We start from the raw sequence: 72,089 nt of genomic DNA, 5'->3' as shown, positions 1-72,089 counted from the left end.
TGTTTGTTTATTCCATGTGTAACTCCGTGTTGTTATTTGTGTCGCACTGCTTTGCTGTATCTTGGCCAGGTCGTGTAAATGAGAACTTGTTCTCAACTAGCCTACTTGGTTAAATAAAGGTGAAATAAAAAATAAATAAGGCATCTGCTGAACATAATCTACTCAAAAATCCATTAATTCACATAAACACAATTTTTTGAAGATGGACGATACATATAAACATCAATTTTCCTGGTAAAAGAAATGACAAAAGTAAAATATTAGCTACCAAGCTAAGCTACAGTGTTATGAATTACTATGGCTAACTGAAAATGATTTCCTTGGCAACCCGATTAGTATTTTTTTTTACTAAAACAAGGGTCATGCAAGCCTAGCTGGCTAATTTAGCGAGCTAGATGTATTGAATACATTCAATAAGATAGAAACAGTAGAAGTTAAATATCGTTGGGTGAAGACCAATATTCATATCTCCCCTTCAGGGAATGGCCTCTGGATTTTAGTGGCAGCAGGTGTTCTCACCTTCCAACTGAAACCCAAAATGAGCTGCAACTGCTACGCTATATGGAGTGAGAATTGATTATGCATTGATTTATACCTAACCAGCTAGCTAGAAATTCTAGTTATAAATTAGCAAGCTAGAATTATTGTGTTTGTCCCTGGAACTTGAACAGTAGGACACACCTGGTTAGTTTGCTAACGTTAGATAGCAACCCAGCTAGAACATACAGTTGAAGTTGGAAGTTTACATAACCTTAGGTTGGAGTCAATAAAACTCATCTTTCAACCACTCCACAAATTTCTTGTTAAACTATTGTTTTGGCAAGTCGGATAGGACATCTACTTTGTGCATGAGACAAGTAATTTTTCCAACAATTGTTTACAAACAGATAATTTCACTGTATCACAATTCCAGTGGGTCAGAAGTTAACATACACTAAGTTGACTGTGCCTTTAAACAGCTTGGAAAATTCCAGAAAATGATGTCATCGCTTTAAAAGCTACTGATAGGTGAAATTACATAATTTGAGTCAATTGTAGGTGTACCTGTGGATGTATTTCAAGGCCTACCTTCAAACTCAGTGCCTCTTTGCTTGACATGGGAAAATCAAAATAAATCAGCCAAGACCTCAGAAAAAAAATTGTAGACCTCCACAAGTCTGGTTCATCCTTGGGAGCAATTTACAAATGCCCGAAGGTACCACGTTCATCTGTACAAACACTAGTACGCAAGTATAAACACCATGGGACCATGCAGCCGTCATACTGCTCAGGAAGGAGACGCGTTATGTCTCCTAGAGATGAACGTACTGTGGTGCGAAAAGTGCAAATCAATCCCAGAACAGCAAAGGACCTTGTGAAGATACTGGAGGAAACAGGTATAAAATAATCTATATCCACAGTAAAACGAGTCCTATATTGACATAACCTGAAAGGCAGCTCAGCAAGGAAGAAGCCACTGCTCCAAAACCGCCATAAAAAAGCCAGACTACGGTTTGCAACTGCACATAGGGACAAAGATCGTAATTTTTGGAGATATGTCCTCTGGTCTGATGAAACAAAAATAGAACTGTTTGGCCATAATGACCATTGTTATGTTTGGTGGAAAAAGGGAGAGGCTTGCAAGCCGAAGAACACCATCCCAACCGTGAAGCACGGGGGTGGCAGCATCATGTTGTGGGGGTGCTTTGCTGCAGGAGGGACTGGTGCACTTCACAAAATACATGTCATCATGAGGAGGGAAAATGATGTGGATATATTGAGGCAACATCTCAAGATCAGTGAGGAAGTTAAAGCTTGGTTGCAAATGGGTCTTCCAAATGGACAATGAACCCAAGCATACTTCCAAAGTTGTGGCAAAATGGCTTAAGGACCACAAAGTCAAAGTATTGGAGTAACCTCAATCCTTTAAAAAATTTGTGGGCAGAACTGAAAAAGTGTGTGTGAGCAAGGAGGCATACAAACCTGACCCAGTTACACCAGCTCTGTCAGGAGGAATGAGTCATAATTCACCCAACTTATTGTGGGAAGCTTGTGGAAGGCTACCTGAAAAGTTTGACCCAAGTCAAACAATTTAAAGGCAATTCTACCAAATACTAATTGAGTGTATGTAAACTTCTGACCCACTGGGAATGCGATGAAAGAAATAAAACTGAAATAAATCATTCTCTCTACTATTATTCTGACATTTCACATTCTTAAAATAAAGTGGTGATCCTAACTGACCTAAGACAGGGAATTTTTACTAGGATTAAATGTAAGGAATTGTGAAAACTGAGTTTAATGTATTTGGCTAAGGTGTATGTAAACTTCCGACTTCAACTGTAGATAGCTAGCTAGCTAAGTTACGCTGTCCATGGTGCTGAATGTCTTATAGAACTGGCATCTTGAGCGTTGTCCATGTCATTGGAAGTTGACTGGCTGACTTTGATCTCTAGCTAACTAACATTAACAAGCTGGCAGCTGTATAGCAGAAGTAGCCATTAGGGCCACAGAGAGATACCCATCTGCAAGAATTATAATCCTGCCTATGGGAAGCCAGCAAATAAGAACACCACAGCCTCGTACTCAGATGGTCCAGCACTCTGCTCAGAGAGACCATCACCTCAACCAGAGAGCCCAGGCAGCACTCCACCCAGAAAAGCCAGCACTCCGCCCAGAGAGACCATCAATTCACCCAGAGAGACCATTACTACACCCAGAGAGACAGTCACTACACCCAGAGAGACCATTACTACACCCAGAGAGACCATCACTACACCCCGAGAGATCATCACTACACCCAGTGAGACCATCACCTCAACCAGAGCTCAGCTCTCCACCCAGAGAAGCCAGAAACCCTGAGACCAACAGTCCAGCAAGACAGCTATGCTGAAATGGCACAAAGAATATGGCACCCTGCTACAGCCAAGCTAAAACAGATAAGGCATCATCTGCTGAACATGATATGCTCAAAAATACATTAATTCATTCTTTGTTATTATCAAAATATAATTATTAGAAATACAGCCTATTATCATTATGAGTTCAGTTTCAGATAAGCTACCCAGGAAATAGTTCAAATTTGCACAGAAATATAAGTAGTCGCAGAAACAAAGTTCATGAGATTAGTAATTAGCTAATCTTAGATAATATTAACCAATGAATCAAATGTATTTATAAAGCCATTTTTAATTCAGCTGATGTCACAAAGTGCTATACAGAAACCCATCCTAAAACCCCAAACAGCAAGCAATGCAGATGTAGAAGCACGGTGGCTAGGAAAAACTCCCTTCTTCTACGAAGAAACCTAGAGGAACCAGGCTTTGTGGGGTGGCCAGTCCTCTTCTGGCTGTTGAGATTATAACAGTACATGGCCAAGATGTTCAAACGTTCATAGATGACCAGCAGGGTCAAATAATAATAATCACAGTGGTTCTAGATAGTGCAACAGGTCAGCACCTCAGGAGTAAATGTCAGTTGTCTTTTCATAGCCAAGCATTCAGAGTTAGAGACAGATGGTGCGGTAGAGAGTGTCGAAAACAGCAGGTCCGGGACAAGGTAGCACGTCCTGTGATCAGGTCAGGGTTCCATAGCCGCAGGCAGAACAGTTGAAACTGGAGCAGCAGCACGATATAACGTCTATAGAAAAGACAGGAATGTCCAAGGAAGGGGGAGGTGTTGCTGTATATATTCAGAGCCCTATTCCTGTAAAGCTCAGAGAGGATCTCATAACAAATTAAGTAGAAGTGATGTGGTTCAGGTTCACCTGCCTCATCAGAAGCCTCTTCATTCAGGTGCTGCTATAGGCCAAGTGCAAACTGTCAGTATCTGGAGAATGTGTCTGTGATGCTATTTTCTTGGTAACCTGAACAATGACTGGTTGTCATCTAGTTGTCCTCTCAAGAGGAAGCTTCTTAATGTGACTAATGCCTATAACATGACCCAGGTTAATCACTCAACACTAGTGTATACCAGGAGGGTTGGATTTATGACATCCACTTGTACTTACCATATATTTACCAATGCTGCAGGGCTTTGCTCTAGAGCAATATAATTTCCCTATGACTCTAGTGACCATAACATTGTGTCTATAACAAGGAAATCCAAAGTAACAAAGGCAGGGCCTAAAGTTATTTTTAAAAGAGCTGAAGATTAAGATGTAACATTTTTTTTATGTTGGAATCCAGATGCAGCACTTTGAGTATTTGTAAAATGATTCTTGCCAATTGTTGACAAGCATGCACCTGTTAAGAAAATACCTGTGAGAACTGTTAGAGACCCCCTGGATCGATGATGAATTGCAAAATGTTATGGTTAAGAAACTATGCAAAAAAGGTTGCAAATAAGTCAGGCTGCTCAGATGATTGGTTGGCATACTGAATATTTAGAAATTATGTGAATTTTTTTTTTTTTTTCATTAACAATAAATACAGTGGGATACAAAATTACTGGCAACTCTGACTGGCAATGCACAAACAATATAATTATAACATAACTCAAGATCCACAACAAAATCAATGTTCTGCCATGGCCATCTCAGTCTCCGGACCTCAATCCAATCGAAAACCTGTGGGCCGAGTTGAAGAGGGCAGTTGATAATCGCAAACCCAAGAATGTGAACGATCTTGAAAGGATCTGCAAAGGGGAATGTTCCAAAATCCCTCCAAGTGGGTTCATTAACCTTAACATTACAGGAAAAGACTCCATACTGTTATTCTTGCCAGAGGTGGTTGCACTAAGTACTAAATGAGGAGTGTCAGTAATTATGAAACATAGATTTTGGTTAAATTTATTTTGTATTAAATAATTGGATGATTTTGGTTGGTTCCATTTGAAACATTAATAAAGTACAGTATTTCTCATTTTGGTATTTTGAGTTTCTCTATCTAGACCCCTTGACTTTTTCTACATTTTATTATGTTACAGCCTTATTCTAAAATTGATTTTAAAAAAATCCCCATCAATCTACACACAATACCACATAACGACAAAGCAAAAACAGGTTTAGAAATGTTTGATTATTTATTACAAATAATAAACTGAAATATCACAATTACATAAGTATTCAAACCCTTTACTTAGTATTTTGTTGAAACACCTTTGTCAGTGATTAAAGCCAAGAGTCTTAGATATGACGCTACAAACTTGGCACACCTCTATTTGCGGAGTTTCTCCCATTCTTCTCTGCAGATCCTCTCAAGCTCTGTCAGGTTGGATGGGGAGTGTCGCTGCACAGCTATTTTTAGGTCTCTCTAGTGATGTTCAATTGGGTTCAAGTCCGGGCTCTGGCTGGGCTACTCAAGGACATTCAGAGACTTGGCCCAAAGCCACTCCTGCATTGTCTTTGCTGTGTGCTTAGGGTTGTTGTCCTGTTGGAAAGGGAACCTTTGCCCCAGTCCGAGGTCCCGAGTGCTCTGGAGCAGGTTTTCATTAAGTATCTTTCTGTACTTTGCTCCGTTCAGCTTTCCCTCAACCCTGACTAGTCTCCCAGTCCCTGCCGCTGAAAAACAGCCCCACAGCATGATGCTGCCACCACCATGCTTCACATTTACATTACATTTAAGTCATTTAGCAGACGCTCTTATCCAGAGCGACTTACAAATTGGTGCATTCACCTTATGACCTCCAGTGGAACAGTAGTGCATCTAAATCTTTTCAGGGGGAGGGGGGGGTGAGAGGGATTACTTTATCCTATCCTAGGTATTCCTTAAAGAGGTGGGGTTTCAGGTGTCTCCGGAAGGTGGTGATTGACTCCGCTGTCCTGGCGTCGTGAGGGAGTTTGTTCCACCATTGGGGGGCCAGAGCAGCGAACAGTTTTGACTGGGCTGAGCGGGAACTGTACTTCCTCAGTGGTAGGGAGGCGAGCAGGCCAGAGGTGGATGAACGCAGTGCCCTTGTTTGGGTGTAGGGCCTGATCAGAGCCTGGAGGTACTGAGGTGCCGTTCCCCTCACAGCTCCGTAGGCAAGCACCATGGTCTTGTAGCGGATGCGAGCTTCAACTGGAAGCCAGTGGAGGGAGCGGAGGAGCGGGGTGACGTGAGAGAACTTGGGAAGGTTGAACACCAGACGGGCTGCGGCGTTCTGGATGAGTTGTAGGGGTTTAATGGCACAGGCAGGGAGCCCAGCCAACAGCGAGTTGCAGTAATCCAGACGGGAGATGACAAGTGCCTGGATTAGGACCTGCGCCGCTTCCTGTGTGAGGCAGGGTCGTACTCTGCGGATGTTGTAAAGCATGAACCTACAGGAACGGGCCACCGCCTTGATGTTAGTTGAGAACGACAGGGTGTTGTCCAGGATCACGCCAAGGTTCTTAGCGCTCTGGGAGGAGGACACAATGGAGTTGTCAACCGTGATGGCGAGATCATGGAACGGGCAGTCCTTCCCCGGGAGGAAGAGCAGCTCCGTCTTGCCGAGGTTCAGCTTGAGGTGGTGATCCGTCATCCACACGGATATGTCTGCCAGACATGCAGAGATGCGATTCGCCACCTGGTCATCAGAAGGGGGAAAGGAGAAGATTAATTGTGTGTCGTCTGCATAGCAATGATAGGAGAGACCATGTGAGGTTATGACAGAGCCAAGTGACTTGGTGTATAGCGAGAATAGGAGAGGGCCTAGAACAGAGCCCTGGGGGACACCAGTGGTGAGAGCACGTGGTGTGGAGACGGATTCTCGCCACGCCACCTGGTAGGAGCGACCTGTCAGGTAGGACGCAATCCAAGCGTGGGCCGCGCCGGAGATGCCCAACTCGGAGAGGGTGGAGAGGAGGATCTGATGGTTCACAGTATCGAAGGCAGCCGATAGGTCTAGAAGGATGAGAGCAGAGGAGAGAGAGTTAGCTTTAGCAGTGCGGAGCGCCTCCGTGATACAGAGAAGAGCAGTCTCAGTTGAATGACTAGTCTTGAAACCTGACTGATTTGGATCAAGAAGGTCATTCTGAGAGAGATAGCGGGAGAGCTGGCCAAGGACGGCACGTTCAAGAGTTTTGGAGAGAAAAGAAAGAAGGGATACTGGTCTGTAGTTGTTGACATCGGAGGGATCGAGTGTAGGTTTTTTCAGAAGGGGTGCAACTCTCGCTCTCTTGAAGACGGAAGGGACGTAGCCAGCGGTCAGGGATGAGTTGATGAGCGAGGTGAGGTAAGGGAGGAGGTCTCCGGAAATAGTCTGGAGAAGAGAGGAGGGGATAGGGTCAAGCGGGCAGGTTGTAGGGCGGCCGGCCGTCACAAGACGCGAGATTTCATCTGGAGAGAGAGGGGAGAAAGAGGTCAGAGCACAGGGTAGGGCAGTGTGAGCAGAACCAGCGGTGTCGTTTGACTTAGCAAACGAGGATCGGATGTCGTCGACCTTCTTTTCAAAATGGTTGACGAAGTCATCTGCAGAGAGGGAGGAGGGGGGGGGAGGGGGAGGAGGATTCAGGAGGGAGGAGAAGGTTGCAAAGAGCTTCCTAGGGTTAGAGGCAGATGCTTGGAATTTAGTGTGGTAGAAAGTGGCTTTAGCAGCAGAGAGAGAAGAGGAAAATGTAGGGATGGTGCCAGGTTTCCTCCAGACATGACGCTTGGCATTCAGGCCAAAGAGTTCAATCTTGGTATGATCAGACCAGAGAATCTTGTGTATCATGGTCTGAGAGTCTTCCGGTGCCTTTTGGCAAGCTCCAAGCGGGCTGTCAGGTGCCTTTAACTGAAGAGTGGCTTCCGTCTTGCCACTCTACCATAAAAGCCTGACTGGTGGAGTGCTGCAGAGATGGTTGTCCTTCTGTAAGGTTCTCCCATCTCCACAGGGGAAGTCTGGCACTCTGTCAAAGTAACCTTCAGGTTCTTGGTCACCTCCCTGACCAAGGCACTTCTCCCCCGATTGCTCAGTTTGACCGGGCGGCCAGCTCTTGGAAGAGTCTTGGTGGTTCCAAATTTCTTCCATTTAAGAATGATGAGGCCGCCTCCCGAGTGGCGCAGTGGTCCAAGGTACTGCATCGCAGTGCTAGCTGTGCCACTAGAGATTCTGGTTCGAGTCCAAGCTCTGTCGCAGCCGGCCACGACTGGGAGACCCATGGGGCGGTGCACAATTGGCCCAGTGTTGTCCGGGTTAGGGGACGGTTTGGCCAGCAGGGATGTTCTTGACCTATCGTGCTCTAGCGACTCATGTGGTGGGCCGGGCACAATGCACGCTGTCACGGTCGCCAGGTATACGGTGTTTCCTCCGACACATTGGTGCGGCTGGCTTCCGGGTTAAGCAGGTATTGTGTCAAGAAGGCTCTCAACCTTCGCCTCTCCCAAGTCCGTACGGGAGTTGCAGCGATGAGACAACACTAACTACCAATTTGTAACGGTTTTGACTTGAGGTCATTATTTATAGGGGTGCCAGGTAGGTTGTGCCTACCAGAGAAAACATTGGTTTCTCCTTTTAGTTTGGGTGGGAATGAGTCCCATCTGGTCTGTCAAGTCTACACCAATACAAAGGACTTATGTAAAAGTCAGGATGGAAATAAACTTTTCATAAACCCTTAAAACATTGGAAAGAACTTCAAAAACAACTATACTCTTTTGCGTGGGTTGTATTAACATCAATGATTACACACACATATAATAATATAACACAATGAGTTCTGGTTCCTCCAGAAATGTCCTGTACCTCGGGCCTAAAAAGAGTCCTGCCCGGTAGAGTTCAGGGAACTCAAGTGACTTCTGTCACGCAATGTTTGTCCGTTCATTCCGTGTAGCGTAAACCCAGTATTAATCATACCATCAATAGAACAATAAGTTTACCACAGAACTTTAAAGCGTATCAACTCTTAATAAGTCCTCAACTACAACTAACTACATAAATCACAGTATACATCACATCAAAACAAATGAAATACCGTATACAAAAAGGTGGTAGTCAGTCGGTCAGTCAGACAATCGGCCAATAGATCTCCCGGCGGAGAAAGGCCACGAAGAACGGAGAGGTGTAGTCCAGGGACGCAAAGAGTGGATCCGATCCTGGGTAAACTCGATTAGGCAAAAAAACACACCTATAACGGCAACAAAACAACGGAATAGAGAAGCTTCGGGAACTGAGGGTTGAACACATCCTCAGTCACGTCTCTCTCACAACCCCACTTTTGCGCAGCTGATGCTGGCTATTTAATTGGGAATTAAAGGGAAAGCGCCCTGTTGGAAGGAGCTGCACAGACGGTTCAGAAAAATTCAGGGCCGTCACAAATTGGATACCAAAAATTGGGGAGAAAAGGGGGTAAAAGTAACACAAAAAAATAAAACATTTAAATGGCGGCCACTGTGTTCTTGGGGAACTTAAAATGCTGCAGAAATGTTTTGTTACCCTTCCCAAGATCTGTGCATCGACACAATCCTGTCTCTGAGCTCTACGGACAATTCCTTCGACCTCGTGGCTTGGGTTTTTGCTCTGACATGCACTGTCAACTGTGGGACCTTATATAGACAGGTGTGTATTTTTCCAAATCATGTCCAATCAATTGAATTTACCACAGGTGGACTCCAATCAAGTTATAGAAACATCTCAAGGATGATCAATGGAAACAGGATGCACCTGAGCTCAATTTTGAGTCTCATAGCAAAGGGTCTGAATACTTATGTAAATAAGATATCTGTTTTTGCTTTGTCATTATGGGGTATTGTGTGTAGATTGATGAAACATTTTTTTAAACAATTATTTAAAAAGGCTGTAAAGTAAGAAAATGTTGAAAAGGTCTAGGGATCTGAATACTTTCTGAATGCACTGTAAATATACACATGCATAGTCTTTAAATTACGTAAAAGTATTACAGATATGTGTTGGCAGTATTTTTACTTTAGCCGTTTTTGAAGTATCTGTACTTAACTTTTTAGACAACTTTTACTCCACTACATTCCTAAAGAAAATAATATACTTTCAACTCCATACAATTTCCCCTTCCACCCAAAAGTACAACATTTTGAATGCTTAGCAGGACAGGAAAATGGTCCAAATCACACACTTATCAAGAGAACATCTCTGGCCATCCCTACTGCCTCTGATCTGGAGGACTCACTAAACACAAATGCTTCATTTGGAGTGTAGCCCTGGCTATCAGTAAATCGTGCTGTCTGGTTTGCTTAATATATAGAATTTAAAATAATTTATACATGTACTTTTGATACTTTAGAATACTTAAAACCAAATACTTTGACTTTTACTCAAGTAGTATATCACTGGGTGACTTTCACTTGAGTCATTTTCTATTTAGGCATCTTTACTTTTACTCAAGTATAACCATTGGGTACTTTTGCCACCACTGTGTTGGCTATTCATGTCCAATCATAACTGGCATGGGGAGAATGACACATTACACAAATAAAACAGTATTTTTTGTTTTGATTTATTTATTTAACCTTGAACTAGGGAAGTCAGTTAAGAACAAATTCTTATTTACAATGACGGCCTTGTTCAGGGGCAGAATGCCATATTTTCACCTTGTCAGCTCGGGATGCGATCTAGCAACCTTTCGGTTACTGGCCCAACACTCTAACCACTAGGTTACTGCTGCCCCGTAGCCTACTACACAAATAGAACTCTGTCAGGCATTCCAGTTGGTCAACTGCACGGGCAAAGGCCCATATGGTATGTGGAGAAGTTAACATCCAGCTCAGTGTTTCCCAACCCTGGTCCTCGAGCAGCCCAAACAGTACACATTTTTATTGTAACCCTGTACAAGCACACCTGATTCAACTTATCAACTAATCATCAAGCCCTCAATGAGTTGAATGAAGTGAATTTGTCAAAGGCTACAACGAAACTGTGTACAGTTGGGGGTACACGAGGACCAGGGTTGGAAAACACTGATCCAGCTGACCAGCGCATCCCAAGAAGCTCCTCTGCCATGTACTCCCAGCATTACCCACCCTACCAGGGGATGGTCTTCCAGAACAGAGTCATAGTGGGCTCTACAGGCCCCAGAGCACATACCCCGGCAATGGTGTACCGGCCCCACTACAAAGTTGTCAGCCCCAGTGGACAGATGGTCTATCCCCACACGCCAGAACCAGATATGGTCATGGGGCCAATGTTTACCCCTGTTGCCTCAGTGCAAAGAGCCAGTGTTCCTCCAGACCATATCCTGACAGGCAATGCTCCCACAGATGATGTCCCCTGGCCATGCCATGGATCGGCCTGGGACAGTCTACCCAACCAGTGATTTACACTGAACAAAAATATAAACACAACATATAAAAATGTGTCACGTTTCATGAGCTGAAATACAAGATGCACAAATGTGTTTTACATCCCTGTTCGTGAGCATTTCTCCTGTGCCAAGATAATCCATCCACCTGACAGGTGTGGCATATCAAAAAGCTGATTAAACAGCATGAACATTCCACAGCCCACAATCATTAGCCTGATCAACTCTATGTGAAGCAGATGTGTCGCTGCATGAGGCAAATTGTGGTCACACCAGATACTGACTAGTTTTCTGATCCATGCCCCTAATTTTAAAAAAGGTATCTGTGACCAACAGATGCATATCTGTATTCCCAGTCATGTGAAATCCATAGATGAGTGCCTAATTAATTAATTTATAGGAAGAAGAGAGTTTACGTGACAATGTTCTTGAGGAAGAATTGAAAATTATTGATTTGGTAGGCACATGGCAGGGGCTCTTGAGATTTTAACCAGACATTACCATTGTTTTCAATTACAGACAGGCTTTATAGGATTCCGTCCACAGCCAATAAAGGGGATGCAGTCCTATCCAGACATGTAACGGAGAGCAATTTACAGGTCAACAGCCGCCAAGATAATTATGCACGACCCAAATCTGCCCTCGTGTTAAACCAATGGAGTATTACGCCCGTTCCAATTGACTGGAGACCTAAATCAAGCAGTGTAAAACAGCAGTCGGCGAACACACAAAGCAAAGAAGCCGAAGTCCAACAAGGTGGATCCCCAAACGAGCCCGCCAATATACGCTCAAGGAATACACGATCAAGTGGAGGTTCGGAAAAACTGGACCGTCGGAGACACCGGTCCAGGGGCGGCCAGTAATCCATATGCACTGACAGCAAACTAACTCTAATCTAAAGAGGTAGTCCACGATCTCAGCAAGGCACAGAACAACGTGAAACAACAGTGACCGAAACGCTTCCCCAATTCCACATTCACTGTCTCCGGTAGGTCAAAACACATTATATACTGACCACTAAACGAAGAAGAGTTCCGATCGAGGCATGTGCGCAAGTGCCAGAGCAATCCTCCACCAGGAGCGCAGGCCCGAGACCTTCATGAAATAAACTCACACAACGCTGCTGCACTTGCGCATTCGGATCAAGATATTTGGAGGTAGTAACTTACTTATTGCCATGAAGCATCAATTAAACATATTTAATAAGAAATAGAAATCTGAGCGGGACTTATAAAAAGGACATATTAAAACGGGTTAGGGATTTTTAATTTTAGCCTTACAGACAAAAACTATCAAGATACTCAGCGGCAAAGAGATTAAGAAGTGTCACCAGAAACAAACCACGACGAAGAAGCATGGAGAGGTCAACATATGGCAAGAATCATGGAAAAGTATTATATCGTGCGCCATTCTATACTATATCGTGCACCATTCTGTTGCGCTCAGTGAAGCAATCTGTCGTTCTGCCCCTGAACAGGCAGTTAACCCACTGTTCCTAGGCTGTCATTGAAAATAAGAATTTGTTCTTAACTGACTTGCCTAGTAAAATAAAGGTAAAATAAAAATAAAATAAAAAAATCATCAAGAGTGCACCTGCCAGTATCCTATGTCAAGACTACGGTTACCAAAATAATAAAGAGCACACTATATATAAACTCCCAAGTCATTTATTGGGTAAATCGCCAAAGTGTTGGCATCACTGTGCCTTCTTCAGGACTACGGTAACCACCATGGATTACCGACCCACCGTCAGTGCGCATACGACTCCTCGCCTGTTTGTCAACCTCAAATAAATCTGTGTCCCATTGCGCTGCAGAGCACCCTGCCTCGTGCCATACATGTGCATAATGGTGAGGACTCACACTACTGGTCGTTAGAAGCAGACGCACAAATTCTGTGGGGCCTTCGACAGCAACTAACTGCTGGAATGAAAGCAACAACTATCCACCGGGCAGGGATTCCTATGGTCTTAGCAGCTAAGGTCAGCGATGAGATACGTGCCTGTCTATGTACCAATGGATGAAGCCATGACACCTGTCCACTCCGCCGCCTATTCAGCTACATGATGGAACATGAGGATGGAAGGAGGGCTCATAGGCGCCATTGCAGTGCACCCCTCAAACGGGTCACTTTATGTAAACCTTGTAGTGGCTCGCACCAACGTGGATTTTTATCATCAATTAAAAACGATAAAGCTTTCAATGATAACAAAGCTTTCAACGTTTTCTATGGAACATAGATTGGCTTCAAAAACCACCAGAGCCATGCCAAAGTAAGGCATTTAATTAACACAATGAACAAACTTGTTTACATTTAGAAGTTAGTTATTTTATTATACTCATTATTTACCAAGTTAAAGGGTCATGTTAATAATTGGATTGTACTACCTCTGCATACATTTTATCAGATAACGGTATCTGGTACTTTGAGGTTTTCCCCCCTATAACCATGAGACAAAGTCTCATAACCATATTACACTAGCCCCATTGTTAAATTACATAACAGTCCATAACTTAGATTATTCTCTATTATGACCCATGTCCTATATGATCCCTTCACAGTTGAAGAGGAATGTAAAAGGACAGCGGTTAGAGAATAGACAGGGATAGTCCTCTGTTTAGATAATTGCATAGCTTACAGCTCTGAAAAAATGTAATGGAAAGGAATTGTGCATAAAACATGTAACTACCATAACCTTTAGAGATGTGTTCCCTCAAGTTAATTTTCTCCCGCAATGATTGTCATGAGCAGATCTTGTAGTGATGATCATAATTATCTAAGCAGTGTGGTAACATTCAATAGTAAGCATTGTACCCGTATTTTTTTCTTCCTACAATCAATGGAGCAATCGACCAAAATATTAACAATCCACTGTGTTATGCATCAGTCAATCAGTGACCTCACAAATGAATGTGAGCATTGATGGACTCAAAAGTAATTGGAATGAGGATCAGCAACAGTTGAGCTGTGGGATAATACTAAAATATAAGTAAAGAAAGTGTTATAAACTAACAAAAAAATCCCAACCACTGAGAATATGTACATTATGTGAGTGCAGTTCTTTTTTGTAACAAACATTTTATGAAGTTGTTAACACAAAACAGCTGTACATTAAATTAAGAGCAACAGATTTAGTATGTGGATACTGTATGTTCCTAAAGGGCCAAGGTCGTAGGCTTGTGCAAATAGAATACTGTATGATAGATCACACCATACACAATCAAAGCACTGCATCGTGAAGTTAAAACAAAACAGCGACTCAAATCATGAACCCCTGTCAACCAAGCTACAATGGAGAGAATACACATGCTAAAAAGTAAATGATCTAAAATGGCTGCATGAAATGTGACCAAATGCTACATTTTTAAGCGTGTTTAACAGCTGAACATTTTGTATTACAAAATCATCAATTATTGTTATATTCATACACAGTATTTGAATTGTAATAAATTAAGACTATTGTATTAATCTCCTATTTGCATATTGGATGTAATTAACTGGTCTAAAAAAACGAATTAGTGGAATGGAATCACATAATAGATAAGGAAGTTGACGTGGATAAGAATAAATCTCACTATTCAAGGAATGTCCATTAGTGTCCATTAATAAATATCAGGTAATAGAGAATAGTTGCGGTCCCAGTAGCCAGTGGAGAACAACCAGTCCTGGTAGCCATTGTGGGGATTCTGACCCTGATGAAACCACCTGGAGATACAGAAGGGATACAGTGAGCATGGGTGGGTAGGGGGGAGGGGTGGGTAGGGGGTCAGGATTTCATCATGTCATTTCCTGAATGAGAGTTAGTATCTACATTACATTTAGCATTGCATAAGTGAAAAAAACAGTATGTCTAAAAAGATAATCATGCATTGGTTGTGTAATAAATAGTCAGTGGGTGTGTATGCAATTATTTCCAATTTGAGATCAGAACTGATGCATGCACAGTATGTATTAGCACCAGTAGATGGCGCTACCACACAAATTTGACAGTGCAGAGCACATGTAAGGCACACCATAGAAGAGCAAGCAACTCAAACCTGGGGCCAAGGGCAGGGTTTCTTCACATCAAAGCAAAGGTGCAATACAGAGAACATGACAATGGAAGAGAAAAGTAGGACTTTGCATTAGTATAAAGCAGTAAACCAGATACCAAATGAGAAATTGATTAAATGAAGGGATACCATATTAAAATGATATATTTGTGTACATTGAGAATATAACAAATTCAATTGTCAAAACATGTATTTCTCTCAGTCTTACTTTGTTTTCCACTCGTCATCAGATTTGGAATGGGTTTTGCGTGCAGCTCTCTGTTTCTCTTCTAGCCTCTTCTTCTCCTCACTTGCAAGATCTACAAGGAGAACACAAGGGGTTTTCACAGATCTACCTTAGATTAACTGTGCACTCAGTGCTAAATCTACAGCACCAGGTGTCACAGGAAGGCCAAGAAGATCATCAAGAACCTCAGCCACCCGAGCCACAGCCTGTTCACCCATCTACCATCTAGAAGGCGGAGACAGAACATGTGCATTAAATCTGGGACAGCTTCCATCTCCAGACCATCAGACTGTTAAACAGTCATCACTAGCTGGCCTCTACCCGGTATCCTGCCCTGAACCTTAAGAGACTGCTGCCCTGTGTACATAGAGTCATTGAACACTGGTCACTTTAATAAATGTTTACATACTGTTTTACCCACTTTATATGTATATACTGTATTCTAGGCATGGCTCATGGTATATAACTACTGCACAACCTTTTCATACGATCTATACACAGTATATGTATTGTTGTATACTTTTTTGCGCTGTTGTCGATGTTTGTATCATGTCTGTGCTGCTGCCATGTTGTGTTGCTACCGTGTTGTTGTTGTGTTGCTGCCATACTATGTTGTGGTCTTAGTTCTCTTTATGTAGTGTTGTGGTGTCTCTTGTCATGATGTTTGTTTTGTCCTATATTTTTAATCTCAGCCCCCATCCCCGCAGGAGGCTTTTTGACCAGTTTAATTAGGCCCTCATTATAAATAACAATTTGTTCTTAATTTACTTGCCTAGTTAAATAAAAGGTTCAATCAAATAATACAAAATAAAGATGACCATTTTTATACATGTATATCCAGACTCTGCTATTGATCGTTCTGATGTCTTAATTTCTTGTATATTTTTAAAAATGTTTATTTTTGTATTGTTATTGTACTGTTAGATATAGAGCTGCACTGTTGGAGCTAGAGACATAAGCATTTTACGATAACATCTGCAAATCTGTCTACACGACCAATAAAATGTGATTTGAAACCAAGTGTTTGCAGATGATACACAAGCACGTATCCTGATTCTTACCAATATCTCCGTTCTCCATGGCTCGTATGTCTGGCCTCAGCCTGCAGTCTGTCTTTGGGATGAGCCCCTCCATATCCTTATCCAGCTCATTCAGTTGCATGGCAAACGACGTGAAGCTGTACATCTAGAAATACATACACACAAAAAAAAAACTGTTTCCAGGACTGAATATTTCAATACAAAGCCGTGAAGACTGTAAAATGATGCTTTATGATCTTGAGGTTTCTAAGCCTCTGCATCTTTGTATGCTTGAATACACCATCCATCTAAACAGGAGTGTTTTCTTATGTGTCTAACCTCTATAGAGTTTTCTGGTCTTGGGGCTATCCTCCACAGGAGCTGGCTGCCTGGGATCACCTCTACGGTGTCAGCCTCTGGTAGGGGGATCTCCTCCACCTCCTCACCAGAGCCCTGGACAACAGCACAAATGTATTTAGCTTTATTTAATCAGGGAGTCACCATTGGGACCAGGTTCTCTTTGACGAGGGAGACCTGCATATACAATTTCATAAAATACATCCAAAAACTAATGCAGGAAAACGAGAGGAGCACTCCACTGAAGCTCTTCTACCTAAAACTGTAAGAGTTGTCATAACACAGTACATGTTTTTTTAATTTTACACTTTCAACATGTTTAACTTGACACCCAGCACATTACATTCTTGGGAGTAACAAAAACCCTCAGGGATGGAGAACTCGAAAGTATTTGTTTGCCATGTAATGGGGATTACATGAGTTTATGGGGTTTACACACACACCTGTTTACAGCTTTTCTTTTCCTCTGCCCTCTTCCCACTTCTCTTATGTGCCTCCAATGCAGCAGAATCCACTATGTACATACACTCTGTCCACTTTCCATAGAGAGAACAGACCTTCTTTTTGCTTTGCCAAAAACACAAATACTGTCAGTTTAAAAACTGCAGACATCACTGACAATATGGCAACATGCTGGAGAAATATGAAAAACAAGAGGTACTTTGATAGGCTGGCTAAATCAAAGCCGCCACAACATTAAAATCATACCTTTTGTCCAGAATGTAGCCTTCAACTTTGTGCAATTCCTTGCCAAAAAGGCCACAGGGTTTGAAATTCAGACAGCATCTTTCTCCAGTTCTGTGAAGAAATGTAGAAATACCATTCAATAATTTCCCCTTTCATACTTCCTCATTCACACATTGCACTTCCTATCTTAGTCTAAACATGTGAGAGTGTTTTCCTTACTTGTGGTTGAGAACCTCCAAGTTGCCATACTGCTCAATCCACAGCTGCCCCACAATGATGTTGTGGACGCAACATGTAGGGTTTGTCCATGTGTAGGCCTCATTATACCTGGAAGTACAAATAACTCTAAAACAACATGTCTTTGAACAATACATTTTGGCTTCACACAGACAACATGAGAAAACATCACAACTATTGTTAGTGCATGAATGAGCATGCTTACCTGGGCAGCTCCAGTGTGATGATGCCTTTGGGTTCAGCCTCCACGCTCTTGCCCCAGAACTTGAGTTTGGGGTAGATGGAGCCGTGGAACACAAAGTCTTTCTTCAGGCCTTCGGCGTGGAACGCACTGACTGGTGGGTGGTGGCTCACCTGCTCTGAGATCAACCTGAACCCCAGGTCTTCTCTGCCAGAGAAAAGGGTGGGGATTGGGAGGGTAAGAGAAGTATCCAATGCTGTAAAATGGCTGGCTCAACACTTCTCATCCTCCAAATAAATCACCAGTCCTAGAGATGTACTCCTCCCTCACTCTTACCTGACCAGTTCGTAGGTCTCTCCCAGTAGCGGGTTGAAAGGTTTTCCAGTTCTCTCCCACTGGGAAGCCACAGCAGAAACAGCAAACGCTGCCACACACTGTCAATGCAAAACAGATTACTTGATGTAGAGACTTTTCATTACTCTTTTTTTTCCTACATGCAGTATGTGTGTTGTACCTTCCTATGCTTGTTGCTCTCAATTTGTGTACCAAAAAGTTGACAAAAATAAATCAATAATCAAATCCGTGTTCCAGATCATTTCTCTTGTGTGTACCTTCATCCTCTCTATGGAGTCAGAGGAGGAGTTGGCCTGGTGGATGAGGTATGTGTGCTCCATGTACTCTGTCAGACGCTGCAGGAAGCTCAGAGGCTCATTAAAAATCACTGGCATGGTAATCTTAGACAGCTCCTGAGAGAGAGAACAAGAGAAAGAAAGAGAGAAAACAGAAGCACAAGTAGTTGTACTACGTGAATGCCATTTTCAAACCATTAAATAAGAAAGTCTCTTGGAATGAGGAATAAGCAGTGATGCAATGCACCATGGAAAGGTCGCATAATTCAAACATCCCATAGGCTCATCATAACATAATAAGCTATAGCGAAACAATCGAATGTAATGGTGTAAATGTAAATACTAGTGTATACGGTTTTAAAATGCACACAAACCCTATTCAGAGCATCAATTAGTCCATACAGAACTAAAAAGCTGAAGCACTGATATTTAATCCGTTACAGTACTGGGCCATGGCTAAACATTGAACAGGATTAGTTTTCATACTAGGGTTCTGTATGTATGTATGTATGTATGTATGTATGTATGTATGTATGTATGTATGTATGTATGTATGTATGTATGTATGTATGTATGTATGTATGTATGTACGTACAGTGGGGCAAAAAAGTATTTAGTCAGCCACCAATTGTGCAAGTTCTCTCACTTAAAAAGATAAGAGAGGCCTGTAATTGTCATCATAGGTACACTTCAACTATGACAGACAAAATGTAGGATTTTTAATGAATTTATTTCCAAATTATGGTGGAAAATAAGTATTTGGTCAATAACAAAAGTTTCTCAATACTTTGTTATATACCCTTTGTTGGCAATGACAGAGGTCAAACGTTTTCTGTAAGTCTTCACAAGGTTTTCACACACTGTTGCTGGTATTTTGGCCCATTCCTCCATGCAGATCTCCTCTAGAGCAGTGGTGTTTTGGGGCTGTTGCTGGGCAACATGGACTTTCAACTCCCTCCAAATATTTTCTATGGGGTTGAGATCTGGAGACTGGCTAGGCCACTCCAGGACCTTGAAAATGCTTCTTACGAAGCCACTCCTTCGTTGCCCGGGCGGTGTGTTTGGGATCATTGTCATGCTGAAAGACCCAGCCACGTTTCATCTTCAATGCCCTTGCTGATGGAAGGAGGTTTTCACTCAAAATCTCACGATACATGGCCCCATTCATTCTTTCCTTTACACGGATCAGTCGTCCTGGTCCCAATGCAGAAAAACCCCAAAGCATGATGTTTCCACCCCCATGCTTCACAGTAGGTATGGTGTTCTTTGGATGCAACTCAGCATTCTTTGTCCTCCAAACACGACGAGTTGAGTTTTTACCAAAAAGTTCTATTTTGGTTTCATCTGACCATATGACATTCTCCCAATCTTCTTCTGGATCATCCAAATGCTCTCTAGCAAACTTCAGATGGGCCTGGACATGTACTGGCTTAAGCAGGGGGACACGTCTAGCACTGCAGGATTTGAGTCCCTGGCAGCGTAGTGTGTTACTGATGGTAGGCTTTGTTACTTTGGTCCCAGCTCTCTGCAGGTCATTCACTAGGTCCCCCTTGTGGTTCTGGGATTTTTGCTCACCGTTCTTGTGATCATTTTGACCCCACGGGTTGAGATCTTGCGTGAAGCCCCAGATCGAGGGAGATTATCAGTGGTCTTGTATGTCTTCCATTTCCTAATAATTGCTCCCAGTTCATTTCTTCAAACCAAGCTGCTTACCTATTGCAGATTCAGTCTTCCCAGTCTGGTGCAGGTCTACAATTTTGTTTCTGGTGTCCTTTGACAGCTCTTTGGTCTTGGCCATAGTAGAGTTTGGAGTGTGACTGTTTTAGGTTGTGGACAGGTGTCTTTTATACTGATAACAAGTTCAAACAGGTGCCATTAATACAGGTAACGAGTAGAGGACAGAGGAGCCTCTAGAAGAAGTTACAGGTCTGTGTGAGCCAGAAATATTGCTTGTTTGTAGGTGACCAAATACTTATTTTCCACCATAATTTGCAAATAAATTCATTAAAAATCCTACAGTGATTTTCTGGATTTTATTTAGTTGATTACCCTCCCCGGCTACTGAACCACATTCCACATCAGGATTATGACATGCTCTCAGCGGTAGCCCAAGAAAAGACACACAGTTGTATAGATGTACGTTACTTACTGAACAAAACATCAGTATAGGACTGACTGAGCTTAATACAGGGACTATTATGGCCACAATAAAGCAGAATGCCGGTTGGTAGCTCACCATGCCAATGCATTTCCTCAGGATACTCCAGATGCTTAAGTCATTTCTGGAGAACATGGGTGCTGGTAAACTTGTTCTGGAGTGAGGGACATCATACACACACACACACATAAAAGGTAAATGTACAAATGACACTGTGCGCTCTGTTGACTTTGAATCTACCCTTATGGTACAGTGATCTGCGTTTCATTGGATTAGACGTGTAACAGATGCTATATCACTAACGCAGGAGTCATATCTTATTCAGGACAATATAGTCTGCTGAGTGCAACAAAAGCCTTCAGTTTTGTTTCAGGCACATGCAGAGCAGACTATTGGACTAAGGCCCAGGTCTACAATCAACACCCCTATACAAGGTGTCCAGTAGCCAGCCATGGAAATATCTGCTCCTTGAGACCTTCACTGCTACTCTATTTATGGTTAGAGTAATTTGACCGACACATGTACATTCATATGAACACCTACATTCAACATGAATTCTTGCTCACACAAAGACAGCGGAAGAAGATAAAAACATGTGGATACTCTAGTTCACACATCCCATTTAGTGAATATGCTATTTAATTAACTTCCTAACTGCCAGTCTGGTTGAGTTTGGCTATTTCAACCACCACAGGTTTTTGTTTTTTCATGTTTCTTTCTTTGAGACACTGAATGACACAGAGTGGAAAAAGCAATCAAATTAATGGCCATCCTAAAAACCTGCCCTCCACTCCTATACCCTGATCAGCCTCCAGACTGAAGGGACCAGTGAACATAGGATTCTACCGAGTTCCGATTACTGCATTACATTGTGACCTCAATGTTTAACTGGTCCTACACATTGCTCGGCCTTCTCAATGGAGAGCCTTTCTCCTGCCTGGACGGCTCGCTAAATTATTCACGCTGACTGACTTGGCAGGAACAGGGAAAACCCTCAAAATAACCCATAGGTATGATCCTGGCAGTCTAGGAACACAAGTAAACAAGCAGTAAGGTAAAGAACAAGACTTAGCTTCAGGACCTGGAAGAAACTCCACCTCTGTATTTTTTACAGAAAGGCTTTCTCTCAAATGGATAGTCAGGGACAAAATGTTCATTAACAAACAAAAATATGACTTAAAAGTTAAGGTATTGTGCAGAGGCAAAGTGACTTTTCTTTCCATGTTCAATCCAAATCGGAAGCTTCTACCTTCCAGTAAAAACAGCTGTGTAATGTAAACAGGACGCCTGTCTGTGTGTGCTTGGATGTAGGGTGGATGGGATAGAAGCTGGGTGGGTAGGAGGGGTGTGTCAGGGGGGCTCAGCTCACCTGTGCCTCACGGTCCCATTGGGTTGGGACTCATCCTGATGGTGATCCTCTCGAGACATGTTGGTGGGGCTGCTGCGCTCGCTGCTGAACAGGACAGAGCCTTCCTCGTCGAATGAATGGCTGGCCACCGTCTCAAAGCCGCTCAGAGAGTGCTCCGATTCAGAGTCTGAGAGGGAAAGGTATAAGCAGGCATGTTGTAAAGACAGGGACTAGAAATATGAGGGACAGCGCTATGAAGGACTGCATGTCGCTATCGGCAACTGACACTTTTCCCTGAGCCTCCCTAAAGCCCTGAGGGGAGAAACCTAATCTCTGGATCGAGTTGCATTTAAAGTGCCCTGAACCAACAGATGAAGGCATCGGTCAATCGATCATTACAAAAATCATCCTAAACATCATCACAGGCCATCTTGTAAAGGACTGTTATAGGCATTTTCAAAGTTGAATACTATATTGTAGGAATGTAGGCATTGCTCAACTGCAACTAAATTGGTGCACACACTACATTCAAACAAGCAAGTCATCTTAGCACAACATGTAAACACAAAAGATCATAAAATACATGAACAGCTAAAGGCATCAAGAAAATAATCAGTGTCAAACAGGTGAGGCAAGTTCTCTCACTTTAAGTCAATCCGATTGTAAATAAAAACAAGCCATACTCACCAGACACAGCGTCGTGGAAGTCATCCTCACTGAGCGCGCCCTGTGGAGAAGAGCCTGTGACAACGGACTGCTCAAGTTCGTGGTGCTCTGTAGCCAGAGTCTGTAACGCTTCAGACAGGATCTTATTCTTCTCCACCTCCTGCTCCAATTTCAGACTGCGCACCTGAACCACAGACACAATAATTAATAATCATACAGTATATGTTTGATGGCACGTCATGGCCTACAAATATCAACACCGAAAAGCAAGTTACAGTATACAGGGAATACAGTATAGATATCAGCAGAGATCTCTGTACGGATGAGAGGACCTATATTGTGTAGGTCTGTAAAGACTACAAGATTAGCAACTAACTGATCACTCTTATTACTGTGCTCAGATCAGCAGACAGACATCACAGGGCTAGAGTGAAGCAGTGTTGAGAGGAACAAGACATGTTTGGTTGTAGTAGAGGACAGGTGCCTGAAGCCTGCCATCTCAAATGGCTGTCCAGAGAACATGACCCTCATGGAACAGAGATGATCAGATGATCACAATAGGCAAGGAAATGGCCAATTAGACATTTGTATTCTTTTGTGAAAATACAATACATAAAAATATACTTTTCTATAACTGTTGATTGTTGAACCCTGGCCCCCGACCACTTCCTGTTGAGTGGCACAAGTTTGTTTAGTTTTGATTGTAGTGAGAGCCGTCAACATGTAGCTAGCTCCCCTTCCTCTCCCCTTTTCTGTGTCCCAAATGTGTCATTTGCACTCCGACCTGTGAAAGTTTTTGCTAGCTAGCTTTCGCTACTAAAAGGTAGCGAACACTGAGGTATAAGGGTCAAGTGCGGGGTTTGTTAAAAACAGGACAACGTGCGTGGATCACTGCTATGAAGGTCTGGCTACATTTCACTTCAGGTAACGTAAACGTGTTATTTGATTAGCTAATATGCTAGCTATAAGTTTTCCACTAAGTGTCTGAAGGCCTAGCTAAAGCAGTCTATGCCACCCAAAAATAACTTTGTGCAACAGGAAAATAAATGTGATTGTGGGTTGCTGTAACATCTCTATCTAGTTAGCCAGTAGCTAGCTAACATTTGAATAGCTAATTATGTGAGACAATAATAGCTACATCCATGTATTGTTGCTAAGCTACCATAGCTGCGTTCTGTGCAAACAACTGATATAGCTGTAGCTTTTTACCCACAAAGCTGATGGGGTGGCTTGTCAAGTTAACCCAGTAATGGACCTTGCACTAACTAACTAAGTATTATAGAGGACTTGGCTACATTATTGTATAGTATTAGGCTTAACGTTAAGACACTGTAGCTAGCTAGATATATTGATATGCTAGCCCATAATAATAAGCCTAATGTCTCTACTACTACAGTTCAGTTCCATTCCCATGTTTGTGTTGCCCGGGCTAGGGCTTAAACCAGCAACTTTCCAGCTGCTGGTCTACCTCACCAACCTCGGTCTCTCAATCCTGGTCCCGGGGACCCAAAGGGGTGCACCTTATTATGTTTGGCTTAACACTACACAGCCAATTCAAATGATTAACATATCTAGTGTTGATGATTTGAAACAGATGTGTAGTGGTAAGGCAAAAACAAAAAGGACCAGGAAACACTGCTCTATGGCTAGACTACTACAGGGGCAATGAATAAGTGTGGTGCCATGACTACAATGGTTCAAGCCCAGGATGACAAAAAAATGGGTATGAAATTGAACTGGCAGCTGGAAGGATTCCTTGTACCATCTCCTGCCATTGTGTCCTTGAGAAAGGCACTTAAACACCCCCCTAGGGGTGCTGCACTGCAGGGTGTTGGGAAAAGCAGAAGACACATTTCCATTCTAACCAGTGGACAATAAAGTATATATTCTGTTCTTCTCACAAGAAGACTCAAGATCTCTACACTCACACTGCTGTGGTCTCTACTGCAGCACTGTACATGGATGGATTCCTTGTATTGTACTACACTGCCATTACACTATATTTGGATACTATTTAATTGTGCTATGTAAATTATTCTGCATCTTCAGAACAAAAACGTTTAGTTCATTACTATGCCTATTATTACTGAGTATTCATGTGAATTACTTGTTTATTGTGAAAGATTATTAGTCTCAAATGACCACAATCACATTTTAACATGTTTACTTTGTCAACAAATGAGAGCGCTGCAATGAGAGCTACAATTATACATTTGAAGATGGGTTAAATGGAATACTAACTGCAATCTCACCACTATCCAGGCCAAGTAGCCCACATCTTCTGAAGTGTCTGGCTAGCTCCGCCTCCTCCATACACTGACTAGGCTACATGTAACCCCGCTTTTCCATTTTTTCTAAGTAGACTGTTTACTTTTCTGCTTGTAACGTGCATTTGACATGTTGCGTTCTCTGGGGGAGATAGCTATCCCCGGATGTAGAGTGGGGACGGGCGTTTTAGTTTGTTATTATTAGTTTGTTATTGTTTACATTCCAAAAAAAAGGTCTATACCTAAAATATACCTCATGACCATACAACTTCTCCTTTCCAAAAACTGAATTTTTGGATCCATTGAAACACTGTGGCTTGGCTGGTACTTCTCTGCATAAAGCCAGATATGAGCCTAAAAATTGAAATACATTTCAAGAGACAGCAAGGATAGAGTTTCTGGTGAGGGCAACTCAAAGTCGAAGGTAGATACACACACACACACACACACACACACACACACACACACACACACACACACCACAGTGAATTAGAGTACAGCTCAACTGTAACCAAGGCTGGAAATTGATGGGAGAGGAAGCAGACAGATAACGTAAGGTAGCATATAGACAAACAGCAAGATGTCTCTGAGGACTTGGTAGAATTCTGTCTTGGCCTCCACTAAGATCCACTGAAACATCTCATTCAATGTCAAAAACTAACAGCCTGAATGGAATGGATTAATTAACAGCAACAGCACAGGCAGTAAGTAACTACTTTAGGACCAATCTGCTCAACAGTTTTATAACGAGAGATTATGCAATAATCAGAGTCACATCCTGTGCAACTTCAGTATACTTATAAATAGCATATTCAACATCATATGATAACCAGGAAGCTTATGATATTATTATACCTTGCTTTGGTGAGGGTTCACCAATAAAGATAAAAAAATCCAAACTGAAGTAATGAAACGACAGATTTCATTTACAAAATCATGCAAAATGTTTGTCCATCGTTAGTCCTTGTAACACTGCAATAACATTGCTGATTCCCAAACACATGTAAAGTTATATATATGGCAGTATCATCCTGGTTATCATACTTAAACAACATTTACAACCAAAAGATGCAGTAGCAGTGAGTCACAGTGAAACAGTCACACTTCAAACCAGGAACCAACTACAATAACACAATCACTGCAAAGCTCACTGAACTCGAGTCGCAAATAAACTCACAATAAATGTAGCCTCCTCCATATGCTTTGCTGGTAAAGCGTTTCTCCCATACGATAGGCCTTCAGTGGGATACTGGCATTCGTCTGTGTGCTCACAGAACAGAGCACTATTGAGGAGCCAGCAGCAACGATAACAGTAGCAGAATCACCCATCAGGAGATGCTGTGTTGTAATCACCAGATGATGGTACTGTAGTAGCATATAGCAGCAGTAGTAACAGTTGCCGTCCCAGTAGTTTGAGCTGGAGAGTGACTCTGAGCAATGGCAGATGTAGTTCTGTAGAGAATCACTTTCAGACAGTCATGATCCACCAGAGTGAGTTCAATCCTCCACAAAGCACTCTATTACATTGAAAGTGTAGTCATTTAGCAGACGCTCTATTCCTCTATGAAGTAGGCCTAGTCACACACACCCTCCCTCTCCACTCAAATGATTAGTGATCTCTGTACTGCATATCTTTCCGTCACCATCTGGCAGTGATGACACATGAACACATGTAGAAATGAGTGACACTCCTCTTCATTCTACCACATCATTAGTCTTAAATTCTTTCCATCTCTTTGTAATCTCTACATATCTGGGCTTTTGGGCAAAAATAAACACTACATTAGGCATTTCCACCTCACACAAACAGTTTGAGAGTCAAAACAGCAGATATAATGTACAGTATGATGTAAATGCATGTGGACACATCAAATTGTGCCTCATTAATAGTTCGCCCTCAGGTCCATGTACAGTACACCATTGTATGGGAGAGCAACACCTTCCAAGGTCATGACTGCTGGTCACTTCATTACTGTAGAGTGTCTCCACAGCCTCCTTCACCCAAGAGCCATCTAGCTAGCACCGCCAGGCTGTAGAGCCCATCTCAAGGGGAAGCTAGGTAGCACCGCTAGGCTGTAGAGCCCATCTCGAGGGGAAGCTAGGTAGCACCGCTAGGCTGTAGAGCCCATCTCAAGGGGAAGCTAGGTAGCACCGCTAGGCTATAGAGCCCATCTCAAGGGGAAGCTAGTTAGCACCGCTAGGCTGTAGAGCCCATCTCGAGGGGAAGCTAGGTAGCACCGCTAGGCTGTAGAGACCATCTCAAGGGGAAGCTAGGTAGCACCGCTAGGCTGTAGTGTCATCTCAAGGGGAAGCTAGGTAGCACCGCTAGGCTGTAGAGCCACATCTGGAAGCCACTGTTATGGAATGAGGCTGGAGCAATGGCTTCTTCTGCTTCACTGCTCATCAATACTGTTTGAACTGTTAGTTTTTATTCTGTTTATTTAGAACCTAACGGACAACTACAAAAGCTCAAACCAAGTTTATTCACCCAATGGGTCAAACAGCTGAAAAAGACAAATGCATGTTCCCACCAGCACAAGTATTAATATCCCCCCTTTAGGTGGAGTCTCCTCCTTTTCAATAAACATTACATCTTTGTTGCTAGGCAGGAAATGAAGTGACATGGGTAATAAACTGTTCCTTCGTGTGACCTGACCTCAGCCCCATTCCTCACTAATCCACAGCTATCCACCCTTAACAGTGACCGTAACCATGCGATTGTCTTTCCCCTTACTTAGTAGCCCATGGCTCATATCCACCCTTAACCTGTTCAACCTATGGGGGCGCTATGTCATTATTGGATAAAAAGACGTGCCCGTTTTAAGCGCAATATTTTGTCACGAAAAGATGCTCGACTATGCATGGAATTGACAGCCTTGGAAAGACAAAACTCTGACGTCTCCAAAACTGCAAAGATATTATGTGTGAGTGCCCCAGAACTAATGCAACAGGCAAAACCAAGATGAAGTTTCATACAGGAAATGGCCCAGATTCTGAAGGCGCTGTGTTCCAATGTCTCCTTATATGGCTGTGAATGCGCCAGGAATGAGCCTGCGGTTTCTGTCTATTCCCCGAGGTGTCTGCAGCATTGTGACGTGTTTGTAGGCATATCATTGGAAGATTGACCATAAGAGACTACATTTACCTGGTGTCCCGCCCGGTGTCCTGTGTGCGTAATCTGTAGGTCCATGCGCGTTCCATTTCTTCAGAAGAGAAAGTAAACTGCCACGATGGATTTTATCGTCGATAGATATGTGAAAAACACCTTGAGGATTGATTCTAAACATCGGTTTGCCATTTTCTGTCGATATTAAAAAGTTAGCGTTTTAATGACTTAATATATATTTTTTTTTCCCTCCCCAAATGTGATGAACAAAACGGAGCGATTAGTCGACACAAATAATATTTTTTGTAAAAACGGAACATTTGCTATCTAACAGAGTCTCCTCATTGAAAACATCTGAAGTTCTTCAAAGGTAAATGATTTTATTTGAATTCTTTTCTGGTTTTGGTGGAAAATGTTGCATGGTGAAAGAGAGGCATAATACGATGCTAGGCTATCAATACTGTTACACAAATGCTGTTTAGCTATGGTTCAAAAGCATATTTTGAAAATCTGAGATGACAGTGTTGTTAACAAAAGGCTAAGCTTGAGAGCAAATAGATTAATTTCATTTCATTTGCGATTTTCATGAATAGTTAACATTTACATTTAAGTCATTTAGCAGACGCTCTTATCCAGACGTTGCGTAATGGTAATGAGCTTGAGGCTGTATTCACGATCCCGGATCCGGGATGGCTCGACGCAAGAAGTTAATTGAATCCACCATATACATTCCTCCTACATTTAACCCTTAAATTACAGTGTAGCAAGTATTTCAAATTACAACTCAACAGAAAACATTCACCACATGACCCTGTGATAGAAGCCGGAGAGATTGCTCTCTTTGACAGCTCAAATATTACAAGTTCAACTCAAAATGTAGGAGGCCAGTGTCAAAATAATTATTATAGTTCTAATGCATTGCACAGTCACTTATAATTATGTGATCGTTGAGACGTATAATACAACACATCATTCTGAGCTGAAATAGACATTAGCGCCACAGTAACAATCTGGGAAGCCATGGGACACTCTGTAAGGTGGTAACAATGGTTGGCCCCTGACAGCTGTGACATCCTACACAGTATGGTTGATAATCTAGATGAATAATCCATCATAGCAGTAGCAATCCATTTGCCTGCCAGATCACACATTTATTAGGCCTACACCCGGATGCTCATTTCACCTTTTCCACACAATCATAGGTTAGGATGAGAATAGTAAAATAATGCAGATAAGCTCTTACTAAAATGCCAATTCAATTGCACATTGTACATAACCAGCCAAGACTTGTTTTTTTCCTGTATTACACCTATCTATTCTCTACTTTATCTCTCCTGCATGTTTAGCGAGTCAAAACATCAGATATAATGTACAGTATGATGTAAATGCATGTGGACACATATCAAATTGTGCCTCATTAATATCCCTAATGTTCTGCATCCCTATTCTGGAGCTCAACTCAGCTTGATTCTCTCTGTGCAAATCAAATGTTTGTAAACCACAGATTCTACTCTCATAGCACTGGGAAATGGGACACTTTGCGTTTTTGTAAGGCTGCGTGTATGCAAAATACTTCTGAATCTTTGTCCTCAGAGTGTATCCTCTGTAATCAAGTGACTTTGTGAGCTCTTATCTGTAGTAAAAACAAAGTCCATTGGCAGAGCAACGAAGTTAGTCGACACAGAAGTGAAGTGACGTACCCCATCCTGTCTGGAGAAGAGGCTGAGGCAGTGGTTGAGATTAGAGTAGGTCTCACTGGACAGCTCACACACCTCCTTCATCTTCTGCAGCATCACGGGCGGCAGCTCTGAGGGGACAAACAAGACCACAGGACATTTTAGTGGTGTTCTGAGAGAGCAGTCAAATAGTGTTTAACGGTAACTTAAAATGTACCACTAAAGTCTTGTCGGCTGAATTCAGACTACATTTTAAAGGGCTATTGTTGATTCCTAGTCTTACACTAAATATGGGTCAATTGGTTTAGGCACAAGCTTCTATTGGAAGTGAAATACAATGAAAAGTGCAATTACATTTGACATTTATGCAATGAATGAGGGTATTGTACTACATGTCTGTGGCAATGGAGTTCCTATGAAAGAAAAGGCTTTACTGTCAGCAAGTCCATCTTCTTTCACCAAGGAGAGGAATGCTCCAACCTCCTTCTCCAGCTTCTGGTGACAAGCTTCAGCTGACTGCCAGAGAGGAGGCGAAAGAAAGAAGAGGGGAAACGCATGACAACCATACTTAAAGGCATACTGAAACATTTGTATGTCTCTGCATGCAGTATGAAGGAAGTGTCGCCAGCCAATGCTAACTAAGGTTAGCGCAATGACCGGAAGTCTACAGGTACGCTAGCGTTAACTGTGAATATTAAGGATCTTAAGATTACCCATTACATGTAATTTTAAAAAATTGCAGAAGGAGAATTTACATTTTGACCATGAGAGGAGGATGGAGATGTGAGGAGAGACAGCAAGAGACAAAAGCAACCATCAGATAAACAGGTTGTAGACTGGTATTTTACCTGTAATGATTCCGTCAGCTCTCCCACACTCAAGACTTCTTCCTCATCCTCCTCGCTGCCCTGATCCTGAGAGCAGTAGTGTGTACTGTAGGCAGAGTGTTCCTCCATAGCATCCATCCACCTCTGTAGGACAGAACAAACATGCACTCATCTGAGCTGCACGATGGACTTAAGTACACTGTGCTGCTGCATGTTCTGCTCTTAGGCTAATAATTGGGCTCTCACATGACTTATGACAGGGGGAAAATTAGGTTATGAGAATAGCGTCATTTGTTGTCTGCGCGTATGTCAGACTGTTTGTAGGTTTATTCAAATGTAAGCTGTTTTTATTTTAACACAATGTTTTTGTTTGAAAAAAATAAGGAACATTTTATTTAACTTATGAAAGCAATGAAAAGCAATATTGATGATATTTGGGAAGTATTCAGACCCCTTCCCTTTTTCTACATTGTTACGTTACAGCCTTATTCTAAAATGTATTAAATTACTACACACAATATGCCATAATGACACATCAAAAACAGGTTAAGATATTTTTTTGCACATTTAAAAAAAAAATGTACCGTACCTCATTTACATAAGTATTCAGACACTTTGCTATGAGACTTAAAATTGAAATCAGGTGCATCCTGTTTCCATTGATCATCCTTGAGATGTTTCTACAAATAGATTGGTCATGATTTGGAAAGGCACACACCTGTCTATATAAGGTCCCACAGGTGACAGTGCATGTCAGAGCAAAAGCCAAGCCATGAGGTCAAAGGAATTGTATGTAGAGCCCCCGAGACAGGATTGTGTCGAGCCACAGATCTTGGGAAGGGTACCAAAAACATTCTGCAGCATTGAAGCTCCCCAAGAACACAGTGGCCTCCATCATTCTTAAATGGAAGAAGTTTGGAACCACCAAGACTCTTCCTAGAGCTGGCTGCCCCACCAAACTGAGTAATCGGAGAAGTGCCTTGGTCAGGGAGGTGACCAATGGTCACTCTGACAGAGCTCCAGAGTTCCTCTGTGGAGATGGGAGAACCTTCCAGAAGGACAACCATCTCTGCAGCACTCCACAAATCAGGCCTTTATGGTAGAGTGGCCAAACAGAAGCCACTCCTCAGTAAAAGGCACATGACAGCCCGCTTGGAGTTTGCCAACAGGTCCCGAAAAGATTCAGACCATGAGAAACAAGATTCTCTGGTCTGATAAAACCACATTTTTGGCCTGAACGCCAAGCGTCACATCTGGAGGAAACCTGGCGCCATCCCTACGGTGAAGCATGGTGGTGGCAGCATCTTGCTGTGGAGATGCTTTTCAGCGGCAGGGACTGGATGTCTTGTAAGGATCGAGGGAAAGATGAACGGAACAAAGTACAGAGAGATACTTGATGAAAACCTTCTCCAGAGCACTCAGGACCTCAGTCTGGGGGCAAAGGTTCACCTTCCAACAGGACAATGACCGTAAGTACACAGCCAAGACAACGCAGGAGTGTCTTCGGGACAAGTCTCTGAGTGTCCTTGAATGGCCCAGCCAGAGCCCGGACTTTCTGGAGACCTGAAAATAGCTGTGTACCGACACTCCCCATCCAACCTGGCAGATCTTGAGATCATCTGCAGAGAGGAATGGGAGAAACCCCAAATACAGGTGTGCCAAGCTTGTAGTGTCATACCCCAAGAAGACTCAAGGCTGTAATCGCTGCTAAAGGTGCTTCAACAAAGTACTGAGTAAAGGGTCTTAATACTTATGTAAATGTAACATTTCAGTTCTTTTTTTTGCTATATACATATGATTTTTTTTTCTAAAAATCAGTTTTTGCTTTGTCTTTATGGGATAGTGTGTGTAGATTGATGAGGGGGAAAACTATTTCAGCAATTTTAGAATAAGGCTGTAATGTAACAAAATGTGGAAAAAGTCAAGAGGTCTGAATACTTCGATTGCACTGTACAGTAATAATTCAGTAAAACAAACTATATCTCACTTTTCTTGTTGCCTCAGGGTCATTCTTGGGGGACACTTTGAAATGATGCACACTGTCATCAAAGCACTTGAGTGTGAAAAAGCAGTTGTCTCTAGCTTTGATCTGAAAAATAAATGGTAAAACAGTCATATTCTACCCTAATATTCCAGTAAATACTGTCACCATGTTAAATCTGATGAGAGAACAAACAATCCAGGCCTACCAAACAATGGGCTTGGGTCAGGGGCTTACAGCCTTGTCTTCGGACATTGGCAGCTGCATCCAACCTTAGGTTGGATGAGAGAGAGAGAATGAACGAATAGGTGTAAGATTCTAGTGTGGGTCAAGTGTGTCCTTTAGCAGTTGAATCTAACTTAAGATGTAGAAATTATTGTACCAATCATAGAACATCAGGAAGAGGTTCAAATGACCAAGCTTGTGTCTAAGGAAGGAGAGAGCACCTACTGTTTAGAGTACCAGGACAGAACCCCATCTTGGAGGACCACCCAGTAGGAACGCCAGCCTAAAAACCGGGAACTCTGACAGAAGGGTCAGGACAAGTTTGTGTTTATAAGTCATCAATCATGTACATGAAAATGTTATCAAGTGATAATAAGCTTTTCAATGTTGACAACATGACAGTGAAAATAGTGGATTTATCTGCAAACAACTGTACCTTCCAAAGGGCTCCTTCAAACATCTGGACATGGTGAGTCATACCCTTTGAGAGACAAGTTTAGAGACAACATTTGTAATGGTTGCTTTCTCCAACAACATAATGTGCGGTCAAGTCCGACTTCAATCATTTTCTTACATAACAAAACACTCACTTTATGAATATTGCTTTCCAGAATCTGCTTTATCTCTGTGTTGTTTGCAAGGTCAAACACAGTCTGATCTGTGCACAAGTCAAAGAAAAGGAATCATTATACAGAAAACTATACCAGAACACTGGCACGGATGTTACAATAACCAACATGAAACTTCTAAGTATGTAACCTTTCATTTACTGACTGAGCCCATCTATACCATTTTTGTTCTTGATGTTGGGGCTAGCACCCTTCTTTAGCAGTTTCAGGGCACATAGCTTCTGACCACGGTAGGCAGCGCAGTGCAGTGGGGTGTTACCCAAGAGATCACAGCAGTTCATGTCTGGAGGCTTTTTCCTGTTAAGCTAAAACAAGAGTGACAAAGAGAGCCTGTTGGGTAAAAAGACAAAACCGAGAAGGATATGTTTCTTATCATACACTGAGAGAAAAGTTATTATTTCGAAATTGGTAAAGTAACAGATTTTGCGTGGACCCAAACTTTGTATTGAACACGAGTCAAGCGCTCACCAGCTGTGACAGGGTCGAAAGGTCTCCTTCTCTCGCTGCGTCTAAAAGCTCTTCTTCTAGTTTTCGCTCCTCTGTCCTCTCCGCCGCTGAATGGATTGAGAAAGAATTCATGCTATAATTGACTCAAAGATTTGTAACAAACACTGATTCAGGCACCGCTGGTTCTGCTCACACTGCCCTACCCTGTGCTCTGACCTCTTTCTCCCCTCTCTCTCTCCAGATGAAATCTCGCGTCTTGTGACGGCCGGCCGCCCTACAACCTGCCCGCTTGACCCTATCCCCTCCTCTCTTCTCCAGACCATTTCCGGAGACCTCCTCCCTTACCTCACCTCGCTCATCAACTCATCCCTGACCGCTGGCTACGTCCCTTCCGTCTTCAAGAGAGCGAGAGTTGCACCCCTTCTGAAAAAACCTACACTCGATCCCTCCGATGTCAACAACTACAGACCAGTATCCCTTCTTTCTTTTCTCTCCAAAACTCTTGAACGTGCCGTCCTTGGCCAGCTCTCCCGCTATCTCTCTCAGAATGACCTTCTTGATCCAAATCAGTCAGGTTTCAAGACTAGTCATTCAACTGAGACTGCTCTTCTCTGTATCACGGAGGCGCTCCGCACTGCTAAAGCTAACTCTCTCTCCTCTGCTCTCATCCTTCTAGACCTATCGGCTGCCTTCGATACTGTGAACCATCAGATCCTCCTCTCCACCCTCTCCGAGTTGGGCATCTCCGGCGCGGCCCACGCTTGGTTGCGTCCTACCTGACAGGTCGCTCCTACCAGGTGGCGTGGCGAGAATCCGTCTCTCCACACCACGTGCTCTCACCACTGGTGTCCCCAGGGCTCTGTTCTAGGCCCTCTCCTATTCTCGCTATACACCAAGTCACTTGGCTCTGTCATAACCTCACATGGTCTCTCCTATCATTGCTATGCAGACGACACACAATTAATCTTCTCCTTTCCCCTTCTGATGACCAGGTGGCGAATCGCATCTCTGCATGTCTGGCAGACATATCCGTGTGGATGACGGATCACCACCTCAAGCTGAACCTCGGCAAGACGGAGCTGCTCTTCCTCCCGGGAAGGACTGCCCGTTCCATGATCTCGCCATCACGGTTGACAACTCCATTGTGTCCTCCTCCCAGAGCGCTAAGAACCTTGGCGTGATCCTGGACAACACCCTGTCGTTCTCAACTAACATCAAGGCGGTGGCCCGTTCCTGTAGGTTCATGCTCTACAACATCCGCAGAGTACGACCCTGCCTCACACAGGAAGCGGCGCAGGTCCTAATCCAGGCACTTGTCATCTCCCGTCTGGATTACTGCAACTCGCTGTTGGCTGGGCTCCCTGCCTGTGCCATTAAACCCCTACAACTCATCCAGAACGCCGCAGCCCGTCTGGTGTTCAACCTTCCCAAGTTCTCTCACGTCACCCCGCTCCTCCGCTCCCTCCACTGGCTTCCAGTTGAAGCTCGCATCCGCTACAAGACCATGGTGCTTGCCTACGGAGCTGTGAGGGGAACGGCACCTCAGTACCTCCAGGCTCTGATCAGGCCCTACACCCAAACAAGGGCACTGCGTTCATCCACCTCTGGCCTGCTCGCCTCCCTACCACTGAGGAAGTACAGTTCCCGCTCAGCCCAGTCAAAACTGTTCGCTGCTCTGGCCCCCCAATGGTGGAACAAACTCCCTCACGACGCCAGGACAGCGGAGTCAATCACCACCTTCCGGAGACACCTGAAACCCCACCTCTTTAAGGAATACCTAGGATAGGATAAAGTAATCCCTCTCACCCCTCCCCTGAAAAGATTTAGATGCACTACTGTTCCACTGGAGGTCATAAGGTGAATGCACCAATTTGTAAGTCGCTCTGGATAAGAGCGTCTGCTAAATGACTTAAATGTAATGATGTAAAATGTGCTTCTTTTTGGCCAACATAAAATAAGTTGATAACATATTCAGAATAGTTGACATATTACACTGTTATTAATATGTTATGAACATTCACTTACCTCCCAGCATGTTTTTGATATCCCCATTCTGAGTGACATCTTTAGGAATCTGTGCTGTTCCATTGATGACAGTGGCACATGCATCATAGCTTAGCAGCAGCATGACAACCTCCTGAACAATGCATACTTGAGTTACTGGTTGAGTGAATGAATAAACACATGCATGGAATTCAACAGTGAATATCAAAAAGTCAAACATGCATATAAAATGAAAAATAAACTCAAATAAAGACAGACAGACGTCAAAATGTTTTGTACAATTTGGCACCTTTCTTCCGGTGAAGGCAGCTTTGTGCAGTGGTGTGTCTCCTACATTATTGGGCAAATTAACATCTGCTCCTGCCTGCAGGGAATATCCAACACACGCGCACACATTAATTCTATAAATATATATGTTTTAAACAATCATCCATCTCTTAATTAAAAATAGACGCTTCTTACTGTACCTTGAGTAATTCCTCCACCACTGCTCTGTGTCCAAAGTAACAGGCCAGGTGGAGAGGCGTCCATCCCAGGTTAGACTTACTCTTACCTGAGGACAGATTAGACACTCAAATTTCTGCCTAGCATTCCTGTGTAGATAGATAACAGTAAGTGTAACAGTAAGTGTAACCATCCTGCAGGGTTATGCCCTTGGGCCTAAAGTTAGCTAAACCCTTTTTCTAGACCAACAATGGAAATAGATTAGATACACTCAAATTCCTCAATACTGTAGTATACTAATAAAGAGCTTCACTCGTTCAAATAACTGACCAGCAGCAAGCAACTACTTCATGTTACCTTTGCAGTTGATGTTGAGGTTGGCCTCTTCTTTAATCTTGGACATGAGAAGCTTCTGGATGCCTGCAAGATTCCCATTTCTGGCATGACGCAGAAACTGGTCTTCTGGATCCAGATCCTCCATAGATAACTGAAGAAGAAGACCACAGCACTGAAAGACTAAGATTTAGGCTACTAATCCTAATATACATTGCACATTCAACCAAACAAATGAAAATCACATCTACTCTAGTACTAATTGAGATCATACAGTAAATGAAAAATGTAAGGTGGTCAGTTTCACTTCTGTCAAATGTAGCTTCTCTACAACAGTGCGAGAAATTCATTATCTAGGCTTTTTCAGCAACCAGACAGCAGCACCATACATACAGTACACATTGTTACTCTCAAGATGGAAATAACTTGTGCTTTAATCATGGACAAAAATGTGTCTAGTTCATGTAGACACATGTAGACTACCTAATGCATTGTAAGGCCTATTTGGTTTAAAAGGTAAGGAACATTCCTAAATGAAAGATGTAAGTGGAAATCACCTAAGTGGACAAGGAAACAACACAAATTGAAAAGGTTTCCGTCACCGCACTAGCCCTGCAAGAAAAATGGTAAGCATACAGTTTCCTTATCGTACACCACAAATAACATGTCTGGGATGCACCAGGGTGGGATGTGGCTATAAAAATCTTGTTTCATATACTCTGCTGAAATATGACATACAATTATTTCTTTATTGAATGAAATAGGAAAGTTGCAGTAGGAGCATGCAAACAGATTTGCCTATGATTCCTATGTGTACATACAGTGGGGTCAAAAATTGACACCCTTGATAAACATGAGAAATAAATGACTGTATAAAATAAATAATTCATATACTGAGCTATATTGTATGTTCAAAACATTTGGGAAATTATAATATTTTATACTAATACAATTGCTCAAAGAATTAGATTTAGTTTAAAAAGTAATATTTTTTTCCTCAAAAAGGTAGGAGCCAAAATGATTGACAGCCCTGTTTTCAATACCTTTCAATTAGAGGTTGACCGATTATGATTTTTCAACGCCAATACCGATAATTGGAGGACCAAAAAATGCTGATACCGATTCAAGTCGGACAATTTATATATATAAAATAATGACAATTACAACAATACTGAATGAACACTTATTTTAACTTAATATAATACATCAATAATATCAATTTAGTCTCATAAATAATGAAACATGTTCAATTTGGTTTAAATAATGCAAAAACAAAAGTGTTGGAGAAGAAAGTAAAAGTGCAATATGTGCCATGTAAAAAAGATAACGTTTAAAGTTCCTTGCTCAGAACATGAGAACATATGAAAGCAGGTGGTACCTTTTAACATGAGTCTTCAATATTCCCAGGTAAGAAGTTTTAGGTTGTAGTTATTAATAGGACTATTTCTCTCTATACCATTTGTATTTCATATACCTTTGACTATTGGATGTTCTAATAGGTACTTTAGTATTGCCAGCCTAATCTCGGGAGTTGATAGGCTTGAATTCATAAACATCGCTTCAAGCATTGCAAAGAGCTGCTGGCAAACGCAGTAAAGTGCTGTTTGAATGAATGCTTACGTGCCTGCTACTGCCTACCACCGCTCAGTCAGACTGCTCTATCAAATCATAGACTTAATTATAATAACACACAGAAATACGAGCCTTAGGTCATTATTATGGTCAAATCCGGAAACTATCATTTAGAAAACAAAACGTTTATTCTTTCAGTGAAATACGGAACCGTTCCGTATTTTATCTAACGGGTGGCATCCATAAGTCTAAATATTGTTGTTACATTGCACAACCTTCAATGTTATGTCATAATTACGTAAAATTCTGGCAAATTAGTTCACAACGAGCCAGGCGCCCCAAACTGCTGCATATACCCTGACTCTGTTGCACAGAACGCAAGAGAAGTGACACAATTTCCCTAGTTAAAATAAATTCATGTTAGCAGGCAATATTAACTAATATTAAATATATTTACACTTGTGTATTGATTTTAAGAAAGGTGTTGATGTTTATGGTTAGGTACACTTTTGTGCAACGACAGTGCTTTTTTTGTGAATGCACTTGTTAAATCACCCATTTGGCGAAGTAGGCTGTGATTCAATGATAAGTTAACAGGCACTGTAAAGCAGGACAAGCTAGATGAACTAATAATATCATTAACAATGTGTAGTTAACTAGTGATTATGTTAAGATTGATTGTTCTTTATAAGATATTTGGGGCGGCAGGGTAGTCTAGTGGTTAGAGCGTTGGACTAGTAACTGGAAGGTTGCAAGTTCAAACCCCCGAGCTGACAAGGTACAAATCTGTCGTTCTGCCCCTGAACAAGGCAGTTAACCCACAGTTAACCCAGGCCATCATTGTAAATAAGAATTTGTTCTTAACTGACTTGCCTGGTTAAATAAAAGGTAAAATTAAAAATTAACAAATAAATATGTTTAATGCTAGCTAGCACCTTACCTTGGTTCCTTGCTGCACTCGCATAACAGGTAGTTAGCCTGCCACGCAATGTAATCGGCCATGATCGGTGTCCAAAAATGCTGATTACCGATTGTTAAATAAATAAATTTAAAAAAATCGGCCATTCTGATTAAAATCGGTTGCCCTCTACTTTCAATACCTCAACTTAAAAGGATAGCAGTCTTTTTATAAGATGTTTAATGAGTTGGAGAACAGATTGGGAGGGATCTTATGCCATTCTGCCATATCCTTGAGATCCCTTGTCTGCACTTATAGACTGCCCTCTTCAATTCAAAGCAAATGTTTTCAATGGTGTTCAAGTCTGGAATATGAGATGGCCATTAACAATTTCTTTGTGGATTTTGATGAGTGCTTGGAGTTATTGTCTCACTGGAAGATCCACTTACGGCCAAGTTTCAGCCTCCCGGCAGGGGCAACCTGTTTTGGGTTAAAATGTCCTGGTACTGGGTAAAGTTCATAATGCCGTTGACCTTAACAAGGGCCCCTGGACCCGTGTAAGCAAGATAGCCCCATAACATCAAAGATACAGCACCATATTTTACAGTAGTTAGGCTTATGGGGATCTTTTCTGCTTATGCATTTTCATTTCGATGCCAAACCCACCACTGGTGTACGTGGCCAAAGAGCTCTATATTCATGTCTTCTGACCAAAGCACCGGTTCCAATCCAAGTGCCAAGGCCATTCAGCAAACGGCAGGCATTTACATTTGTTGGATGACATGATAAATAGAGCTCATTGGTCACAAACACCAGTGGTGGATTTGGCGTCGAAATGTGAATGCGTGAGCAGAAAAGAACCCCATACCTACTGTAAAATATGGTGATGGATCTCTGATGTTATGGTGCCATTTTTAAATGGTTAATTGGCCACAAAAATCCACATTTTGCAAGAGCCATCTCAGTCTCCGGACATGAAACGCATTGATAACCTGTGGTTTGAACTGAAGATGGCAGTCCATAAGTAGACAAGGATATCAAGGATCTGGAAGGATTCTGTATTGAGGAATAGTCTAAGATCCCTCCCAATATATTTTCCAACTCATAAAACATTTTAGAAAAAAGCTCATTGCCATTATCCTCGCAAGGTGAGGAATTGAAAACAGGGGTGTCAATCATTTTGACCCAAGTGTTAAAAAATGTTTTTGTCTATGAGCAAGTGTATTCATTAGAATAAAATAATTTAGCATACAATATAATTCAGTATTTTAATGATATATTTTACAGTCATTTTCACTCACCTTCATAAAGGGTGTCAATTTCAGAACCTACTATGCAGCAATTCAGCAATCATGCTTCTAGGCTTACAGTTAAAAAAAAAATTTAAACCAACAATGTAAAAATAAAACGCATATTATTATTTCTGTCATCCCCTGGTTTTGAGCCATCTCACCACTGGTAAATGTAACATTCTAGAAATGAAAAAAAACATTGGACTATCTTGTGACATCCTTGATGAGAAGCCATTACTTAGCAAAACTAAGTATGTGACTAAGTAGCCGATTTCAAATGTCCTGAAATTATCACAGGTGTTTGATAGACAAAACGCCTAGATGAGTCAATTTGATTGGAGTAGCCAATGGGACGTGTTTGAAATGTTATCTGAAATGTTTAGGCTACAACATCATGATGTTTGCAAGAGGACAAGATATTGGGGAAATAAACTCCCCACATGAAGACCACATTTTTTTCATCACGTCATACATTGGGCAACCTTAAAAGACAAATAGATATTTGTGAACAAACATTACTGATGATAGGATTAATTCCGTAATTTACATAAATCGTGAATGAGCTTGAAAGGTCAAGGGGTCGTGTTCAGTACGGAGACAACGTTTATGAACGAAGTGACACGTTTTGCCTAAATACGACCCAGATAGTTTTAGAACATTATTGGCTACTTTAGGACTATTAACACCAACACTGGCCACAAACATGAAGACATGTAATGAAAGACAAACAATTCAAAGAAAAACAAAATATGAACTAACCGTAAAAATCGTTCTGGGGGTGTCCTTCAGCCGGGGGATTGTTTTCGCAGTCTTTGCTGCTCAACTTCTTCAGAAGTAAGCTAGGTTACCATTAGCATGTGATTTTCTAATCCCTCGGTTGGAACTCTTCCTGTTTTGTGCGCTCTCGGGTGAAAGTGTTTCGCAATACGCATAAACTAACTACATCACAAGTCAGATCAGCAGGCCACATAGTTGGGAACTGCATCAAGCATCCTGCATTTCAGCCTTTAATTACAACGACAATTGATAAGTGCCAACTGCGAGCGTGTCACACATCTATGTTTACAGTGATCAGCTGATCTAAGGTATTCACGATGTGCACGCGCACTTGTCCCGGGCAAGTGTTGCATTATCCAAAATGCTCCTCTGATTACATTAATTTGATATTAATACTTCTGTACCCTATGTAAATCATAGACCTATTTCTACTCAAATTATATAGCCTAGTACAATGCATGTGTTATTCTTCTGGGATATACTTACCATATAATGAATTAATTTACTTTCCAACGCTTCAATATTTTCCAATACAAGCTATTAATTAATTATCGACGTGAGTGATTATGGCATTTTACTATAATCATTTGAGTCCTTCCATTTCATATGATAAATTAAACTGTGCCCCGGAAGCGCAAGGTTGTTGTGTTTCTTGGTCACGCGCAGAGACTGTGTGCAAAGATGATCTATTATTATTACACGATAGTCGAGTGACCGCTCTAACCACAGATCGAACAAAGAGACATATATTTCACCGGATGTATAAATGTGAAGCATTCACTTCGCCTTTCTACTCACTAGTAAACATTGTAGTGGGAGGAATTCCAGTGGCCGGCAGTGGGAGAAGATTGAACGAGATGCAACTTTACTTATTGATGAAACATTTGATCTCAGTACAGTTTTATGTTCCCAAAACTAAAATATGTTATGAACAGAGTGGACTGAGTTTTGTAGACTAAGATGTGGCAAGTTTTTTTTGTCGCGTTGTTTAGGAGCGCAAAGGCGAAATGAGTTTTTGCACACGTGCACTTCCCTAACGGAAATATGCAAATATGAAAAACAGGCACATCTCCACAGTAAATTAGTTTTCTTTCGCCCAAAGTTGCCAACATACCACGTGCGTCCGTCACTCAGTGCATCAGTAACAACTATCCATTACGCAACTTATATTCGATCAAATAAACCTCACGTAGCAAATGAGCAATTATATCTTTTGTTGACCAAATTCGACACTCATTGACCTTACAAAAACTCCTCACTTTGTGGTCTTCTTTTCGTGGACCGAATTTGGGCAGAGTAAACCCTCTCGGGTCGACTCAGCCTCTCTGCTTTGTGCCTGTGGAACGTTCTTGTTTGTCCATGTGGGAAATATGAAGTGCTGCTTGTAGTGAACTGTTACAGACAATTCAGTGAAGTGAGTATGATTAATTATATTTGAGCTGTTTCGGTGAAGTATTTTACTAAGCGAGATTCGGCTTGTATATGGCATGATATTCATTAGCAAACTTAGCTAGCTAGCCATGTTATCAAACATCTTTGCTAGCTAACGTTAGCTTGCTGGTTCTGTAACTAAAGCTAGCTAGGCTGCTAGCCTGAAAAGAATAGCTGATGTGAACCAGCAATGCAGCTGTCTAGTTTTATACTAGGGAAAATTGTTTGTTGATTGAATTTCGTGTTTTGTACTAGTTGTGCAATAGCTAACTACATATTCAGTTAATTCATTTAACATCCTCACCGTTTCTGATATTTCCCCCTTTTTCAGATACAGTAGTTACAGCCATTATTATTCTCAGAATGGCAAGTGAGCAGGAGGTGGCAGCAGTGGGAAAAATTCTGGTCAACCCAAAGCAGGACCTGACAACACGGTTCAGAGCACTCTTCACTCTGCGTAACGTGGGTGGACCAGAGGCAATAGAATGGATCAGTCAGACTTTTGTGGATGACTCTGCTCTGTTGAAACATGAGTTGGCATATTGCCTGGGTCAAATGCAGGATGAGAGAGCCATCCCCACGCTAGAGACTGTTCTGAAAGACACAACACAGGAGCCTATGGTCAGGCATGAAGCAGGTCAGTATGCCAGATCATGAGTCCACTCTCATTCATATACATACTGTATTGATAAACCTGTTCACAGAATGTAATAGTGCTTATCTAAACGGTTCACTTTTTAATGTTTATTTATTTAGGGGAAGCATTAGGAGCTATTGGAAACCTCGAGGTCCTTGACATACTGAAAGAGTACTCTGAGGACCCAGTCATCGAGGTATGTAAAATGAAGCATATTGGATATAAATTAGTAGCAAAGAGATTGTGGAAATCAAACAAAACACACAGCATTTACATATAGTAATATTCATTGAGGGGAATTCCCTTTATGCACTTCTCTCTCTGCGTATTCTGACCTTGAATTTATGCCTGAGAATATTATGCTATTCACCAGCTATTCATTTGGTGTGGAGATATGCCGTATTCTGACCTTGACTTAATTCCACCACCTTTATGCCCAAGGAAATCAAATAAAATTTTATTTGTCACATACACATGGTTAGCAGATGTTAATGCGAGTGTAGCGAAATGCTTGTGCTTCTAGTTCCGACAATGCAGTAATAACCAACAAGTAATCTAGCTAACAATTCCAAAACTACTACCTTATAGACACAAACCATGAATAGTCTAGCGACTTACTGGTTCCAAGTGGTAAAAGCATCTACTTAATTTTTTCCCAATAGAAATAACACCGTTCTCCATGCACTGTAATTTACAACTTGATTATAGCTAGGTAAATTAGTAATCTGTTTGGATAAGGGAATTGTAAATATCATGCTTGTTTTTACAGTGCATTTACTTTTTCCACATTGTCTTATTTTACAGCCGTATTCTAAAATGGATTTTTTAAAATCCTGGCAACTCTACACACACCCCCATAATGACGACATTAAAAACAGGTTTAGAAATGTTAGCAAATTTATTACAAGTAAATAAATACGTATTCAGAACATTTGCTATGAGACTCTAATTTGAACTCCCGTTGCATCCTGTTTCCATTGATAATCCTTGATGTTTCTACAATTTGATTTGAGTCCACTTGTGGTAAATTCAATTGATTGGACATGATTTGCAAAGGCACACCCGTCTATATAAGGTCCCACAGTTGAAAGTCCATTTTGGAGTAAAAACTAAGCCATGAGGTCGAAGGAATTGTCTGTGGAGCTCAGACAGGATTCTGCCAGGGCACAGATTTGGAGAAGGGTACCAAAAGGTTTCTGTCACATTGAAGGTCCAAGAAAAGTGGCCTCCATCATTCTTAAATGGAAGAAGTTTGGAACCACCAAGACTCTTCCTAGAGCTGGTCGGGAGGTGATTCTGACATGGTCTGGAGGAAACCTGGCACCAGCAGCCCTACGGTGAAGCATGGTGGTGGCAGCATCATGCTGTGGGGTTGTTTTTCAGCAGCAGGGACTGGGAGACTAGTTAGGATTGAGGGAAAGATGAACGGAGCAAAGTAAAGAGATCCTGATGAACACCTGTTCCAGAGCGCTCAGGAACTCTGACTGGAGCCCAACCAGAGCCCGGACGTGAACCCTTCGAACATCTCTGGAGAGACCTGATAATAGCTGTGCAGCGACGTTCCGCATCCAACCTTGACGGAGCTTGAGAGGATCTGCAGAGAAGAATGAAGAAGACTCTAGGCTGTAATCACTGCCAAAGGTGCTTCAACAAAGTACTGAGTAAAGGGTCTGAATACTTATGTAAATGTAATGTTTTTATACATTTGGGGGGGGGGGGCTGTTTTTGCTTTGTCTTTATGGGATATTGTGTGTATATTGGGGGGGTGGACAATTTTAATCAATTTTAGAATATGGCTGTAATGTAACAAAATGTGGAAATAGTCAAGGGGTCTGATCTGAATACTTTCCGAATTCACTGTACATCTATTTGACCTTAATCACGGGAGACAAATGAAACCAGTCATATGGTAGCAAACTGAAGCATGTCAACATATTAACTTTCCTACAAAGTTTATAAAATACTGTGCCATCATGCAGAATTTAAATTGTACAGCTTTTTAACTTGCAAGGATGGGAATTCTCGAATGTCTTAATTATAGGCTGCCCTGACGTTTCCTATCTCTATCATGTTAAATATTACCCACTATCAGTATCACCGTCGGTAGGCCTAATAACCACACACATTCAACTGCCAATTTACTGTTAGTTCCCTTCAGTTGGTATAGCCTACATTATCATTCCATTTTTCATTTACCTTCATTTGAGCCTCTATAAACGCTGTTACGACCGTGCAGTTGAGGGTCGTTATTGACAATAGGCTAATTAAATCGTTATAGAGACCACGCCGTAACAGTTTGAACCCTATTAGAGCATGCAATAGACGAGGGTATAGCCTACTATTGTACACTATTCTCCCTATTGTAATTCTATGTACACTAATCTTCCGGAGACAAATATGCATAGTCACACTGAACAAAAATAAAATGCAACATGCAACAATTTCAAATATTTTAGAGTTACTGTTCATATAAGGAAATCAGTCAATTGAAATAATTTCATTGGGCCCTAATCTATGGATTTCACGACTGTAAATACAGATATGCATATGTTGGTCACGGACACCTTTAAAAAAATAATAATAATAATTGGGGCGTGGATCAGAAAACCAGTCAGTATCTGGTGTGACCATTTGCCTCAAGCAGCGTGACATATTCACATAGAGTTGATCAGGCTGTTGATTGTGTTCTATGTAATGTTGACCCACTCCACTTCAATGGCTGTGCAAAGTTGTTGGATATTGGTGGGAACCTGCTCAATCAGTAACATGTCTGAGTATGCAAGCCAAGGAAGAACTGGGGCATTTTCAGCTTCCAGGAATTATGGGGTAGTCCATTATCATGAAGCATGAGATGATGGCGGGGGATGAACGGCACGACAATGGGCCTTTGGGATCTTGTCACTATCTCTGTGCATTCAAATTGCCATCGATAAAATGCAATTGTGTTCATGGTCCATAGCTTATGCCAGTCTATTCCATAACCCCACAGCCACCACGGGGCACTCTGTTCACAACGTTGACATCAGCAAACCACAAGATGCCATGCACCTTGTCTGCTATCTGCCCGGTACAGTTGAAACCGAGATTCATTTGTGAAGAGCACACTTTTCCAACGTGCCAGTGGCCATCAAAGGTGAGCAGGGCCTAAAATGAACTTTTTGGTCCACCAGCCCCTGTGGCAAGTACAGTAGATGAAAAAAATATACCAGGCACTATGATTTTATTTTACCAGCCAAAATATGTTTGCTATAATTATATTTAAAAAAATACTGATTACCACGCTTTGTTTCTAAAACAAGAAATGTATTAGTAAGAAATGTGGTATTGCTCAATTTCATGTCATTTTTTGTGACCTCAGTCTTTTAATGAAAATATCAGAGTCTTTGGCTGCCCCTTTAAGGGCAGGATGTTATTGTGCTAATGGTGCCACTCCAGTCCTGTCACGTGTGAGAGAGATTTGGGATCTGACTAGGGTGTCTCTTCGCTGTCAGTAGAAGCAGCAGACTCAAACCAATGTTGAAAAACAACTTAGCTTGTGAACAAAACAATGTTAATAGCCAAGAAATTAGTTCTAACTTTGTCAAATTTCAAGTGAATTAGACCTACTTTTATGCAAAACATGTATCTCATCACTTCACTCAGTGCCCCTGCGCGAGGTGATTTATAGGCTTAGCTGCTAATTGGACAAATAAATACTATGAAACAAAACAGCAGGAATACTTTAAATAGCTACTGCAGCATTCTTTAACTTGCACGTGTGCTTATACATGACTTTTGACTTAATTCACAAATGTAATGCTTGCACTGTAGAGCCCTGCAAATTGACCACCCGCCAACGTGGCTGGAGAAAGACTTTACCTGTCTATACTGAAATCTACCCACATTTGGCTGGTGGGGGATGTTTATTTTATGCCCTGAAGGGGAGCATTTGCCCACTAAAGTTGGTTAAGACGCCAAACTGCATTCAGGTCAAGACCCTGGTGAGGACGACGAGCATGCAGATGAGCTTCCCTGAGACAACGGTTTCTGACAGTTTGTGCAAACATTCTTTGGTTGTGCAAACCCACAGTTTAATCAGGTGGCTGGTCTTAGAAGATCCCGCGGGTGAAGGAGCCTGACGTAGAGATCCTGGGCTGGCGTGGTTACACATGGTCTGCGGTTGTGAGGCCGGTTGCACTTACTGCCAAATTCTCTAATACGACAGAGGTCGGGTTATGATAGAGAAATGAACATTCAATTCTCTGGCCACAGCTCTGGTGGATAATTCCTGAAGTCAGCATGCCAATTGCACACTCCCTCATCTTGAGACATCTGTGATGTTGTTACAAAACTGCACATTTTAGTGGCCTTTTATTGTCCCCAGCACGATGCACCTGTGTAATGTCATGCTGTTTTAATCATCTTCTTTATATGCCACACCTGTCAGGTGGATGGATAGTCTTGTCAAAGGAGAAATTCTCACTAACAGGGATGTTAACAAATTTGTGCACCAAATGAGCGAAATAAGCTTTATGTACAAATTGAATGTTTCTGTGATTGTTTTTTTATTTCTGCTCATGGGACCAACACTTTACATGTTACACTTTCTATTTGAAACCTAATATTCTGAACCTGTTCTCAATTATATTCTAGTGAGTCTGACAAAATTAAAACTAAAAGGGATGGCTTAAGATGAATGTAATAAACCCTATTGAATAAACTCAAATAAAATCTGTTGGTTAGCAAGTGGGAGGGTTTTCAGCAGTTGAAAGAAATGTATTCAGAGCGTGCAAGGTAGCCACACCTGCAGAGCGTGTTACGCAACTGAATAAGCTAAGTCTTGAATATCAAATACTGAAGTGCGTAGGAAAGGTGTCAACCGGTCCCTACGGTGCCTGTGTGATGGTCATGACAGTACTCTCGTTCTCCTCCAGGTGGCAGAGACGTGCCAGTTGGCTGTCAGGCGGCTGGAGTGGCTGACATCTGGTGGGGACCAGAACGGAGAGGAGGGCACCGACGGAAACCCTTACTGTTCTGTGGACCCTGCTCCCCCAGCCCAGAGGAAGACTGTCCCTGAGCTGAGGACACAACTCCTGGATGAGATCCTGCCGCTGTTTGAGCGCTACAGGGCCATGTTCGCCCTCCGCAACCTGGGCACCGAGGAGGCTGTCCTGGCTCTAGGAGATGGTGAGAGAGACTGGCAGTCCTCCTTAGACTATGCTGTCTATGGCAATTGTCAATAAAGGAGTGAATTTGTAGCATTGAAGAGCTTATTTTCTGCAAAATGTGCAGCCACATTCGTATTCACATAAGCACATTTTCTTGTCCTGAATCATTACATAACCCTCCCCTATCAGCGTCTCTGAATCATTACTTAACCCTCCTATCAGCATCTGAATCATTACATAACCCTCCCCTATCAGCGTCTCTGAATCATTACTTAACCCTCCTATCAGCGTCTGAATCATTAAGTAACCCTCCTATCAGCGTCTGAATCATTACGTAACCCTCCAATATCAGCGTCTCTGAATCATTACGTAACCCTCCTATCAGCGTCTGAATCATTACGTAACCCTCCCCTATCAGCGTCTCTGAATCATTACGTAACCCTCCCCTATCAGCGTCTCTGAATCATTACGTAACCCTCCTATCAGCGTCTCTGAATCATTACTTAACCCTCCAATATCAGCGTCTCTGAATCATTACGTAACCCTCCAATATCAGCGTCTCTGAATCATTACTTAACCCTCCTATCACCGTCTGAATCATTACATAACCCTCCCCTATCAGCGTCTCTGAATCATTACTTAACCCTCCTATCAGCGTCTGAATCATTACGTAACCCTCCAATATCAGCGTCTCTGAATCATTACGTAACCCTCCTATATCAGCGTCTGAATCATTACGTAACCCTCCTATCAGCGTCTCTGAATCATTACGTAACCCTCCAATATCAGCGTCTGAATCATTACGTAACCCTCCTATCAGCGTCTGAATCATTACGTAACCCTCCTATCAGCGTCTGAATCATTACGTAACCCTCCTATCAGCGTCTCTGAATCATTACGTAACCCTCCAATATCAGCGTCTGAATCATTACGTAACCCTCCAATATCAGCGTCTCTGAATCATTACGTAACCCTCCTATGAATCATTACGTAACCCTCCAATATCAGCGTCTGAATCATTACGTAACCCTCCTATCAGCGTCTCTGAATCATTACGTAACCCTCCTATCAGCGTCTCTGAATCATTACGTAACCCTCCTATCAGCGTCTCTGAATCATTACGTAACCCTCCAATATCAGCGTCTCTGAATCATTACGTAACCCTCCTATCAGCGTCTCTGAATCATTACGTAACCCTCCTATCAGCGTCTGAATCATTACGTAACCCTCCTATCAGCGTCTGAATCATTACGTAACCCTCCTATCAGCGTCTGAATCATTACGTAACCCTCCTATCAGCGTCTCTGAATCATTACGTAACCCTCCTATCAGCGTCTCTGAATCATTACGTAACCCTCCTATCAGCGTCTCTGAATCATTACGTAACCCTCCTATCAGCGTCTCTGAATCATTACGTAACCCTCCTATCAGCGTCTCTGAATCATTACGTAACCCTCCTATCAGCGTCTCTGAATCATTACGTAACCCTCCAATATCAGCGTCTCTGAATCATTACGTAACCCTCCTATCAGCGTCTCTGAATCATTACGTAACCCTCCTATCAGCGTCTCTGAATCATTACGTAACCCTCCTATCAGCGTCTCTGAATCATTACGTAACCCTCCAATATCAGCGTCTCTGAATCATTACGTAACCCTCCTATCAGCGTCTGAATCATTACGTAACCCTCCTATCAGCGCGTCTGAATCATTACGTAACCCTCCTATCAGCGTCTGAATCATTACGTAACCCTCCTATCAGCGCGTCTGAATCATTACGTAACCCTCCTATCAGCGCGTCTGAATCATTACATAACCCTCCTATCAGCGTCTCTGAAAACACCAACACTCACTCAACCCTTTTTTACTTCACAGGTCTTCAGTGTAGCAGTGCCTTGTTCCGCCATGAGATTGGCTACGTCCTGGGTCAGATCCAGCACCCAGCCAGCATCCCCCAGCTGCAGGCAGCTCTGGAGCTGGACGGGGAGAATGCCATGGTGAGGCATGAGTGTGCAGAGGCCCTGGGATCCATTGGCAAGGAGGAGTGTATGAAGATCCTGGAGCGCTACAGGAAAGACACAGAGCGCGTGGTGAAGGAGAGCTGTGAGGTAGCCCTGGACATGCTGGAGTATGAGAACGGCACACAGTTCCAGTACGCTGACGGACTACTACGACTGCAGGGGGAACAGTGAGGGCCAAACGGCAAGCATGGACATTGGAAGCTATAGGAGAACTGCTATACAGCACTGCAGATGTCATAACTCATGATCACTTAAGACCCATTTTCATTCATTGAAACGATCTTGACTCTTGCCAGTGATTGTTGGCCTCTGAGACAAGGCAGTGTAATAATGATATTACAGGGCATTCAGCCATGTTTTAGTTTGTTTATTCATTGTTTTCATGGAAGCTACATGAATAAATTGTCAAGATAATGTAATGCTTTTCCCCCTAAGCTCAGTGAACCATTCACATTCATCTTTAATTCAGAATGATCTGATAAGCGTCTGAAATCCAAACCTGATTTGTCAATCAAGATTGTTAATCCACTTTTCTGCTCTTTCATTCGCATTTATTTTTAATCTCAAATGAAAATAAAGTCTTAGGTAATAACATTGAGACAATACAACAATGGTGTCGTTTAGCACTTTCATGGCAGTATCTTGCCTGTGTTCTAGCCCAGTCAGAGGTATTGCATCATGATGGCTAATCACACAGCCACTCATACTCCGCCATCAGAGACATTAATAATAGGGTCATATGAATTTGGAAATACTCTACAAGTTATTTCCCTTCAGCTTTCTCATTCACACTGAAACACATTGATATCCTCTGTGCTTTGACAAAGATTACAAATGGAATGTAAATGTAGCATTTACACTTTATTTTTTTCCATTATTTTACTAGGTAAGTTGACAGAGAACACGTTCTAATTTACAGCAACGCCCTGGGGAATGGTTACAGGGGAGAGGGGGATGAATGAGCCAATCATAAACTGGGGATTATTAGGTGACTGTGACGGTTTGAGGGTCAGATTGGGAATTTAGCCACTTAACAGTACAAACATACTCTTTTCATAACCCGGATCAGGGGAAAGACATTGTTCGTGTAATGTACAGTATGTGTGCATCTTCAGTTGTGAGCTCTGCAGAGAGTGGAAAGAAAGGCAGCTGTCAGCTCTGGAGGGATAGAGAATTACCAGCATGCTGAGAGGGAGGGCCACACCTATAGTAAAATGGGGATGAACGACTCATTCCTGTGCACTAAATGTAGCTAAACACAGAGCTGTGGAAACAGTGCCCGGCCTTCCCTCAACCTACCAACACCTCAGGCACCATGATGCACCCCATCATGATCGGCATCGTTGTTGTCAACACCTCCATCACCGTCATCTACTGGTCCTTTGTCCTCACAGAGGCCTTCCATAGAAAGAAAGAGGAAGAGGATAACCCTGTCTAAATAACTGACCTTACAGAGTTGTACTGCTCAGAGTAGATGGCTTCTGTGTTTCCTGTTTTGTCTGGGGGAAATGCTCAGTCCTCCACAGCTCCTGCCATTGGAGCACAGTTTTACACATAGGTAATGCATTTCTTTGAAACTGACAAATATATTTCTGGATATAATTAACTGTATTTTTAACATTATATGAGGGTTTTTCTGTCTCACAGTTAAGGCTGTGACCTTGTTTTGCCTCTGGAATTTTGGTGTTGAAGCTTATCTCTGGATTGGGTAGAGATTTAATCATACAATACAGAGTGAAAGAAGCAGACATCTCTTTTTTTCACTTGGTGTGTCATCTTATGGATACCAGATGATTAGTTACTACTGCTCACATAAGGAGAGGAAAATTCACCAAATACAGCCTTAGGTCAGGGAAACAATACAGGGAAATGTATGGCCTGCAGCGAAACAGCCAAAGGAATCTTTGTCTGCAGCTCAACCCAGCAAGGTATTTTGCATCTCTGTTTTCCTTGTTCTACAGTGTCAAAATGTGTCATTTGTTCACTCAACATATAATCAACAGGCTATGTATGAAGCAGAATAATATGGAAAGTAACTGTCTGTGCTCATTACACATCATCCAATATGTTTTCAATTATTTCCAATTGTATCCTTCTACTCTGCCAATTATGATTATCAGTCATTGGCCTATTTATGGAGAATGTCCTACTAAATTGATACATATCTATTTTGACACATCTAAAATACTTTCCATCAAACATGATTTGGTGGAAACCAGGTTTATATATAATCTGTCAAGAGAAAGGATGCCATTGACTACTCATGGTCATACTCATTCACAGCCATCATTCTAGTCTGACAGAAAACACCCTTGAGGATTAATTAGGTCTAGGTGTCAAAGGTTATGAGGGACACAGACTTATTTAGAGTTAGACACAGAGGAGTGACTCTTGACCCTTCAGTCCAGTTTCACTCAAAGGTCAGGTGGAGTAGAGCGACTGACCCTGTTGCTGACGGGGGGGGGGGGCAGTGACAACAATTTTGGACCCCCTTGTGGCCCCCCTAAATGTGGAGTATGAAATCATTTTTACATACATTTTTGCTATTGTTCTTTTTTTACATCCGTTATTAGACAGTGGCAACGATGATGATTATGAACATGGTCTTTTGCCTGCAAATGCAGTGAAGAAAACGATGACAACAATAACGTCTAATGTAACTGGCCCCTCTAACAGTACAACTGGCCCCAGCTTGGCCCCCCCAGTTGAAATGGTCTAGAACCTCCACTGGTTCCTGTGTCTGTTATTTAATTCCATCTCCCCCACCTCATTAAGGGACATGATTTGGAGGGAAGTTGCTCTCCGGAAAGACAGGGCAGTGTCACAGGATGATATTTCTGGGCAAATGAGGAATGCACTGAATGGTGGGATGAGCCGGTGGGTAGAGGGGAGCTGAATAATAGCACTTTAAGCCTCTTTGTCCATAACTGAAGTCAGAACAAATATTTTCCTACCAACTGCTCAACATTACAAATAGCAACATATTCTCTGAAAATCAGACGTCTTTGTCAGTTGACTTCAGGGAAGTTCATTATGGGAATGAAGATATCCTTTGTCACAACATATGTACTGTATGTTCCCCTTATTTGATCTTTAATTTTGAGGGTTTCTGCCCTGAAAAAAAGACACTGCTACCTCCCTTATTCTCTTGTCTTACGAGCCATAAGGCTCAGTATGAAGAATATAATGGACATGGGCCGCACAGACCAAGTCTCCATTCAGTTCATTGTTCTTTTCTTTGTAAAATAATCTTTCCACAAGATATCGTTCCATGATGGTGTTTTTCACCAACATGGTAAATTCATTCTCATATACCCCTAATCAACGTCCCCTTTCAACTAATTCAATTTGCGGATGGATTCCTCACAGACCAGAATACTTTGTACCACGGAGCGTCCTGGGGCCCAGACCCAGCCTACTGCCAGGTGTGGATCCGCCCCAGGACCTATAACCCCAGGCAGCTCCTACAGGCCGTGGAGAAAGACAATCTCTACTTTGTTTGCCTACGTCGCCTCTTCCCGGAATGCCTTTCACATGCCCTCTCATGTGCTCTATGGCATAGTGGTAGTAGTGTCCTGCTATGCTATCCTAGGACACCTGATCAATGACTTGTACCATGACTTGGCAGGTAAAGTGGGATGATCACACGAGAGAGAAACAGACAGGCAGGGAGGCAGGCAGACATCTTTGTAATCTGATTAATCCATCCAGAGTCCTTTCACTGTGACTCACCATTGATACTCAGCTTTCAGTTCACCTTCACACTCTGTAGCCTCAATCTGAAGCCATGGAACAGGCATGTCAGCTGGATCTGTGGATTAAAAGGGCTCGTTAAGGCTACTTTTCAATCAAAAACACACATGTAAAGGTGTAGTAGTGACTGAGTTTGTTCTTATATTTCTATATGAGAAATGTGTACGTGCCAAACACTAAAACTGTCATTATGTGCACGCAGACTGGGTCTGAGGAAGGTGTGTGCGACTGCAAGGGAGTGGAGAAGGAGGAAGACTGCCGTCGAGGCGAAAAGGTGGATGACCATCAGAGTAGTAGACGTGGGGAAGGGGATCCTTACAATGATCAAATCTCCTAGCATATACAAGCAAAGACAACATTCTTCTGAAGAAAACAGACCCACAACTTTTTCAGTCAGTTTGGGTCAGAAGAACATTCTGCCTAAGGTCCCCTGATAACAATTCACTGTCCACTCTATTCTGCTCTCTCCTCTGTCCTCAGTTCCTGCCAGGTTGGCTCCCAATCAGATACATCCCGTCTCTGTTACTACCAATCATCTAATCCTGTTTTTATACAAATTAAATGAAACTGCAACCCAATCCATTTTTTTAACAATGTAATTTAAGCATCAGATGCATAAACTAAGAAACTGTATGTACAAACAATTATTCCGTATAATGTCTGTACTGTATAGGAAAACAAGTGTAGACAGTTTGAACAATCCAACTGTGCAGAAACATTCATTTGTGTCAGTGCTCTGAGATTTTCCATTTCCTTTTGGATCCCAGAAGAAATAACAGTTGAATCTTTACTATACATTTTCAGCTCACATAACAACATGGGATTGAGCAGAACCTGAACACATCCCTTTTGCGAGTGTAGAAGCTACAGTGGTGATACTTATGTGATACTTATGTCATGCAATAAAATGCAAATTAATTACTTAAAAATCATACAATGTGATTTTCTGGATTTTTGTTTTAGATTCCGTCTCTCACAGTTGAAGTGTACGTATGATAATAATTACAGACCTCTACATGCTTTGTAAGTAGGAAAACCTGCAAAATCAGCAGTGTATCTAATACTTGTTCTCATCACTGTATATGAGCTGCTGTAACGCTGTAGACGCAAATACATCTGTTTTCTTGAGGTGGCCAAAGAGGATGACCCTCGTTCCAATAAAGGAAGGACTAAACCTGTGTCTGTCTGAATGTGTATATCTGCTTTATCCCCTCATCCCGATCCGCCATTATCATGTGGCGCTAAACTAAGCCAGTCTGACTCAGAGACAGGGCAGGGGAGAATAAGGCCTCAGCCTCAGCAGCTCAGGGATTTAGCAAGGACACACAAGACGTGCTGTCATCAACTACCATTCTGGTCTAGGACCACTATAGTACATAGAGGTGAGCAGCTCTGTAAGAGTAGTCTGGTAGGTCACTACAACATTGGATATCAATATATGGTTTGGCATTAGAAGAGTTTGGTTGATTGGAATTCTTCCATTGCCCAATAAAGGCCAGGATTATTACAGATCTCAGATGAAATGGTGGGTTGACAGAGTGGTCTTGGTAAAAAGATTATTGTCATACATGCTTAACAGTAATACTTGCTGACTAAACATACAAAAATAAAGGAACCATACCCGCTATCTCTCTTTTGGAACTATGGATAAAAGCCCTCTCTGGCAACACAACCACCTCTCTCTCTTTTGGAACTATGGACAAAAGCCCTCTCTGGCGACACAACCACCTCTCTCTCTTTCGGAACTATGGATAAAAGCCCTCTCTGGCGACACAACCACCTCTCTCTCTTTTGGAACTATGGATAAAAGCCCTCTCTGGCGACACGACCACCTCTCTCTCTTTTGGAACTATGGATAAAAGCCCTCTCTGGCGACACAACCACCTCTCTCTCTTTTGGAACTATGGATAAAAGCCCTCTCCGACGACACAACCACCTCTCTCTCTCTTTCGGAACTATGGATAAAAGCCCTCTCCGACGACACAACCACCTCTCTCTCTTTTGGAACTATGGATAAAAGCCCTCTCTGGCGACACAACCATCTCTCTCTCTTTTGGAACTATGGATAAAAGCCCTCTCTGGCGACACAACCACCTCTCTCTCTTTCAGAACTATGGATAAAAGCCCTCTCTGGCGACACAACCACCTCTCTCTCTTTTGGAACTATGGATAAAAGCCCTCTCTGGCTCTCTTTGGAACTATGGATAAAAGCCCTCTCTGGCGACACAACCACCTCTCTCTCTTTTGGAACTATGGATAAAAGCCCTCTCTGGCGACACAACCACCTCTCTCTCTTTTGGAACTATGGATAAAAGCCCTCTCTGGCGACACAACCACCTCTCTCTCTTTTGGAACTATGGATAAAAGCCCTCTCTGGCGACACAACCACCTCTCTCTCTTTTGGAACTATGGATAAAAGCCCTCTCTGGCGACACAACCACCTCTCTCTCTTTTGGAACTATGGATAAAAGCCCTCTCTGGCGACACAACCATCTCTCTCTCTCTTTCGGAACTATGGATAAAAGCCCTCTCCGACGACACAACCACCTCTCTCTCTTTTGGAACTATGGATAAAAGCCCTCTCTGGCGACACAACCACCTCTCTCTTTTTGGAACTATGGATAAAAGCCCTCTCTGGCCACAACCACCTCTCTCTCTTTCGGAACTATGGATAAAAGCCCTCTCTGGCGAACAACCACCTCTCTCTTCGGAACTTGGATAAAAGCGGAACTAATAAAAGCCCTCTCTGGCGACACAACCACCTCTCTCTCTTTTGGAACTATGGATAAAAGCCCTCTCTGGCGACACAACCACCTCTCTCTCTTTTGGAACTATGGATAAAAGCCCTCTCTGGCGACACAACCACCTCTCTCTCTTTTGGAACTATGGATAAAAGCCCTCTCTGGCGACACAACCACCTCTCTCTTTTGGAACTATGGATAAAAGCCCTCTCTTTCTCTCTTTCGGAACTATGGATAAAAGCCCTCTCCGACGACACAACCACCTCTCTCTCTTTCGGAACTATGGATAAAAGCCCTCTCCGACGACACAACCACCTCTCTCTCTTTTGGAACTATGGATAAAAGCCCTCTCTGGCGACACAACCATCTCTCTCTTTTGGAACTATGGATAAAAGCCCTCTCTGGCTCTCTTGGAACTATGGATAAAAGCCCTCTCTGGCGACACAACCACCTCTCTCTATGGATAAAAGCTTTTGGAAACTATGGATAAAAGCCCTCTCTGGCGACACAACCACCTCTCTCTCTTTTGGAACTATGGATAAAAGCCCTCTCTGGCGACACAACCACCTCTCTTTTTTTGGAACTATGGATAAAAGCCCTCTCTGGCGACACAACCATCTCTCTTTTTTGGAACTATGGATAAAAGCCCTCTCTGGCGACACAACCACCTCTCTCTCTTTTGGAACTATGGATAAAAGCCCTCTCTGGCGACACAACCACCTCTCTCTCTTTTATGGATAAAAGCCCTACACAACCATCTCTCTCTCTTTTGGAACTATGGATAAAACAACCATCTCCCTCTCTGGAACTATGGATACAACCACCTCTCTCTCTTTTGGAACTATGGATAAAAGCCCTCTCTGGCACACAACCATGGATAAAAGCCTCTCTCTCTTTTGGAACTAACTATGGATAAAAGCCCTCTCTGGCGACACAACCACCTCTCTCTTTTTGGAACTATGGATAAAAGCCCTCTCTGGCGACACAACCACCTCTCTCTCTTTTTGGAACTATGGATAAAAGCCCTCTCTGGCGACACAACCACCTCTCTTTGGAACTATGGATAAAAGCCTCTCTCTCTTTTGGAACTTTTTGGAACTATGGATAAAAGCCCTCTCTGGCGACACAACCACCTCTCTCTTTTGGAACTATGGATAAAAGCCCTCTCTCTCTCTTTTTTGGAACTATGGATAAAAGCCCTCTCCGACGACACAACCACCTCTCTCTCTTTGGAACTATGGATAAAAGCCCTCTCTGGACAACCCACCTCTCTCTTTTTTGGAACTATGGATAAAAGCCCTCTCTGGCGACACAACCATCTCTCTCTCTTTTGGAACTATGGATAAAAGCCCTCTCTGGCGACACAACCACCTCTCTCTCTTTTGGAACTATGGATAAAAGCCCTCTCTGGCGGGAACTATGGATAAAAGCCCTCTCTGGCGACACAACCACCTCTCTCTTTTTGGAACTATGGATAAAAGCCCTCTCTGGCGACACAACCACCTCTCTCTTTTTGGAACTATGGATAAAAGCCCTCTCTGGCGACACAACCACCTCTCTCTTTTGGAACTATGGATAAAAGCCACTCTGGCTCTCTCTTTTGGAACTATGGATAAAAGCCCTCTCTGGCGACACAACCACCTTTTGGAACTATGGATAAAAGCCCTCTCTGGCGACACAACCACTCTCTGGAACTATGGATAAAAGCCAACACAACCACCTCTCTCTTTTTGGAACTATGGATAAAAGCCCTCTCTGCCACAACCACCTCTCTCTTTTGGAACTATGGATAAAAGCCCTCTCTGGCGACCAACCACCTCTCTCTTTTGGAACTATGGATAAAAGCCCTCTCTGGCGACACAACCACCTCTCTCTCTTTTGGAACTATGGATAAAAGCCCTCTCTGGCGACACAACCACCTCTCTCTCTTTTGGAACTATGGATAAAAGCCCTCTCTGGCGACCCTCTCTGGCGAACCCACCTCTCTCTCTTTTGGAACTATGGATAAAAGCCCTCTCTGGCGACACAACCATCTCTCTCTCTTTTGGAACTATGGATAAAAGCCCTCTCTGGCGACACAACCACCTCTCTCTCTTTTGGAACTATGGATAAAAGCCCTCTCTGGCGACACAACCATCTCTCTCTCTTTTGGAACTATGGATAAAAGCCCTCTCTGGCGACACAACCACCTCTCTCTTTTCAGAACTATGGATAAAAGCCACTCTCTCTCTTTTGGAACTATGGATAAAAGCCCTCTCTGGCGACAACCACCTCTCTCTCTTTTGGAACTATGGATAAAAGCCCTCTCTGGCGACACAACCACCTCTCTCTTTTTGGAACTATGGATAAAAGCCCTCTCTGGCGACACAACCACCTCTCTCTTTGGAACTATGGATAAAAGCCCTCTCTGGCGACACAACCACCTCTCTCTTTTTGGAACTATGGATAAAAGCCCTCTGGCGACACAACCACCTCTCTCTCTTTTGGAACTATGGATAAAAGCCCTCTCTGGCGACACAACCACCTCTCTCTCTTTTGGAACTATGGATAAAAGCCCTCTCTGGCGACACAACCACCTCTCTCTCTTTGGAACTATGGATAAAAGCCCTCTCTGGCGACACAACCACCTCTCTTTTTGGAACTATGGATAAAAGCCCTCTCTGGCGACACAACCACCTCTCTCTCTTTTGGAACTATGGATAAAAGCCCTCTCTGGCGACACAACCACCTCTCTCTTTTGGAACTATGGATAAAAGCACAACCACCTCTCTCTCTTTTGGAACTATGGATAAAAGCCCTCTCTGGCGACACAACCATCTCTCTCTTTGGAACTATGGATAAAAGCCCTCTCTGGCGACACAACCACCTCTCTTTTTTGGAACTATGGATAAAAGCCCTCTCTGGCGACACAACCACCTCTCTCTCTTTTGGAACTATGGATAAAAGCCCTCTCTGGCGACACAACCACCTCTCTCTTTTTGGAACTATGGATAAAAGCCCTCTTTTTTTGGAACTATGGATAAAAGCCCTCTCTGGCGACACAACCACCTCTCTCTCTTTTGGAACTATGGATAAAAGCCCTCTCTGGCGACACAACCACCTCTCTCTCTATGGATAAAAGCCCTTCTGGAACTAACTATGGATAAAAGCCCTCTCCGACGACACAACCACCTCTCTCTCTTTCGGAACTATGGATAAAAGCCCTCTCCGACGACACAACCACCTCTCTCTCTTTCGGAACTATGGATAAAAGCCCTCTCCGACGACACAACCACCTCTCTCTATGGATAAAAGCCCTCTCTTGGAACTATGGATAAAAGCCCTCTCTGGCGACACAACCACCTCTCTCTCTTTTGGAACTATGGATAAAAGCCCTCTCTGGCGACACAACCACCTCTCTCTCTTTTGGAACTATGGATAAAAGCCCTCTCTGGCGACACAACCACCTCTCTCTCTTTTGGAACTATGGATAAAAGCCCTCTCCGACCCTCTCTCTCTTTCGGAACTATGGATAAAAGCCCTCTCTCTCCTCTCTCTCTTCGAACTATGGATAAAAGCCCTCTCCGATGACACAACCACCTCTCTCTTTTGGAACTATGGATAAAAGCCCTCTCCGACGACACAACCACCTCTCTCTCTTTTGGAACTATGGATAAAAGCCCTCTCTGGCGACACAACCACCTCTCTCTCTTTTGGAACCTCTGGCCTAATTTCCGCCTTTTGTTTTCCAATCCTAAATCCAGGCTCAGAGAACTGACCTTGACCTGGCCTGTACAGTACGTCACTAAGTACATTAGCTCGCGTGGGTCTCTTTGCAGTCAATGCAATCTGGGACTAGAGCACGCCTGCAGCCATGGCAACCTCATGCTGCGTGGTACCCAGCACAAGGGCTGCAGTGGGATGACATGTAATACATCTAAAATAACAGCTTCTCAGTGGGAGAGAAGATTGATGAGCGAGATCAATTGATGGTTGTTTTCGAAGATTGGAGATTACTGCTGGAAATTAATACAGCCTGCCAAATTAGGAAGCGGTGAAAAAAAACATTGATACTGGTAGGTACACAAGTAGTTCTTATTTTAAAAAATCTTTGATACACATTACCTATAAAGAAATGTAATGTATACATTATACTGAATTGACTGCCAATATACTCAGCATACTACTGCAAGCACATCTTTGTGTACGGACAGGTAGACCAGACTCCCCTTGAAGAAGAGTGGAGGTAGACTAGAGTGAGGGGACAATGGACCATAACTTGGACTATGGGGAACCACAAGAGGAGGTGTTCTTTGAGAGCTACAAGCCTCCCTCTCGGGACGCTATCACCCTGCCCAACTATGTTATCTATCTGTTCTTAGCATCGGTGGTGGCTCTGATCGCCCTGTACGCCATCATCAGGCACCTCATCAAAGAGCTGATTCATGACCTAGCAGGTACAGCTACCACAACACTCCCTCACCACACTGGAGCCAACTGGATGCACTGTTTGTCTTGTGTCAGTCAGCAATGAAATGACGAGAATATTATCAAATTATTAGAAATTATCATTCAGTAGCTGACTACAAACATGCTGATAGTCTGGATATCACTGAATTGAATATCTCTGTTAAAAATAATTTTGCCATATTGTGTTCTCCCCACCTCCCTTTGTAGACTACCTGTTTGGGGTACAGCCTGACGAGGAGGTGGTTAACCCCTGGGAGTGTAAGGACAAGTTCCAGGTGGACTGGTGTCCAGAGACCAATGCTGAGCTGGAGGCTATGGTCAAGGCGGAGGAGATCCACTGCCTGATGGAGGGCAACAAGAACATGCCTGCCATCTGGGTCATCTCAGATGGACGTGAGCCACGGCCCCCGCGCACGGGCCCCAGGGTCGCCTTCGGCAGGATGAGCTAGCTACAAAGGGGCAGGCACACAGACTCTGACTGCTAGAGACAAGGCTGGGTACAGCAATGTGGCAGATGCACTGTAAACTGTAAGCCAAAAGAGATATACTGTGTTGTAATCATGTACTCATTACTGCATTACACAATAATCTCCACATGCTGGCAGCATGTCACGAGCTTCATAAGTGACCAGTCCTTGTTGTATTGTTAGTGTTTAGACTAGGCCTTTAGACCTCCCTTTGACCATATGAAGAGGAAATGCTTTCAGGACTTTCAACTGTGAGCTATGTTGTTGAACACGTTTATTCCGTATGGTTTCTGATGATTTTAAACCATTTCTCTCAAAAATACTTGTTTTCTACTTATTGCACATTTATTTTACACAATATTACACATTTGCATGCTATCCAGTAAACAAATGACATGATCGTTACTGAAAGCTGGTTTCAGGAACAAATGAAAAGTCATGAGTTTGGAGAGGACACACCTTTCAGGCAATAAAATCTGCTGGTATCATTGGCAACATGGTGCAATCTGGTTGCTCTCTGTGCTGTATACTGCACTTTGACCTCACAGGACGTTACCAGTCCAGAAGGAGTATCGTGACACCAACCTCAGAGGCCTCCTGGGATCAACAAGGATTCATAATGTCTCTCCATAAAACTTTCCTGGTCTGTTTATTATTGGCGGTTTGTGTTAACCAGGCCCAGAGTGGTAAGCCAAACGGTAAGTCCTCATCGATGATCAATCACACTGGCTAGATATTTATGCAACGCAAGGTGTTTAACAACAGTTATGTCATAATAATCTCACCTTGCACCTCCCCTCTGAGGTCGGCATTATGTTACAGCTGTGAATACTGTTAGTCAGGACTAGCCAGCGATGTTTAACTCTTCGTTCAAATATCTTACATCATCATGATAATATAGTCCACATACTACAACACTATCAATGATCAAATCAGAGTTTTCTGGTGAATACATGACTATTTATTCATTATATAGGAGGCTTACGGCTCACTACATCCAAGGGTGGGACACTGCAGCCTTGGCTTGTTGGTCTGGCTGCTGTAGTGGGATTCCTCTTCATCGTCTTCGTCATCCTTATTGTACAAAGGCTTTTCTTCAAGAAGGAAAAGTAAGTACAACAGAGGTGATAACCTAAATGCACTGCACCTGCATATATTCTGAGTACTTACATGGTATTAGTGACACTTGTTGTAAAGTGGGATGACAAGGGTAAATATCTAAGCAAAAATAATATCCTTAACCTTAGAGATCCTATTAAATTACTATTCTAATTCCTAATTCTATGTCCTAAACATTGTTTTGACCATTCAGTACATCAAATTATTTAGCTTATTGCTGATCTGCTATACTATTGTCTTATCAGTGCAGGCTGCTAGCCATCTGCCAAGGTAATATTCAGTCAGTGACTACAATGACACGTCCACAGAGATGACCAGAGGTGCCTTGTGTAATAGGCACCAGCAACCAGTGGTTTAAAGTACTTTAGTAAAAATACTTTAAAGTACTACTTAAGTCATTTTTTGGGGTATCTGTACTTTACTATTTATATTTGTCAACTTTTACATTTATTTCACAACATTCCTGAATAAAATAATTTACTTTTTACTCTATACATTTTCCCTGACACCCAAAGGTACTCGTTACATTTTGAATGCTTAGCAGGACAGGAAAATGGTCAAATTCAACGCACTTATCAAGAGAACATCCCTGGTCATCCCTACTGCCTCAGGATCTCAAAATATATATAAATGCTTTGTTTGTAAATATGTCTGAGTGTTGGAGCCCCTGGTTCTCCGTAAATTAAATTAAAAACAAGTCATATGATGCTTTGGTTTGCTTAATATAAGCAATTTGAAATTATTTATACTTTTTATACTTATGTAAATTTGAGCAATTACATTGACTTTTGATACTTAAGTATATTTAAAACCAAATACTTCTAGACTTTTACTCAACTAGGATTTTACTGGGTGACTTTCACGTGAGGCATTTTTTAAAATAAAATATGACATTTGGGTACTTTTCCACTACTGCCTGACTCTTTACTGATATAATCTTTTCATACTTTAATATTGTGACCTCCTGTTGTCCTTAACTAACTTACCAGGATCTCACAAGCAAGTTAATTTTCTTATGAAATGTTCAACTGCTGCAGTCCTAGACAGAAGGCTATCAAACTACACACGCTCATTGTAAAGCCCATGTTTTTGTCTTGCAGAGAGGAAGATGGTGGTTTGTATGAGAACACAGCTGTAGAATTGGAAGCTGACAAGGCCAGTGAGGTTAAACAAACCAGCCTATAGAGAGACCACCAAACAAACCATCCAGGGAGGGGACAGGCTCAGACACCAGTTTCCACACCCGCATTGGGTTTCTTACTTCTCCTGCACATGCATTTCTTTCAACTCTATGATTGTCATATCCTATGTTTGTGCAATTAAACAAATGAAGAAAATATAGATATTGTCCTCAACTTTGCCTGTCTACTGTGCAAACAAGATCATTCTGAACATGGTCTGTTTTATTGTTGGCTAAATTGTTTGTTGTGCAGTCACAGTGTAGGCTGTATTATACTGTAATGACTGATGTTGATGGTAACAATAGTGATTTTGTCTCATTGAGTAACCAATGCTTTTACAGTGTCACTGTAACAGAAACTAGTGATTTTACTTATACTACCACTAGATGGAACTGGATTCTCTTTTTCCATTTAGAACTCACTAGACCTACAGTACTACACAAATTGTTAAGGGGAGAGTGGAGTAAGTTGAGCCACCCTTGTTTCTAGGAAACCATACACAATTAATAATTTGACCAAACATTTAGGAAGAGGTCATCATGTCACGGAGTCTGTGAAGGAAGAAACCACGTGGAAAAAGTGGTAAGAAAATGTACTAAGTACCCAGTCAGGTCCAACAAAACAGATTTTTACCAAGTCAAATTAATTTATTGTGTTAGAGGTTTCATGATGTATCTAAACCAAAGCAGATCATTTTAAGATTGTTCTATATCAGTTGGGATCTCTATAAGCTTAACTGTGAGATCCTAAACCTAACATGAAAGTGCATCCTTGGAGCTGTGTGGGCTAATATAGTCAAAATGTTTGCCATGAGGTAAGTTGAGCCAATGGTTGAGCAAATGGCAAGTTGAGTAAATTCCCAGGCCTAATGCAAGGCATTATCACTGAGGTAACAACAGGCCTAATGCAAGGCATTATCACTGAGGTAACAACAGGCCTAATGCACGGCATTATCACTGAGGTAACAACAGGCCTAATGCAAGGCGTTATCACTGAGGTAACAACAGGCCTAATGCAAGGCATTATCACGGAGGTGAACAACAGGCCTAATGCAAGGCATTATCACGGAGGTAACAACATGCCTAATGCAAGGCATTATCACGGAGGTAACACCAGGCCTAATGCAAGGCATTATCACGGAGGTAACACCAGGCCTAATGCACAGCATTATCACTGAGGTAACACCGGGTCTAATGCAAGGCATTATCACTGAGGTAACAACGGGCCTAATGCAAGGCATTGTCACTGAGGTAACAACAGGCCTAATGCAAGGCATTGTCACTGAGGTAACAACAGGCCTAATGCAAGGCATTATCACTGAGGTAACAACAGGCCTAATGCAAGGCGTTATCACTGAGGTAACAACAGGCCTAATGCAAGGCATTATCACGGAGGTAACAACAGGCCTAATGCAAGGCATTATCACAACAGGCCTAATGCAAGGCATAACAACAGGCCTAATGCACGGCATTATCACTGAGGTAACAACAGGCCTAATGCAAGGCATTATCACGGAGGTAACAACAGGCCTAATGCAAGGCATTATCACTGAGGTAACAACAGGCCTAATGCACGGCATTATCACTGAGGTAACAACAGGCCTAATGCAAGGCATTGTCACTGAGGTAACAACAGGCCTAATGCACGGCATTATCACTGAGGTAACAACAGGCCTAATGCACGGCATTATCACTGAGGTAACAACAGGCCTAATGCAAGGCATTATCACTGAGGTAACAACAGGCCAAATGCAAGGCATTATCACTGAGGTAACAACAGGCCTAATGCAAGGCGTTATCACTGAGGTAACAACAGGCCTAATGCAAGGCATTATCACGGAGGTAACAACAGGCCTAATGCAAGGCATTATCACGGAGGTAACAACAGGCCTAATGCAAGGCATTATCACGGAGGTAACAACAGGCCTAATGCACGGCATTATCACGGAGGTAACAACAGGCCTAATGCAAGGCATTATCACTGAGGTAACAACAGGCCTAATGCAAGGCATTATCACGGAGGTAACAACAGGCCTAATGCAAGGCGTTATCACTGAGGTAACAACAGGCCTAATGCAAGGCATTATCACTGAGGTAACAACAGGCCTTTGTTAAAAGTGTTTTTTTAAAGTACAAACTGTTTGTTAGCTGTTAAACCTGTGTTAAATATGCTTTAAAGACAAACAAGCGATTGTGTTGAATTGCGTTTGGGAAATAAATATAGAGATGGTTTTAAAAAGGCAGTGGAAATATTTCATTCAGTACATTAATTTGTAGGCGGCTTAATTTGCCTGGGGTAAGTTGTACCAAGAGACCTCTTTTTTTGGACAAGCTATGTTTTCAAAATTGTAATGTTTACATGAATTCTGATAATTTTCAGGGATACACGACATCCTGAAATATATGTAGATATCTTTGTTAGAAATAATACTAGATTTCCTTTGACAGTCATGCTGAATGTAAAAAATGGCTCACTCTCCCCTAGTCAATTTTAAATTGAGAATAAAAAAAGTGTAAATTGTGAAGCTATAGCTGAAATATACTGTAATGACCTGACTAGATCATAAATGAACAATTGTCCAGACAGAGGCTTGAGTTTGCGAATTGACGGTTTATTGAACCAACTTTACACAGGCTACTGTTTGGGCCGTAGCACACGCCAAATAGATGACAGATAACCCACAAGCCAATCGTGACCTTCTCTTGTGAAGCCCAGACGTAAGAGAGAGAGAACAAAGGCTGAACCTGGTCTTAACTTCCAATGCCCAACCCCCCTCCACGCCACTCCGCCAACCACCAGGATGCCCGGCATCAGAACATTCCAGGCATTCCCGTGATTGGCAGATAGCAGGTTGATTGACATGTCGGACCCCGCGAACACCGGGTACTGGTCAGTACAACACAACCACCTCCTAGCCTAGCACATAACACACAGCTGTCTGTGCGGGTCGCTACAATACTAAATACATGTATTACAATCAATGTTATTGATTGGTCATTTGCAAGTATATTTTTGTTGTCAGTTGTTGCAATTACATCCCAAAATAGAGAATAGGTCGTGTATATTCAACTGGCAAACCCTAGATTGGTAATACAATGCATTTACATAACAAATGCTTGCCATAACCCTAACCAAGGCATAACCCTAACCCCTAATTTGGCATGACCTTAATATTAATCTTCGCATTACCCTGACCTCAATGAGGGAAATACCCATATTTCCCTCATTGCTTAGGCAGTACCACAGTACGAGATGGCAATATTGATGTCCATGAATGCAAATCACTGGAGGATTTGAAATGAGGTCAATTTAGCCATCCTCTCAAATTGCTGAAGAGAGGATATAAAGTGTAGCTTGCTTTGTAACTTAAAGTGGAACAATCATAGCTACAGTAGGCTGATATGAAAATAAGCTGTTTGCCACACAGGCCTGCAATCCTCTTTGAACTGGACTGTGATTACAGCCAGTAGCAACAGCGCGACTTTACAACGCATTCGCCAAAAGCCACCTGAATAGATTTCTGCAAATAACATGGGTTCTCTTACATTTGGGAACTTCACAGTACTATTGTTCAAACAACCATGAAACGGTAGGCTCTCTCCCTTAGTTGCCTATGCACAAATCAAGAACAAGATCAACAACTAATGCCAGCTAGAGCTCATCCTTTTGCAGTTTTCCTGCCAATTCATCTGAATGGGAACTTGCCTGCCTGCCCGCCCATTTGATCGACAACTAAGTTCAGCATAGCTATAGCTAACTAGCATAGCGATTCACATTTCTTGCTAGCTAACGTTAACCAAATGACACCTACATATCTCGCTGTAGGCAACGAACAACCATATGAAGGGAAATGTCCGTCACTCACCAACTCCTCCAATGACATGACATCCTGCCAACACCTAGCAAGCTAACGTTAGACTCCGTGTTTTTAGCTTGCTGTATATAGAATGTTCACATATTAAAACAAAAGAAGAGATAAATAATATTTGTCCAGACTTTGCTGCTATGTTTGTAGATGCGCATAATATGCTGCGACCCAAATAAAACAGTATTGAATAAATCAAAATAACAAAAAGGTAGCTATAGGTTGTTGTAACATTTTAAGAGCTGTTCGCCATCGATCACCGGTGCAGTTGAATGCAGCATTGCTGTATGGCGCGATCAAAATGTATTGTAGTTGAGGTGTCAACCTAGGCTACTGCTCAAATGTAGTTGAAGTTGAATCCACCGAAGCAAGTGCATCAGGCTGTAACTTCATAAAGTAGATGACTCAACTGTTGACTAATACTTGCTTGTGTGTCCTATTCGGCCTGCGGGCCTTGTGTGACACATGTGCGCTAGCCTATTAGCCAAGTTATGACTGACTTCTTCTGATCATTTCCCTTGGTAGCTTGATTGTACTGACATTCCCAGGCTAGTTACAGTCGTCCGTTAGTGTTCAAAATATTGAGTCATTGAAACTGAGTGGGTGGAGGCAGCAAACTATTTTATAGGTAGGTGTGATTTATAACCTGATAGCAATCTATTTTGGACTACCAACGCATTTATTGGTGAATTATGTTAATCATACATTGAACTGCGTCCATCAATTCTGCCAACAATGCCTTACTGTACGTCATGGAATTTTTTGTCAAATATAACCTATTTTTAAAACCTTTTATAGGGGTTGGAGCATAAACTGGGAATTTGATATTTTTGCTGATATTATGATTTTCTGTTTGTTTCATATCTGCAAAGTAGTTAAAAACCCTGCCAGTTCCACTTTAAAGAGTATTCAGCATATTCAGGCGTTCTGTTCCAGAGTTCAGGGTCTCCCTTTTTGTCCAAAGGGCCACCACAGTGCAGAGGGTATGTATATTGGATCACTGGCACTCTTCTCCCTGGATCCTGTGTATTGTAGGAAATTACTTGTTTAAATTAGTTCTTACATTGAGTGGGCTTGCGTCCAAGTGTGAATCATCAAGAAGCCAGAGTGCCAGAATGGAATGATTAACGGGGCTTTGCATTTATTACAGCTCTGAAATCTACAAGTATATGTATAAATGCAGTGCCCTACAGTATGAGGTCGAATACTCATTTTGAATGGCAGCCCTGACAGCTTAAATGGTTCCAGCACAGCGATGATATATGCTATTTTTTATCGATATTTCTCATTTTATATTCATCATCAGGTTTCCAACCATCCAAATACCAGAGAATGCTCAGATCTTTGGCATAATACAACTGATTCACTTGATATCGACGTAAATCAGTGACTCAGTCATGTTGTAAGATAAAAAGTCATTTGAAAGTAGGTGTTTGCGCTGGAGACCAATCCATTGTCTATTTCTCTATTTAAATTGAGCCGGCGGATTTTTAGAGAGGCACATAATCAATGCCTACTCTCTGATTACCCATCCATGGGGTTAACTGCATGAGTACAGTTTGATGATGTTTTCACCTTCAAATATAAGCAACTTTAGGCAACAAATCCGTTTTATAATTGCAGGATAATCATCATAACAAGACCATCTGCATTCTACAGTGAACCACCTGACCAAAAGTTACTTAAAAACTTGATTGCATGTTAAGATTACAATGTTACAGTCGTTACACTCTCTCACCATTAGGTGTGACTCAATCCCCCTGCTCCAAATGTGTATTGACAACAGTCTGTAAAGGTAAGCTTAAAAGTTAGACAATGAGACGTTATTCATAATGTATCTAGATAAAAGACTATAAGACCAAATTTAAAGTAAAGAATGAGCAAAATGGCTGAGAACACCATTTTTTGAGAAAAGCATGGAAAACCTTGAAATTGTTATTCCTGTTTGACTTCAGTATTACATTGATCCCTCTGTGGAGGAAAAAGAGTGACATAAATCCTGACTTTGCCTCCTTCTCCAGACAGCTTGCAGCACTCCAGTGGCCAGGGAGAAGACAGGAGACAGCCTGAAATAGAAGTGCTCACAAATAGACCCTTTTAGAGCCACATATGAGCCAGGAGTCCGTGTCAAACTTTAACTGGGCACGTGGTGGGCTGGTCCTCAACCACAGAGCATGAGGATACAGCAGGGGAAAGCTGTGCAATCCAGAACTTTTGGCAATCTAGAACTTGTCAGCGAAGCAGAGGGGTTACAGGTCTGCCCTTATTGAGACCACTACTTCCAACGGACAGAAACAGGGCCAAACCAAACCATTTCAAAAAATGGTCCAAGAGGATCCACTTTGAGCTGAAAATGTCTTCTGCCTTAGACTTTAGTGCTGCTTTTTATGAATCAAGCAAGCTAACATGATCTTTGCTAAATGTTTTCCAGCCTTGACTGGTTTGAGTTCTGAACATTGGCTAGGCCTCCTTGGGACATTAAACAGAGTGGCAGCTTGACAGGTTTCTGCAGGTGGAGCTTTTCAAAGTTAGTTGAATTTCCAATGTGTTATCACTATGCGTTCAACCATCTAAAAGCACAACAATGGAAAAACAATGTTTGATTTTTGGTGTAGTTGTCACCCAAATGTCTGTCACTGTGCTTTCAAACATTAAGAAGCACAGCAAAGTTGAAATGGGAATCCAATGTCAGATATTTTGTTTATTTATACAACAGATGGTGTTATCACTGTGCTTTATCTAATAGAACCAAATTACCTGGATTGCAGTTGAGATTCCATTAAAAGCACATGGTGCAAGCGATCAATGCCGTTTGAGATTCTACGTAGCAGATTATTACAGGAATTGTGAATATCTTCACAGACCTGCGATGACCTATGCATGCTATCTTGAACATGCAAGCTTTATTTGATTACATAAGAAGAAATGTATAGGTACAGAAACCTCAAAATGTGGCCATGGGATGTGTTACTCATTTTAAGGTTAAATGTTACATTAGTTTGTAAAATAGCCTCAATTTATTTAGTGCTATTTAGTGTATTACAAAAGTAATATTGAATTGTGTTTGCTTGACAAGCAACCAAATATAGACATTTAAAGGAGATGTATCTACTGCTTGGATAGTTCCACGTGAGCCACTGGCTTAATCTCATTCTTTAACTTTTATTTTTGGTTGAGTTGGAGACGTGAATCCAACATATCATTTGCGAATTTGTTAATTGGCTAGTTATTGTATTTCAGAAGTGATACTGAATTGTGTTTGGTTGTCAACGCAACCAAATCTCAACATTTGAAGGAGATGATTCTTCTTGGATAGTTCCAGATGGAGACATGAATCAAACATATCAATTATAAAGTTGTAAACAAACTGGAATTAAAACCAGACTAAGTCAGTGGCACAGATGGAACGATCCAAGCAGAAGATCAAAGTCTGGCATTCTCTGGATTTATTGAACTTTCAAGACAACTGGGAACTCTGAAAAAAACAAGGTTGAATCATGATGACGTCAGTGATCTTCAGGTCGTAGCTCTAGAAAGAGACCCAAGTTCACGACTTACAATTCCGAGTTGGATGACCGTTCAAAACCTATTTTCCCACTTGGAGCTCGTTTTTTCCCGAGTTCCCAGTTGTTTTGAACTCACTGAAGTCAGATTTCCCAGCTTTGAGTTCATTTGTTTTGAGCGTGGCAGAAATCATGCTGGATTGACAGCATGGCCAATGTTGAATGTTTATCATTTTAAGATTGGAAAAGAGACCCTTAAACCCAGACTTGGGACCACACACCCACTCCACTGAATAGCAGGCTAGGGATAGCTTTGCAATGCTTGCAGTTAGCCACTGATTCCTTCCAAACCACTCATTGTTGAATTTGCGACTTCCAACTTGTGTAATGTTTATGTCCAATGGCCGATGAGCACCGATACATTTTATCTATAATTTCTCTTCATTATTTATTTTCATATGACAAGGATTAAAAAGGATTTTCCAGTAGATTGTCGACTTGATTTATGTTGATGACTGCTAGCTAAGATTTTGAAATCGGTCCAATCAAAGCTATTGTAGATATAACAGGATTTGACGTCATTTTATCTGTGGCCAATGACCTTGAGCCT

The 72,089-nt window shown here is 42.2% G+C and overlaps 2 protein-coding genes and 1 long non-coding RNA gene across 6 annotated transcripts; 1 reads left to right on the top strand and 2 right to left on the bottom strand.

Moving 5' to 3' along the window:
- Nucleotides 1–13,431: 13,431 nt before the first annotated feature.
- On the bottom strand, nt 13,432–41,832 carry osbpl1a (oxysterol binding protein-like 1A). 4 transcript variants are annotated; one of them, XM_065009040.1, is made up of 29 exons: nt 41,149–41,832; nt 36,652–36,781; nt 36,318–36,403; nt 36,140–36,214; nt 35,872–35,983; nt 33,868–33,953; nt 33,560–33,704; nt 33,361–33,428; nt 33,207–33,251; nt 32,996–33,069; nt 32,754–32,817; nt 32,552–32,653; nt 30,586–30,708; nt 30,172–30,253; nt 29,762–29,868; nt 22,710–22,872; nt 22,044–22,209; nt 20,753–20,828; nt 18,499–18,633; nt 18,224–18,321; nt 17,912–18,094; nt 17,689–17,796; nt 17,491–17,580; nt 17,226–17,349; nt 16,765–16,878; nt 16,468–16,591; nt 15,389–15,479; nt 15,142–15,186; nt 13,432–14,833 (listed from the first exon to the last, which is right to left on the bottom strand). In XM_065009040.1, exons 2-29 carry the CDS (start codon nt 36,773–36,775, stop codon nt 14,731–14,733), a joined length of 2,913 nt encoding a protein of 970 aa, XP_064865112.1. In that variant the 5' UTR covers nt 36,776–36,781; nt 41,149–41,832; the 3' UTR covers nt 13,432–14,730. The 4 variants fall into 4 exon arrangements, with proteins under 4 accessions (XP_064865112.1, XP_029488517.1, XP_029488518.1 ...); XM_029632657.2 differs by having other exon boundaries at nt 15,166–15,186; XM_029632658.2 differs by lacking the exon at nt 15,142–15,186.
- A 456-nt stretch (nt 41,833–42,288) lies between these two features.
- On the top strand, nt 42,289–50,995 carry LOC115108392 (deoxyhypusine hydroxylase-like). Its single transcript, XM_029632660.2, has 5 exons — nt 42,289–42,580; nt 42,929–43,234; nt 43,354–43,430; nt 48,148–48,400; nt 50,256–50,995. The coding sequence occupies exons 2-5, from the start codon at nt 42,961–42,963 to the stop codon at nt 50,570–50,572; spliced, it is 921 nt and encodes a 306-aa protein (XP_029488520.2). The 5' UTR covers nt 42,289–42,580; nt 42,929–42,960; the 3' UTR covers nt 50,573–50,995.
- Nucleotides 50,457–54,235, bottom strand: LOC135564327 (uncharacterized). The gene is made up of 2 exons (XR_010460933.1): nt 54,134–54,235; nt 50,457–51,930 (listed from the first exon to the last, which is right to left on the bottom strand). It is a non-coding gene; the product is annotated as an uncharacterized LOC135564327 (long non-coding RNA).
- Between the last annotated feature and the right edge of the window lie 17,854 nt (nt 54,236–72,089).

The sequence above is a fragment of the Oncorhynchus nerka genome, linkage group LG24 (genome assembly GCF_034236695.1).
Source record: "Oncorhynchus nerka isolate Pitt River linkage group LG24, Oner_Uvic_2.0, whole genome shotgun sequence".
NCBI lineage: Eukaryota > Metazoa > Chordata > Actinopteri > Salmoniformes > Salmonidae > Oncorhynchus > Oncorhynchus nerka.
The sequence above is the reverse complement of the archived record's forward strand: the minus strand, read 5'-3'. Positions and strand labels throughout refer to the sequence as shown.

Bases quoted from the DNA above. Each gene is read 5' to 3' on its own strand.
- osbpl1a (XM_065009040.1), bottom strand. From the start codon at position 36,775: ATGGAGGATCTGGATCCAGAAGACCAGTTTCTGCGTCATGCCAGAAAT. The intron at 18,634-20,752 runs GTGAGCTACCAA...TCTCTCTCTCAG, and splicing joins TGAGGAAATGCATTGGCATG to GAGCTGTCTAAGATTACCAT. The intron at 15,187-15,388 runs GTAAGACTGAGA...TTTGATGTGAAG, and splicing joins GATGACGAGTGGAAAACAAA to AAACCCTGCCCTTGGCCCCA.
- LOC115108392 (XM_029632660.2), top strand. From the start codon at position 42,961: ATGGCAAGTGAGCAGGAGGTGGCAGCAGTGGGAAAAATTCTGGTCAAC. The intron at 43,235-43,353 runs GTCAGTATGCCA...TTATTTATTTAG, and splicing joins TATGGTCAGGCATGAAGCAG to GGGAAGCATTAGGAGCTATT. The intron at 48,401-50,255 runs GTGAGAGAGACT...TTTACTTCACAG, and splicing joins TGTCCTGGCTCTAGGAGATG to GTCTTCAGTGTAGCAGTGCC.